Consider the following 72,089-nt stretch of genomic DNA (forward strand, 5'->3'; position numbering starts at 1 on the left):
ACTTAAGTAACTTATAAGTCACATATATGTCTAACCCTCACTTAGTGAAGGTTAGGTGCAAAGTTACTTAGTGTGAGGGCACCCTGGCACTAGCCAATGTGCCCCCACATTGTTCAGGGCAATTTCCCCGGACTTTGTGAGTGCGGGGACACCATTACATGCGTGCACCACATATAGATCAATTCCTATATGTAGCGTCACCATGGTAACTCCGAACATGGGGCCAGATGTAGGAAACTGTTTGCGACTCGCAAACGGCAAAATTTGCCGTTTGCGAGTCGCAAAACGCAGTTTCCTATGCAGAAATGCATTTTGCGAGTCGGAACCGACTCGCAAAATGCATTTCCAACTCGCAAATAGGAAGGGGTGTTCCCTTCCTATTTGCGAGTCGCAGTGGGATGCAATACCATTTGCGACCGCGTACGCGGTCGCAAATGGCATCGCAGTTACCATCCACTTCAAGTGGATGGTAACCCACTCGCAAATTGGAAGGGGTCCCCATGGGACCCCTTCCAGTTTGTGACTGGACCCAAAAATATTTTTTCAGGGCAGGGAGTGGTCCAAGGGACCACTCCCTGCCCTGAAAAAATACCGAAACAAAAGGTTTCGGTTTTTTTAAGTGCAGCTCGTTTTCCTGTAAGGAAAACGGGCTACAATTTAAAAAAAAAAAAACTGCTTTATTTAAAAGCAGGTCACGAACATGGAGGTCTGCTGACGTCAGCAGGCCTCCATGTTAGCGAGTGCCTATACTCGCTATGGGGCCGCAATTTGCGACCCACCTCATGAATATTCATGAGGTGGGTCATTGCGACCCCATAGCGAGTCGCAGTCGGTGTCTGAGACACCGTACTGCATAGCAATTTGCAACTTGCAAATTGCGAGTCGCAGGGACTCGCAATTTGCAAGTCGCAAATTGCCGATTTGCTACATCTGGCCCATGGCCATGTAACATGTCTAGGATCATGGAATTGTCACCCCAGTACCTTTCTTTTATTGGGGGGACAATTCCATGCAACCCCGGGTCTCCAGCATAGAGCCCGGGTACTGCCAAACTAACTTTCCGGGGTTTTCTCTGCAGCTACCACTGCTACCAACCCTCAGACAGGTTTCTGACGCCCTGGGGCCTGAGCAGCCCAGTCCCAGGAAGGCAGAACAAAGGATTTCCTCAGAGAGAGGGTGTTACACCCTCTCCCTTTGGAAATAAGTGTGAAGGGCCTGAGAGGAGTAGCCTCTCCTGGCCTCTGGAAATGCTTTGAAGTGCAGAGATGGTGCCCTCCTTGCATAAGCCAGTCTACACTGGTTCAGGGATCCCCCCAGCCCTGCTCTGGTGCGAAACTGGACAAAGGAAAGGGGAGTGACCACTCCCCTGACCAGCACCTCCCAGGGGAGGTGCCCAGAGCTCCTCCAGTGTGGCACAATGGACAGCTCCGAGTGGCCAATGCCAACAGGTGATGTCAGAGACCCCTCCTGATAGGTGCTTACCTTTCTCTGTAGCCAATCCTCCTCTGAGGGCTATTTAGGGTCTCTCCTGTGGGTATCTCACCAGATAACTAATGCAAGAGCTCACCAGAGTTCCTCTGCACTTCCCTCTTTGACTTCTGCCAAGGATTGACCGCTGTCTGCTCCAGGACGCCTCCAAAACCACAACAAAGTAGCAAGAAGACTACCAGCAACATTGTAGCACCTCATCCGGCCGGCTTTCTCAACTGTTTCCTGGTGGTGCATGCTCTGAGGGCTGTCTGCCTTCATCCTGCACTGGAAGCCAAGAAGAAATCTCCTGTGGGTCGACGGAATCTTCCCCCTGCCAACGCAGGCACCAAACTTCTGCATCACTGGTCCTCTGGGTCCCCTCTCATCTTGACAAGCGTGGTCCCTGGAACACATGAGCTGGATCCAAGTGTCTCCGACAGTCCAATGGCCCTTCTGTCCGAATTTGGTGGAGGTAAGTCCTTGCCTCCCCACGCCGGACAGTAATCCTGTGTACTGTGTGAACTGCAGCTGCTAGGGCTTCTGTGCACTTTTGCAAGACTTCCTTCATGGATAGCCTAGCCCAGGTCCCCAGAACTCCGTCCTGCATTGCCCAACTTGCTGAGTTGGACTCCGACTTCATGGGACTCCCTTTTGTTGTGCTGAGTCGACCATCGTGCTCAGATCTTCTGAACGCCTGTTCAGGTGCTTCTGCGGGTGCTGCCTTCTTCTGCATGGGCTCTCTGTGTTGCTGAGCGCCCCCCCTCTGTTTCCTCCTGCAAGGGGTGACCTCCTGGTCCTTCCTGGGCCTTGGCAGGACCCAAACCCTTCAACCACGACTCTTGCAGCTAGCAAGGCTTGATTGTGGTCTTTCTGCGTGAAAACAAATCTGCATCCTCCAGCACGCCATGGGACATCTTCTGACCAAAGGAGAAGTTCCTGGCACCTTCTGTTGTTGCAGAATCCTTGGCTTCTTCCACCCGGAGGCAGCCCTTTTGCACCTCCTTCTAGGGTTTAGTGGGCTCCTGCCCCCCCTGGACACTTGCGTGACTCTTGGACTTGGTCCCCTTCCTTTACAGGTCCTGAGGTCCAGGAATACGTCTTCAGTGCTTTGCAGTCAGTTGTTGTCCTTGCAGAATCCCCTATCTCGACTTTACTGTCTTTCTGGGGTAGTAGGGTAACTTTACTCCTACTTTTCAGGGTCTTGGGGTGGGGTATCTTGGACACCCTTAGTGTTTTCTTGCACTCCCAGCGACCCTCTACACACTACCCTAGGCCTGGGTGTTGTAGTTTAGCAGCGATTAGATTAAGCATTAGCAGAAGACCTCTTGTATTTGTAACTATTGTGAACATTTCGTGGAATCCATTTTGTATTCATGGCAGCCATTTTCTCTGCCACATGCTGCCATGTGCTCACCATGTGCTCTGTCCTACCTTTCTGTTAACTACTCTTGAAATCTGCCTAGTGACAAGTTATATTTAGCATCTCCCACTTTCGCACATGCTCAGTAAGGTCTGCAGCTGTTAGTCCTTGAAAACTGTTAGCTCCTCCTACCTGTCGACTGTGCATTTTCCACATGACCTTACATTTATACAAGTCTTGCTTCTATAATTGTACCACCTCCTTTTAGCCCCTGCGTGGGTATAAAAGGACCATTCTCTCTCAGTTCAGATTGCTACTTCAGACATTACCTAAGGGTGCTGTTTGAACTGTAGTACCACCTCATGAGGTTAATAAACTTTGTCTTTTATTTCAGTTCCTGTGCCAACTTCTTCCTACATGGTCTGAGGACTTTGTGCAGAGAAAGGTGAACCCCTTGCACTAGTAGGCCTTGCTGAGGCTTACTTCAACAAATTGGCGCCCGAACAGGGACTCATCGGTGACTCGGATGCCCAACGGATTGGTCGCGACGAAGGATTGGGATCTCGCTGCGGACGATCAATGCCTGAGGAGACCCGAGTCCTGGCAGCCACGGCGTTTTTCCCTTCTTTCTGATTTGACCATCCAGGTGGCGCCGGTCCTCAACTGAGACCCTTTTTGTTCATTCGTCATGCAGTGACCATTTGGTCGATTTTAGAACTTGGCAGTTGGAACCTGGACACCCTGTGATTGGTAAGAGCCATTTTATGGCACTTGCTGTGGGTTTTGATGCCTTTGTTTGGTAATGTAGTTTAGCACTACTTACTGTGGCTCTCGTGTTTTGGGTGACTAGTCAATTTGTGTCTTTTGAAATTGATATATAAATTGCAATTTATATAGGCAGGTAATGAGAAGAATTTTCTCCAATTTAATTTTGATTTGAACGGCACCTTAAGTGCTACTTTGAATATAATATTGAATATTTTGCACTATTTTTGGCATGCCTGTTTTTAGCGCACTTCGTAGGATGTGTTGCTTTTGTAATGGTACCAATTTGAGACTGGAAGAATCGCAACCGGCACCCCCAGAGGGGACGCCAAATAGAGATATGTATGTTAAACATGGTCTTTCTTCTATAATGTACAGCACATTATGGAATAAATACACTCGTGCGGATCCTGAGTTACGTTGGCCTATGCATGGGTCATATGATTTGCGAAAGATTGAGTATGTGGAACAATGTATGTGTAAGCGAAAGTCTAGGCAAGATATGTTTGACTGTGTACGAATGTGGGAGAAAGAAGTGCATGGGCGAGTGAAGCGTGAGCAAGCCTTGCTTGAGAAAGAGCAGCGGAAGAATGTATATGTGAAAGCATTGGAAATGAGAAAGAAAGAAATAAATGACTTAAAGGAGCTAGAAGAGAAAGAATGTAAATTACAGGTAACTGGCCAATACACCGTTAGGCAACCTCCCTATCCTATCCTTAATAAACCACATGATGATTTATTGTTATTAGATCGCCCTCCACCTCCGTATGTCGTCCCTTCTGTCCCTCATGAGTTAGCTAAGGTCTCCAGTGCGGAGCAACAGAAGATGCGAGACAGTCGCTCTATGTTGCCTGCTGACCGTGCGTCTAAGCTTAGATCTATTGCTCGTAAAACAATTCGTAGCGTTGTCTCTGCTTCTAAACTTTTAGACAACATGAAAGGGTGGACGGAAAAGGAGCAGCTATATTTTACTGAGGCATTTGGCTCAGAGGTTATTGAACTATATCGGAAATATTCTGATGAGTTAGAGCCCGATGATGTAGCAGCTGATCATAAGCAAATGCGTGATGGTCTTTTTGTTTTCTCCCAGGTGGCTGATGCAATCAGGCGTTTAATGAAATTATGTGTTACGGCAGTCTGTTTGCAAGAGGAGAAAAGGGCTGTGGACATAGTTGCACGGACATCTCAGACCGATGGGGTGCAAGCTTCCATCTTCGGAACAGATAAGACTATGATAGTTCACGCGAAACCAATGCGGAAGGCCGCGCCTTTGTATGTTCCTCCTAAAGGATTGGGTACAAGTGATGATAAAACTTCTGTTGATGCTAAGGGTTATTTTATTTATAATTGGGTGTATACTACTTGGAATAGGGCAGATGTAATGGCACTTAAAACAGCATTACCTGACCCGCGGAAAAATCTAGCCGCCTTTTATGAGGAAGTTGAGGGAGCAATTAGTTCTTGTACTATGACTTTGGCTGACATTGATTTATTTTTCAGATTGATGTTATCGCCAGATATGTGGAGAACTGTTCGTAAAATTGATGATCGTGCAGTTTTTGGGGCGTCATGGAAAGAATTAGAACAGATGGACGGGGATAGGGAACCTGCAAAAAAGCTATATCAGTTGATTCTAGATCTTCCTGCAGCCATATTAGTTAAGTTAAAAACGATTATTCCCCCTAAAACAATAGATTGGACTGTTTTAGCGTCTTGTAAGCAAAAGGCAGATGAATCGGTCTCTAATTTCTTTACACTCTTTTAAGAAGCATTTCATGATTTTAGCGGTCAGTTATTGTCAGATGATACGGGCAGACATTTGTTTGTCGATAAATATGTCGCAAACCTGTTACCAGGAATAGCTAGTCGTCTAAAAGCTAGTGAAAGTTCATGGACTACCTCTACTCCAGTTTCTCTTTTGACTATGGCTCAGTATTATGAACGTCAGGAATTAGAAGCAAAAGGTAGCGAGGACAAAAAGATTAAAGAATTAAAGACGAAGGTTATGTTGGCTCAAGCTTATGGTCCGCCTTTTAGAGGTAGTGATAGAGGTGGACGTGGATCTTATGGTTCTTCTTACACTCGTTCGAATTTGTCTGTTGATCAGTGTGCGTATTGTAAGAAATTTGGGCATTGGACTGCCGATTGTCTAGTACTACGTGTTCAGCAGTGTTCACGTGGTTGGGGACAAATGAGAAATCGCTCAGGATATTCAGGACCTAGAAGAAGCACGAATGATCATGCTAGGTTTGATGCTAATGTACGAGGGCAGGATGGGTTTAACACTTTTGATAGACGGAACCAATACCAGATGTCTGACTATGTGCAGCCTGATTTCCAAGACTCTGCTTATGCATAGGATTGCCTAGGATGGGGTAAGGAATCAGTTGAAGTTCCAGTATATCAGAGGGGTCCCTATGTTACAGCACATGTTTTGGGTCCTACTGATCAGTTTCTGGTTGATACAGGAGCTACTCGTAGCGCCTTGTCTAAACAATTGATTCCAAGGGCTCCCCTGTCTGGCTTAACCATTACATCGATAGGTTTCGATGGAACACCTTCCCCAAGCCCATTGTCACAACCACTTGCATTCCATGTTGATAAATTTACTGCTCCATGTCCATATTTGCTTTCTCCAAATACACCAGACAATATTGTGGGTCTTGATATGCTCAAGTATTTCAGGGCTACAATACGATGCTCTCCTGAAGGGGTGCGTGTTATTTTAAATGATAATCATCCTGTGATGGAAAGAGTTTGTCTTGTTAAAGAGGATATTGCATTAGCTTCACTCCCTAGTACTTTGTGGGCTACTTCAGATACTGATGTGGGACAAATGATTATTCCACCAGTACATATTAGTGTCAAGGAGGGAGCTGTATTGCCACGTTTGCCTCAATACAAAATTTCACAGGAGGGCGAAGAAGCACTCACGCGAATTGTGCATGATCTTATTGCAGTTGGAGTTGTTGAGGAAGTTCTGTATAATGTTTGTAACAGTCCGCTTCTTCCTATTCTGAAAAAGGATACTGATACTAGGATTTACCGATTCATTATTGATTTACGAGAAGTCAATAAGATTGTGATACCACAATATCCTGTGGTATCTGACATCACAACACTCCTCACTTTGGTTCCCCTGACAACAACTACGTTCTCTGTGATAGACTTGAAGAATGCTTTCTTTTCAATCCCTATTCATCCTGACAGCCGATATTTGTTTGGTTTTACTTTGAATAAATGATCATTTAGATTTTGCAGGGTTCCTCCAGGCTATACGGAAAGTCCAAGTATTTATAGTCAAGCGTTAAAACGACAACTTGATTCTTTTGTTTTGCCTGAAGGTGTGGCTCTCATACAATATGTCGATGATATTTTGTTGGCGGCTGATACCCCTGAGCAATGTGAAAAGTGCAGTTTGTCTTTACTTTCTTTTCTTGCTTTACACCATCATAAAGTGTCACGAAAGGAATTGCAATATTGTAGACCAAAGGTAACCTATTTAGGTCACCTTTTGTCTAAGGAGGGCCGTGCACTTACATCAGATCGTATTCAAGCAATTTTAGACACACCAGTACCCTCTACTCAGAAAGATGTTCAGGCATTCCTTGGTCTTACTTCTTTTTTTAGGCAATGGATATTAGGGTTTTCACACATTGTCAAACCTTTGCTAGCACTTTTGACTAAAGATACTCCAATGCCCCTCCCATGGACAGATGAATGTGAGACTGCTTTCAGGCAGCTGCGACAAGCCCTTTGTTCTGCACCAGTGTTAGGTACTCCAGATTACATGAAGCCTTTTGCACTTTACGTACATGAGAAAGATGGATGTGCATTGTCAGTTTTAGTGCAGACACATGGCGATAAGCAGCGTCCCTGTGCATATTTTTCAGCAGTTCTTGATCCTGACGCTCGAGCGTTGCCTGGGTGTTTTCGTTCAGTTGCCGCAACAGCTGTGTCAATAAGTCAGAGTGAAGGGATAGTTTTATCACATAAGCTTTTGGTGTTAGTACCCCATGCGGTTGATGCTCTTTTAAATCAAACAATGACACAACATTTAACTAGCGCCCGTATAACAGGATATGAGTTGACATTGTTGGCTCCTCACATTACACTGAAGAGATGTGCAACATTAAATCCAGCCACTTTGTTGCCATATCCGGTGACTCAGCCTCAGTCACAAGAAACACATGATTGTATATTCCTTACCGAAGAACAGACAAAGGTTCGTATTGATTTACAAGATACGCCCCTTTTAGATGTAGACGGGGAATTGTGCGTTGATGGGTCTTGCTTGAAGTTGCCAGATGGTACGACCTCAGCTGCATATGCAATCACCACAATACACACGGTAGTGGAGACAGCTAGTATACCACAGAAGTCAGCTCAAGCAGCTGAACTAATAGCTTTGACACAAGCATGTGAGCTTAGTACTGACTTAAGTGTGAACATTTATACAGACAGCCGCTATGCTTTTGGAGTGGCTCATGATTTTGGTTTGCTTTGGAAGGAGAGAGGCTTTCTCACATCCCACGGGATGCAGATAATGCACGGAGAATTAGTGCATAACCTCTTGACTGCATTGACATATCCAAAGAAACTAGCTATTGTGAAATGTAGTGCACATAAGAAAGTGACCGATAAGCTAGGTCAAGGTAATGCTCTTGCAGACCGCGTAGCACGTGAGACTGCGATGCAGCAAAGTACTACTTCTATGTATGTAGTGAAGTCACAAGCTGAACGTTGGCATAATGCTAGACAAGACGTATTAGATATACAGAAATCTGCTTCTGTGAAAGAACGTGAGCAATGGTCTGAAGATGGAGAATTGGATGATGAGGGCTGTTGGCGGAATAAGCAGATGGATAAATGGAAATTGCCTATAGCTTTTGTACAACCTATGGTTCAGATGGCACATGGGCTGGCACATGTTGGAGCTTCAACAATAACGAATCTGCTTTCGCAAGTTTGGGAGCATCCAGAAATTTCCAGTACAGCTAAGAGAGTAGTACAGTCTTGTTTGATCTGTTTACAATACAATCCTGGAAAAGGGACACGTACTCCTGTGGGAGGGTTTGCTACACCAACTGCACCTTTTGAAGTTCTACAAATGGATTACATTCAGCTTGAACGCTGCAACAATTTAAAGTATGTCTTGGTGGTGGTTTGTGCCTTCAGTAAATGGATAGAGGCGTACCCCACAAAGGATAATACTGCCATTACCACAGCAAAGGTGCTTTTGAAATAATTTTTCCCTAGGTTTAGTGTTTGCAGACTTTTATGGAGGGATAACGGACCTCATTTTGTTGGGGAAGTTAATAAGTATGTCCAGAAAGGATTAGGGATCAAACAGAAGTTCCAAGCGGTTTTCCACTCACAATCAGCAGGGTTGGTGGAAAGGTATAATGCTACTTTGAAGCTGAAGTTAGCGAAGATACAGGCTTCCACATCCTTAACTTGGCCGGATGCATTACCGTTGGCATTATTGTCTATTAGGTCAGTGCCACACTCTCGACTCGGCCTTAGCCCATACGAAGTTGTATTCGGGAGGCCAATGAATATTTGGGGAGTTCCTAAGCCAAAATCTGTATATGATGTACCTTGTGTCCTGATGAACGATTATTTGGCACAGTTAACTGACAATTTAGTTTCGATTCATCAACAGGTTCGAGAAGCACTTCCTGACAGATCTACAGGTGAAGGCCATGAACTCCGACCTGGTGACCAGGTGATGATTAAGTCTTTTGAAAGATCAAGCAGCTTGGAACCAAGGTGGCGAGGCCCAGAACAGGTGCTCCTTGCGACAAGGACAGCAGTTCGAGTGACGAACTGAAAGAATTGGGTCCATAGTACTCGCTGCAAGAGAGTGCTACCTACCTTGGTGGAACCTGCTGTGCTGACCGATCATCGAGAGATTTTGACTACGGAGAAAAGGCCGTGCTATATCACCTGACGAATCTGCAGAGGTCTTCCCAGACCATACGACTTCTGGAGTGTTGCGATATAATTTGAGACCGAGGAAAGAATCTGAAAATGTTTTGAAAAAACTGGTTGAGCTACCGCCCTGGGTTAGTGAAACGGAGAGCCAATGTGGCAAGGGGGGGGGGGATCAGCCATGCATTAGAGTAGTGACACCCGTTTTGGCTCGTGGTGAAGAAATCAGCGGCTGCCCAGGGATAAGAGCTCCAACGATTGTTTTTAATCCATTTCTGAAAGGGTCGATTATCACTGTTGCTAAAATGAATAACAAACTGATCATTAGTACTATGGGGTTTGTTGTTGTTTTGGTGGTTACAGCAACAATCACCTGGTTTGTTGAAAAGAAGGCTCCTGCTCATGAGTTTTTTGTTGCCACTACTCCAGTACCAGAGGATCACTATTACTTTACGCTTCCCTATCAGGAGCAGAAGCACCGTCAATCGTACTTCAATAATACTTTCATTCAGATGTTGCATCATACTCATAATGCTACAAATACTACTAACTGTTCGGTATGTGGAATGATTCCCTGCGCATCAAAAGAAAGGAGGAACACCTTTCATTCCTCTTCCTTTTTCACACAATGGTTCTTGTCAAGCTTGGTACACGCTTTTGTTTGCATCTGGAAAACGTACAGAGGGCGGACTTCTTTTTCGCCTTAATAAAGTATGCTACCAAGACAAAGATGGGTATCCCCAAGCCAAAGGAACTAAATGGGAATGGGAAGAGTATCAACCGGACAATGTTTCAGTACCATATGTCTTCACAAATATAAGAGACTCTGACAAGAAAGAACAATTTGTGATTTCTGTTACAAAAACTAAAGCAGATTTATGAATTCCAGTAGGGATAAGCGATTGTACCTTGATTTTAACTATTGAGGGTGTAAATAATAGTAGTTTTACAGCTTCACATAATACATATTTTGTTTGTGGTAACTATGGATATTACCAACTACCTGTTGGGTGGTCAGGTGTGTGTTATGTATCTTTTCTATTACCCCCTGTGTTTTTGGCCCCTGTATCATATCACTGAGATCATTAACAATAGATATCAAAGGGAAATAAGTACAAATGAGGTAGACCAAACGGATACTAGTCTGCAACAATATGTTGATTTTAATTTAGGATTGTTCCCCTTTGTGGGTGCTGCGTTATACAGTAGGAAAGTGAGACGATTGACTAGGGTTGTGGAAGCTGTTACCAATCAGGCAGCTCTGGCACTTGGGAATATTACTGAGGAGCTCCAAATTGCGAGGATTGTAGCGCTCCAAAATCGTATGGTACTAGATCTGATCACTCACCTTTAGTATATGATGCAATATCTAAATTGCATAAAATTGCTGCAGAAATCCACACAGAGACTAGTACTTGGACTTTTTCTGGATGGTTTTGGGCTCTTGTTTCCGCCTGGGGCTGGAAACTACTGACTATCCTGTGTGTAATGATTGCAATATTTTTCACATGCTGTATCTGTATTCAGTGTGGTCCAGTGTTCTGCTCCATGTGTATTACTGCTTGTATGCCTACCAAAAGAAATATTACAGAAATGAAAGCACAACATATGTTAAAGAAGGAAATAGCTGAAATGATGAGCATAAATATACAAGATGAATATTTAGATTATCCCAGAAAGACGAATGTCTTCAGCTAATGTTGAAAGGGTCATCTGTTGTAGTTTAGCAGCGATTAGATTAAGCATTAGCAGAAGACCTCTTGTATTTGTAACTATTGTGAACATTTCGCGGAATCCATTTTGTATTCATGGCAGCCATTTTCTCTGCCACATGCTGCCATGTGCTCACCATGTGCTCTGTCCTACCTTTCTGTTAACTACTCTTGAAATCTGCCTAGTGACAAGTTATATTTAGCATCTCCCACTTTCGCACATGCTCAGTAAGGTCTGCAGCTGTTAGTCCTTGAAAACTGTTAGCTCCTCCTACCTGTCGACTGTGCATTTTCCACATGACCTTACACGTATACAAGTCTTGCTTCTATAATTGTACCACCTCCTTTTAGCCCCTGCGTGGGTATAAAAGGACCATGCTCTCTCAGTTCAGTGTGCTACTTCAGACATTACCTAAGGGTGCTGTTTGAACTGTAGTACCACCTCATGAGGTTAATAAACTTTGTCTTTTATTTCAGTTCCTGTGCCAAATTCTTCCTACATGGTTTGAGGACTTTGTGCAGAGAAAGACGAACCCCTTGCACTAGTAGGCCTTGCTGAGGCTTACTTCAACATGGGGTCCATTTGTGGTTTGCATTCCACTTTTGGAGTATGTAGTTTGTGTTGCCCCTAGGCCTATTGTCTCCTATTGCATTCTGTTGTGTCCTACAGTGTTTGCACTATTTTTCCAACTGTTTACTTACCTGATTTTGGATGTGTGTGTATATTTTGTGTATATAACTTACCTCCTAGGGCCAAAATTTTGCGAGTCGTAAATGGCCCGATTCGCAATTTGGGATGCAAAAATCCCATTTCCGAAGTGCAAATGGCGATGCGAGCCATTACCAACTCGCAAAAATTGCGACCTGATTTAGCGACCCGCAAATAGGAAGTCACAATTCGCGAGTCAGAAATCATATGAAAAAGACAGTCGCAAATTGCGACTAGTCGCAAAAAGCCCATTTTGCACACCCAAATTACCACTAAGTCAGAGCAGGTGGTAACCAGAACCAAAGTATAAAAGGAGACCCAGAAGGCATTTTGGTTACTCAACATGGCTGAAATATATGTGATAGCAAGGAGGAGGAGAGTCCACGCCGCCCAGCAGAGGAGGAGGAGGAGCCAGAGACAGGAGAGGATATACAGAACCAGGCAGACACTTTTCCAACAAACTGAGGAGGAGGTTTATGACAAATACAGACTCAGCAGTGCAGCAATATTAGAATGAATTGAACTACTCAATCCGCAGTTTCAACGCTAGACTATGCTCGGCAGCGCCATCCCCACACATGTGCAAGTGCTATGCTCACTGCACCTCTTGGCCTCGGGTAGCTATCAGGGGGTGATTGCTGTGGCAGGTGGGGTATCCCAAAGTGCATTCTCACGATTCCTCAGATGTTTCCTAGATGCCGTACTCACATACATGTCCAGATACATATCCCTACCCAGGAATGAGGCAGAAATTAACAGCACCAAGTTGGACTTCTACAGAATTGCCAACTTCCCCCATGTTATAGGGTGTGTGGACGGGACACATATACAAATTTGCCCTCCTGCAAATCTGGAATATCTGTTCTGCAATAGGAAATGTACCCATCCAGGTGGTATGTGACGCCCATAATGTCATCACTGACATTGTAGGCAAATTTCCAGGGAGTACACATGACTCATACATATTCAGGTACAGTGGGATACACCAACGCCTAGAACGTGGGGAGTTTGGAGACGTATATCTATTAGGTATTGCTGACTACACCCTGAAGCCATACACACAGGTCACTGTAGAAACCATCCATGCCCTGCTAACTTTGCTTATTTTTGCCAAACAGGTGACAGTGCATATGCGCTAAGACCATGGATACTTACCCCGTACCTTACACCTGGCAATGAGAATGAGAGGCGATTTAACAGTGCACATCGGTGGACCAGAAAGGTCATTGAGAGGACCTTTGGACTGTTAAAGGCAAGATTCAGATGCCTCCACAGAAGTGGAGGTGCACTCCAGTATGCCCCAATAACAGCATTCAAGATAGTTGGCGCATGCGCAATACTACACAACAATGCCACCAGACGTGGGCTACATCTCACCCCTGAAGACCCAGATTCGGAGGATGAGGAGCAAGAGCTACCACATTGCCAGCCTGGAGATAGACGCATTGCAAATCAAGGCAGACAGAGACGGGACCACATTGCAACCCAATACTTTGGAAGGTACGTTGGAACTGTCACCACACTCACTAATGTCACACAAAAAGAGCCCAGTTGTGTAGTGAAACAAACAAAACTTTTTAATTTGTGAACCAAATGTCGAAAGAACATAACTGTCCGTAAGGGGCTGCATATGTCCACCCTTGATGAGGACACATTAACTGCATGTGCCTCATGAGTGCTGCTGTGTTCTGCCCTACACCCTCCTCCTGGTTCACCCATCATGGCTCGTCCCAGGTGGGTCTGCTGGCCCTTGCCGTGCACTTCAAATCCTTAGTACACGTGAGTCAGTGGCTGACACACTGCTAATAGTGGGCCCCTCCCCACTGTCCTGAGGGGTCTCACCTGTGCCCCTTGCCACCTGCCTGGCCTTCAGCATGTCCACTGCGTGGCTAATGCGGCCCAGTCCCCATGCCACATCCCCTGCAAAGTGGCCAAGTTCAACCTGCAGACTCACGGTCCGTCTTGACAGGCCTGTTGTATTCTTGGCAAGACGGCCAATGGATGCTGCCATGCAGTCAAATCTTGTAACTAGGTGGCACTCCCGGCGCCTTGCGCTGTGTCGATCAGCCACCAGTTCCGTCACTAGTTGGCGGATTGACTGGGTAGGTTCGCTCACATTGTCATTGAGTCTTGTGAACTGTGTGTTCACATCAGCCAGGCCATGTGTCATATTATTTTCCAGTCTGTGCAAAGCACCTGATATTATCCATATTTGCCTTGTTTGCAGGCGCTGACTGGTAAGGAGGGATGCCTCGACTGCAGACTTTGCTGCCTCCCCTATCTCCTCCTGGGGCACCGCCTGGACTTGGCATCTGTGCCTGCGACGTGGTTGTGCTGCTGGCTCTGGACATCTCACTGTGTGGCTGTGGCCAGGGGTCGTGTTTTCTTCCTCTATGTCCTGCACTTCTTCTGGAAGGGACTGTGGTCGTGCTGGGCCCTGGAATAGCTGCTGCAGCCTCCTGCACTGCCTGTGGCCTGGTGTCTTCGCCCTGGATGGTGTGGCTGGTGGGGGTGTTGTGTGGGAGTCCTGTGGGACATAGGGAACACACTGTCAGACTCTCACATCTGTTGTATGCCTCATAATAAACATTTGCCTATATGCTGACTACTTCACTACATTGCCCATAATGCACCATTCTGGTGGTTGCTAGTCTGGAATGGAGCTAGTCTGGTTGTGCCTGCTGCTGTGTACTGGGAGAGTGTGGATACTGCATTTGTAGGTGTACATGCATATTTCATGGTACTCACTTTTGGATGTCTCTTGCGTAGAAGTGTCCAATGCTCCCATTCCTGACACAGCCTCAGGCTCCAGTGTCTGCTCCACCAATTCCTCGATGGCTGTGGGTGGTGTGATGGTGGATGGGCCTCCTCCTGTGCCCCTCATTTCCCTGAGGTGCTTTGCCACCCTCTTCTTTGTTCTGGAGCGCAGGTCGTACCACCTTTTTTTGATTTCATCCAGGGATCGGTGGCTCACCCCAATGACATTGATCCTCTCCTGGATTTGCAGCCAGATCTTCCTCTTCTCAGTGTCTGGGACACTCAGGGCTGCCTTGCCAAAAAGTTGGTCATGGTGCTGGAAGCATTCTTCTATCAGCACGTCAAGTTCTTTTTCAGAAAACTTGAGTTTCCTTTTCCTTCCTGCACTGCCTGTGTCTTCCATGGTAGCAGCAGCTCCTCTCTCATGTTTGTTGCACAGCAGTTTGAAAAGGGTGTGGTCATCCCTCCTCCCAGGTGTATTTGATGACTTCCTGGTTCTGATGTCATCAGCAAGGGCCAGGAAGTGTTTTTCCAACTGTTATGCTGCACCTGCATGCAATTTGCGGGCCAGTCGCTAATTGCAACACACGACTCGCAAATTGCGAGTTCGCTTTTAGCGAGGTCGCAAAAAGCGACCTCGCTAAAAGCAGACTCGCAAACTGCGGTGCGACATCATTTGCGAGTCGCAATTTGTTGTCACTTTTTTTTCTTGGATCCCATTTTGCTAGTCGGAAATTGCGAGTCGCATTGACTTGCAATTTCCGACTCACAAGATTTTTCCTACCTACATCTGGCCCTATATCCTCTGAGATACTTTTGGCATATAGGCGGTCATTCTGACCGCGGCGGGCGGCGGTCGCCGCCCGCCATGCGGTTACCGCCGAATGACCGCACCGCGGTCAAAAGACCGCAGCGGTCATTCCAACTTTCCCGCTGGGTCGGCGGGCGACCGCCAAAAGGCCGTCCGCCGGCCCAGCGGGAAAGCCCCTGCAACGAGGAAGCCGGCTACGAATGGAGCCGGCGGAGTTGCAGGGGTGCGACGGGTGCAGTGGCACCCGTCGCGATTTTCACTGTCTGCAAAGCAGACAGTGAAAATCTTTGTGGGGCCCTGTTAGGGGGCCCCTGCACTGCCCATGCCATTGGCATGGGCTGTGCAGGGGCCCCCAGGGGCCCCACGGCACCCGTTCCCGCCATCCTGGTTCTGGCGGTGGACACCGCCAGAAACAGGCTGGCGGGAAGGGGGTCGGAATCCCCATGGTGGTGCTGCGAGCAGCGCCGCCATGGCGGATTCCCTGGGCCAGGGGAAAACCGGCGGGAAACCGCTGGTTCCCCTTTATAGCCCAGGAAGCACCGCCAGCCTGTTGGCGGTGCTTCCGCCGCCCTCCGCCATGGCGGTCATGGACCGCCAGGGTCGGAATGACCCCCATAGTCACTAAAATAAAGTACCTTTATTTTTAGTAACTCTGAGTATTGTTTTTTCTTATGATATAGTGCTAAGTGATATAAGTGGTATAGTATGAGCTTTGCATGTCTCCTAGTTCACCCTAAGCTGCTCTGCTATAGCTACCTCTATCAGCCTAAGCTGCTAGAACACTTCTAATCTACTAATAAAGGATAACTGGCACAAGGTGTACTTACCACAAGGTACCCACTAGAAGCCAGGCCAGCCTCCTGCATTGGTGGTGCAGTGGTGGTATAGGTACTTGTAACTGCTTTACCACTTTTGTCATTGGTGCTTTTCATAAGAAAAACATATACCAAATACTCCAGAATATACACATTGACCTAAACAGTTTAACTTTCCTTCTCTAAAACTTTCTAAAAAGTTTCTGAAAAGTTCTGAAAACTTCTAAAAGTTTTCAAAAAGATTAAAAAAGTTTTCTCTGTTCTTTCAAAAGTTCCCAAAACTTTTTTCTCTCTCTGTCCTAAACCTTTTCTGTCATGTCTGTAGTGGAACTTACTCCCATAGTTTTCCAGGCAACATATGGGAATCTAAACTTTAAAAGTTTGAGGGGTCTCTGCATTGAAAGAGGTTTAGCAATTGGAAAGAATCGTACAAAAGATCTTCTCCTCAGCCTTCTCCTAGAAAGTGACCAGAACCTGTCTGGCCCATCCCAGGATCAGGAGGTAGAGGAGGGGGGTACCCAGTCAGACTCAGAGGGGTCCCCTGCGGTTGCTGGGGAGGGTTCTTCCAAGGACCTGCCAGCTAACAGGCCACTTAGTGACACTGGTAGTGGGAGTGGGTCACACACTAGTAGGGCACCTTTCACTCCTAAAGGTCAGGTTACTAAATCAAATCATATCAAATCATTAACATTTATAAAGCGCGCTGCTCACCCGTGCGGGTCTCAAGGCGCTAAGAGGACTAGAGTCCAGCCAGTTAGGGACAGGTCTCTTTCTGCCAATTCCCACATTTCTTCTGTATCTCACAATTCCCAAGCCTCCCACCCTGAGGATAACTTAATGGAAAGGGAACTCAGAAAGCTGAGGTTGGAAGAGGCCAGGCTCAAGCTCAAACAGCAGCAGCTGGCCTTAGACAGGGAATCTCTAGATGTGGAAAGGGAAAGGCAGAGGATGGGGTCAGGTCCCCATGGTGGCAGCAGCAGTGTTTTTGATAATAATCCTGTTAGAGAGCAAGATTCCGGAATCCTGCATAAGATAGTCCCCCCTTTCCTACCACACCTCCGCCTGATCCCTCCGATCTGCCCAGATGGCCCTGGCCACCGTCCCTCGCATCCACTAAACCAGCGCCAGAGAACGATCTTTTACCGGCACTGCAGCAAAGAGCTGGAACAACCTCCCTCTGCCACTCAGACAAAGAAAACCTTTCCATGACACATGATACTGGGTCCCTATCCACAGCAACATAGTCAACCTACAACCAAGCTATGGGAAATAGATGTAACATAGATTTCCACATATCACATACACAAACTAAACACATACTAACTAATTGGCCTGATGTCATGTACCAGGCAAGGAAACACATTGTATAGTAAACACAAAACAGCATGTTGCACACAAGCCATAGCCACTTCATGTCACTGAGTTCACAACCTTCACAATGGAAATTTGCAAACATGCAACTACTCTAATTGGCGTAACCAAATGTTAGAAGATGAAAGAGTCAGAACATGTCACCTACACATGTACCAATAGTGATGAAGGAAAGAAATATACATACTTTGTGGACCAAGTCATCTAAGTCATTGCCCTCCTGAAAAAAAGGTTTAGCACTCATACAAAGGCCTAATAAGCTCAGAGCATTTACTCACACACAACCACAGGTAGTATATCTACTCTTTCAAGTCAATGGACACCTGTGCATGAAGATGACATATGGTTCAAAGTATCATGCAATTATTCCATCAATGGCCCAATGACTGAGTGGCAACATCGCTATCCACACATCAGACATGACTAGCTTTACATCTGTTTGGGAAAACATTCAGAGAGACAAACCAGATCTGAGGCTACCATGACAGGTACTCCCACCATGATGCAAGCCAAATGCCTGAATACACATACCATACCACTCACATGTGTATGTGAACTACCACACCTGCACCACATTGGTGTCAGTGCAAACAATATGTTTCAATACACCAAGACTCAAAACAGGTCCAAATTAGCAACAGAACATATGTTTATAACTCATTGCAATGTGGATTCATGACATAACCTTTCAATGTAAACATGATGTTGGTAAAAACAGTTGATATTGTAACTGTGAATAATATGTATTGGCCTATTTATCATGCCTACACCAGTATGGCTAAGGAAATAACTATGTAGCCACTTCACACCTACAGAACAAGGTACTAACATTCGTATTTGTGACACAAATGTATGTGATCCAAGAGGAGTCTAGCAATACCTCCATGGTTAACAACGTGTAGGATGTTCACTCAGGTGACACATTACAGAGGCCTATGTATATCCCTTACTTACCAAGAGGGTTCACCTTGTAAGAGGTCTGAATACGTTTTGCAAATGTGACAAGTGAAATGTCAACTGGACATCACAGCCTCACATGATGCTGTCGATCATAATACATCTTTTGAAAAGTAGGAATTGCTATACATTGTCAAACTCTATGTTGCACATAGACATGGATCAAGGGACATTGGAATGGACATAGGGCAAGGACCTGGACAACTTACCAACATGATATTGGGAGTATTGACCTGTAGGTGGGAAGGAACAACCTCCAGGGTATGAAAAGCTGTATAGTGGTACACATATGACACAGTCACATGTGCATCATCATATGCTTCTATACAGAGGGGACAACATAGGAGAGTAATATGTCCCTGTACAAATTGGAATGTGCACACCTGTGTACCAATGTTGGGACTGTACATCAATGTGTTCCTTGGACATCTTTGACCCTTTGCATTTTCCACATTGTCACAGCTTAGAAATTTTCACATAATACATTAACTTGGTAAAGGGATGGAAATATGTCAAGTCTCTACTTACCCTCTTGTAGCTGCTGTGCTGCCCTCAAACGCCCATCCAACTCCAGTATGTAGGCCATTAGGGGGGTCAAGGTCTGACGGGCACCCTGTCCTCCTTGGGAGGACATCCCCCACTGGGACTCTGTGGTCTTCGGGGCCCAGCGTCTCAGGTCCTCCCACCGCTTCCTACAGTGGGTCCTCCGCCGGCTGTGGGCCCCCAGGGTCTACACTTTCTTGGTGATGGCATGCCAAATCCCCTTTTGCTGATGGGTGTTGACCTGCATGGATGACACAGACAAGAAGAGAATGTCATGTCCACACACACATTATCAAAACAGGCAGGGTGAAAATACAAGTTTGTGCAACTAGCCGTACACAGACTGTCTTCAACATCCTCTTCAATGAGGGATGACCATCTGCAGTCACGCCATGTGTGATGTTGAGACAGGCATACAACATGCATATCCATCACCAGGTCTCAGCTTGAAACATGTGACCAGACCACAAGCATATCTCTAAACATGGTATATCTTTCCAAATATTTTTCACACCACCTTAAATGATCATTTATTACTGTCTGCAGTTGGGTCAGGGTACATATATCACACACTCTACTATGTTTCAGTACTCAAAATCTATCTGTGCACGCATGCACATGCTCATCTACCCACACATTTTACCACACTCCTTCATTCCACCACATTTCCTGGACATTATCATACACTTTACCTTAAAACATTGCAATTGCATTGCAATTACATGTTCCTCTGGTGCACCATAGAGCTCTTCATACAGGGGTAGGACCTCCTCCACAAGCTTATCGAGCTCCTCTGGGGAAATGGAAGGGGCCCTATCACCTGTAGGATGTGGCTTGATTGCTTCCAGAGGCAGTACACAGAAACTCAGGTCGCGGAGGTCTTGCTGGCAGCAGTCTCAGGAGTCAAGTGAGAAAAGAAGTATGAAATGGTGGTTACATCCGCAACGTAAAAGACCGTGAACGCTGGCAGACATCGCCATTGGCCCAAGACCGCCAAAGGCAGCAATGTGTTCCAATGGCAATGTATCCGCCTACCTCCATGACGACTTCCGCCAGCGGACTTAGGTCACTTCCTAATGTCCAGTACAGTAGGTCAGGCAACTGCCATTTTAAGACTCATATATGAACGAAAAATTCATTTAAAAGTTGTGTCACAAGCTGTGAAACATATCTACGACATTGTGCTCACTGCTGGCTTTGAGAAAACATGTAGCAATGTTCATGAATTATATACAGGATGTAAAATTGATGTGTTTTAAGTGATGTAAATCTAGTAGCATAGTCAGCAGAGCAATGACAATCTGACACATGGTATATGCGTCCCATATTTGTGCAACATGTTAAGAATGTTAATGTCACATAGACTGTCAGTGACATGTTTTTCCATTTCTAAAATATGATAGAGGAAAGGGGATGTGAATGCAGTAATAAGCCATTATTTGGCTAGGCATGTTCAGTGTACAACAGTTCAATAGTTTCATGTGGCATTTTAGAGCATTATTTGTGACATAGGTATGATCATATTTATGATGTACAGAAAGAGTGATACACATACATTCTGATTTCCCCCCACATAGTTACCCTGGCATGAGAAGAGTGAGAGAACCTCCAGTGTACCATCTACTAGCATACCATGGAGGAGCGACATGTGATTCAGATATACCGCCTGGATAGGCATACAATGATTGATCTCTGTCATCAGCTGGAGCCAGATCTGATGTCTGCCATTTGTAACCTCCGTAGCATACCACCCATTGTACAAGTTATGTCAGTGCTGCACTTCCTGACCACAGGCTCCTTTCAAAATACAGTGGCTCTAATTGCAGGGATGTCTCAGACTATGTTTAGTCTGGTCTTGAATGCTGTACTGTCAGCATTGTTGAAAAACCTGGACAGCTACATTAGATTTCCACAACATGAATATTTGGCCCATGTAAAGGCTGATTATTATGCTTTGGTACACATTTCACATGTGGTTGGAGCCATAGATGGCATCCATGTAGCCTTGGTTCTCCCAAATGCCAATGAACAGGTGTTTAGGAATAGGAAAAACTTCCACTCCATAAATGTCCAAGTGGTCTGTTTGGCGGACCTCTACAATTCACAAGTTTGTGCAAGGTACCCGGGGTCAGTCCATGATTCCTTCATCATGCGGAACAGCAATATCCCACTGCTGATGACATGACAATACACAGAGGGGGCCTGGCTGATTTGTAAGTCACATATGCCATGTGTCTCTGTCACTTTTATCTGCTAACAAATGTGTGGATGTCTGTTACTTATGTTTGCCTTTCTAAACTCTTCTTTCCAGGGGGCTCAGGTTACTCAAACCATCCCTGGTTGTTGACACCAGTGAGGTACTCAATCACACCTGGTGAAGTCCGCTTCAATGAGGACCACGGAAGGACAAGGCATGTCGTGGAGCACGCTTTTGAGCTCCTAGAGGTAGGATTTCATAGCATCGATAAGTGTGGTGGAGCCCCCCTCAACTCACCCACCAAAGTATGTAGAATTATTGTTGCCTGCTGCATGCTCCACAGCCATGCCATGAGAAGTCAAATCCCATTTATACCAGATGAGGGGGAGCCAGCAGTTCCAGCAGGTAAGAATGCAGATTTGCCAAGTGAGGATGAGTATCATGTGGATGAAGCTGGAGACCTCAGGGCAGATCTCATCAATCAATACGTAACCTGACTTTAGGTATGTGATATTATGTAATTTAAGTAACTCAGTGGGGTACTGGTGGGGCTAGGGATGCTTGATAAGGGTCTTACTATGACCATTAGACAGGTCAAAAGTAGTTTCAAAGCCCATAACTCAGATGTGCATGCAGAATATTACACAGAGTAGTATGCAGCTTTTTGGTCACCATAGTCTAATTTTATCAAAACGCACAGTCTGATTCACCATTTTATATAGAAATTGGCTGTATACTGTTTTTCTTTCAATAAGGCCTTTATCTTATGTTTGATATTTATGATTTGCAGATTACTTCACAAGATCATCCTCATTTGGCAATATCAGATAGTGTCACAGGCAGGTGGGATTTGCAGACTGACAAGTGAAGTGAACATGGATTGAACCAGGAACTGTCAGGCATGAGATTTTTGGTGTGTGAGGTCTATGCCCAGACTGTCAGGATAGTGAGATGGTAGTTTCCTATTCCACTCAATAGACCTGTTTGTCATTGGAGGTTTGCTCAATGGGGCCATGTGTGTGTTTATTTGTCTCTCACACAGGTCTTCCTGTGCTATCCACACCCTCAACCATCAGAATGGTTTGTATTGGTAATAACTAACTTGAATGTCGCTATCACTGTGTTTCCTCACTGCAGGCCACTGTGCATGTGTTTCAGGACTGACATAGGTGAATGGCATGCCTACTGATACCTGACCATGGTAAGTGGAAGGTTCCATGACTGGGAGCATTTGTAGTGATCTCTGTCTGTATCATGGGGTATGGTCATTTGGGAGCTATGGTATGGGTATGTGATATAGCTTTAGCTGATGATACATTGAAACAATAGGTTTGCCTATTTGGATAGTGAAAAACCCACGTATCTTTGTCAGTTCATACTTTATTGCATAATTAATAAAAATCATTGAAATCATCACATAAATAACCGTGAAGATGCCATGAGATGTTCAGTACATTCATATTCTCTCTTACTATTATTAGACCAAAAAACCCTACTCACGTGTTGAACACCTAGTGGCATACAGTCATACATTCTGGAACAAATCAGAGAGGTACCCTTTCCAACACCAAAGGGACATGGTTAAAAGCCCATACACATACACAAATTCCCTTTGGATGTGAATTTGAATCCTAAGACACATACAATTTTCTACATATATGGGATTAAAAGTTATATATATATATATATATATATATATATATATATATTAAATAATGAGCTATTGACCATTTTCCAATGTCACTATACTCCAAACATTACCATTTGAAGGCCATACTCAACACATTGTTTTGTTTTTCTTGGTATGTCTTATCTTTTTGTTTTTATATTATTCAAAATATTTAAATTAATACGCCAAATGTATCTTCAATGTATGATACTTCGCCATATTACAAACATGTTTTCTCTTATCCTTTATAATAAAATATAATCACAATAAAAATATATTTCTCATATAACTATAAAAACTGTTGACGCAGCGTTTTGGTGGCCTTTCAGTTGGTTCACACCACCTTCTTCAGGACAAGTTCATCAATTTATACATACATTTTCCATCATCGCTTCGCATCTCACCTCTATGCTAAAGTCTTGGAAGTACTTGAAGATGTCCATTGTAGTAAAAGTGTAGTCTAGGGTAGAAGCAAATTTCTTAGAATGTGACTCAGGTTCATTGGGGTGTCCTTGGGGAATCTGCCATTTAGGGCCCTCAGCCCTAGTGCCTCAAGGAGTCTTACAAGAGGGTGGTCACATTTATCCAGGTCCCTAAAAAGCGATTCTTGTGTTGGAATACCCAGACACTGATCTAGGGTGCCTTCTCTGGAGCTTCTTTTACCATGGTTGGCCATGTTTAGGTTAAAGTCACCTGGAAAGATCCAGGAGGCATTCAAATATAAAGCTCTTAAGGATTACAATTATTTTTCCGTTGTGTCTAGCAGATGCTGTTTATGCATCATGTTAGGGTTGATGTAAATATTTATTATTATGATGGGCATGGATATTTGTTCCAGCAACCAGTTTTCAATAATGACAGCTAATATGTAAGCTGATTGCAGGTCAATGATCTTAGCACTGAAGGATTTCAGTTTGGTTATGTAGATTGAAAGGCCTTCTTTTGGGTACCCTTTTGGCTTTGCTTTTACAGCCGCGCTTAAGAATTCTTGAAACCCAGCTAATGGATTTTTGCCTACTTTCCAGGTTTCCTGCCTATGCAGATTATGTCAAAGTCGCTCAAAAAGAATTCCAAATTGGGATCTTGAGTGATTTTACTAGCCCCCACAATATTCCAGGATATTATGTTTGTGTTCCCCAACTTGCTTTTCAACAGAATTTGACCGGGTATGATTATTTGAGCAGAGCAGATTCCAGATCTATCCTTGTACTGTGAGATTTTGTCAGGATCGAAAAGTGGATGTATTCCTGCCGACTTCCTCGTCTTGCAGTCTCCCTTCTTGGCAATACCTTATTCGTGGGATACTCTGGACGCCAGATATTGTGAGCTCTCTAGGCCTCATAGTGAAGGTGGGGATGCCCCCTTAACGTGTTGCAGAAAAGATCTCTGGTTGCCTGCCTGGGAGTTTGTTGTCAAGATGTCGTCACTTTTATTAGAGGGATTAGAAAGGTGGAATATTTTACTCTATTGGCTTCCTTTAGCTCTATACCCCAGTCTTCAAGTAACTCCGTTTTGGACAGTACTGACTAGACTATCTCTGTGCTGCTGAAGCAAACTTCGGTACACTCGCTTATGTCGCCCTTTCTTGGTGCTAAGAAGGCTACATATTCTAGGTCTTTACTAATTATGTTCCAAACCTTGGATAGCGCTGCAGATTCTCATAAGGTTGCCTCGGTTAAGGATGCCCCAAGGGCCCTGAGATTTGTAGGCCAGGTGAAAAATAAGGGTGTGGGCACCCCCAAATTTTGGGGGCAGTGAATGCTTAAATGCTGATTCTTCACCTTTAGCGGTGTGAAGGGCTGACGTAATTGCGGCATCCGTGGTTGCCTTTTGTTCAGCCACAATGGGCACTTGATTCATTCATATGTTCAACGTTGACGAGCTGAAAGGTCTGCGTAGGGCTGCATTGGCACAAGATGTACACCCCCTATAGGTTGGGTAACCAGTCTGCTCGCTTGTGCCCTCGGGGGCACTTCTGGGAAAGGTTACCTAGGTGAGAGTCTCATATTGATCCAGTTCGAGCTGGGGCTTACAGGGCCCCCATTCACATGTACTTTTGGTTGTGCCTTTGTAATGAGGACGTTCTGTGATCTAATCCTGTTCCATCCTGCGTCCCCGCAGTTGATATCTGAGTGGCTACTTCAGGGGGTACACATTGTAGCTGGGCTTCAGGCCCTAAGAAAGTTGGTTGTAATCCATTGAGCCCACCTATTGTGATTTCCGAACCAAAGGCCCCCTGGTTCCTACATCCAGTTAGTCCTGTTCCTCCCTCTTGTTTCTGCACTTGAAGATTGTTCCCAATCGGTGAGGACGGCAGCTGATCTATTATAGACTGAGACTTTGAGTCTCCCAGCTGAGCAGGAGCTGTGCACCCTTTCTTGTCTGTGATTTGCTTGTGTTTTACCCTGGGGCTTCGTCTTGGTGAGCTATGATTGCCGTGACTGGAAGAGTGTAGGTTTTTCCTTTCCGGACCCATAGCTGTTTTATTATGCATTTTCCTTAAGTGTTTTATGGTTTTCCTTGAGAGGGCGGGAATGAAGGGACCTTCCACTATTTTGCTCTCCTGGATTGAGCCTTCCACTGAATCTCCTAAAGCCTGTGCTGGGCTTGTTTAATCCCGTGCGGTACAGATGGATGTTCTTTTTTGCAGGCTATTTGTGCCTTGTGGGCGCTGTAGGTGCTGCTTGATGTCTCTCCACTGGACCAACTCCTGTTTTAGATCTGTCACTATCATGGACATAACTGACGACAGTGCTTGAAGTTTGTCCAAAATTGGGCTGCAGTGACACTAGTATGTCTGGTTTACAGGGCCCTTATCGTCCTCCAGGTGGGCTTGTGCTCTTCGAATGAGTGCGTTTAACCTGTCCAACTTGTTAACTATTGCCATAGTGGTGGTTGCCAAACTTTGCAGGATTTGAATTTGGATGTCTAATTTGCCTGTGTTGAATATCATTGCATTTGTTACGGCCATTAGTGTGCTGTTTAAGGCATCCCATACTGTGAGCAAGGTGTCCTTTGTGTCAGTGAGTCTGTGGTTTTGTGCTGTTTCGAGTGCCTGTGCCCCATTGGTAAGGGACTGATTTACATTCTTTTCTGCAGGCGTTAGGTGGGTGCCCTCTCCCTTTGCGTGCTGCTCCTCTTCTTTGTTGAAGACTTCCTCTAATTCTTCCTGTGTAAGAGAGGCCTCCCAGCAGGGACAGGTTGAGTTCTTTGCTGAGGTTGGTGATACTAGGGCCCACCTGTCCAGGCTTCCTTTGGGGCTTCCTTCTATGCCATTGACCTTAGAAGTGAGGTCTTCGGGTGTCCTGCTCCTACCTTTTATCACTATGATTGGAGATAAGGGGGGGGTTCCCACTTCGGAGGTTGGATAGCGTGCTCAATTGGATTGTAATGGGCTTTTTGAACAGAAGGGGCACTTGGTGCTTTTGGCACGTCCTCCCAGGAGGTGCCAAGTGTAATTGCAAAGTCACTGTAAGATCTCCAGTTGGGCTGTGGTCTTGAAACTGGCCCTCCAAGGGGAGTTTTATGGCTGACATTTTTCCCCAGTGATGTGAAGTACTTGTTGATGCCTTTACATTCTGCACTTGCGTTTCAGCCTCCCCCTTGTGCCTGTTTTTGTTCTCTAGGGCTGCACTCCTTTAACTCCCTGGGCTAATTTGCCTCCTGGGGCACTGCTTCTGTCGTGGTTTGATGCTCCGGGACGTGCCTAACCTTCCCCCCATTTGTGCGCCCCCTCCCTGTTTGTTTGGGGCTTCCTTCTCTTTTCTCATTAGGTTCTGCACCCTGTCATGGGCCATCAGGAAGAGGGACCTGCGGGTTCTCATAGTCACTTGCTCTTCCCACACACTACTATGCGTTCTGCGTCGTGCAATTACACTCACCCCGGAAAGTGTCTGTAGCTAAGTCCTTGCGCTGTACCCGCTGGGGAGAACGATTGATGGCTGCTGACGGTGGCTTCTATCATGCTATACTTTTGTTGCACCTTGTTGCTTTGTTGTTGCACCTTGCCATAGTGTTTATCCGCTCTGGCACCTTATTCCAGTGGCTGCTTTTTCCTAATGACCACTAATGGCCATTCAGTATGCCCACTGGACGGGTGGGAGTCTTGTCACAGCAGATGTTTTCCTGGTGTTTTGCAATGAGTAAGCAGATTACCCAGATGGGGAGGGCAAATGTGGCTCTTCACTTGAGCCTCCCCTTATGGTTACAGGATTGTGCTGTTGTCTGCCCCCCTGCCTATGCTTGTTGGTGCTGCTGTTTGGGACGTGCGGCTACTACTGTTTTAGAAGAGCAAGAAAGACCAGCCGGTGAGCGGGTCTCACCGGGAAACCCGCAAGCCAGGCTGAGCTGCTTCTGTGGGGACCAGTGTGCACTCTTGGTGGCAGCTGACTATGGCTGCCATGCTAGCTTTGTCGTTGCTGCTTGCTGATTAAGCGGTGTAGTGGTGTGCTGCGCTGATGTACATGATTCCTGGAGGTGGACTACCTGTTGGCGCACCCCCTCAGGTCTTGCCGATTGGCCTGCTGGGGCCTTCTGGGGCCCTGCTGGGGGACTGCTGGAGCTGATAGGGCCTTGCCACCCTGTATGAGGTGAGGTGAGGGGGCGCTTTGGCCCTGTTGCATGAATAGCCCCAAGAATGTTTCTGATTGTGGGCAGGGCGGCGAGTAGGTCTTACCAGTTCCCCCACAAGCCACACACAGACCCAGCTGGGCTCACGCTGTCCTACCGCTGTCTTGGCTATTCGGCTTAGCTTCCGGTGTGCTCCCTCAGGCCTCTTGGGCCTCTCAGGCCTCTTGGGCCTGCAGTCTGCTGCCGCCTGCTTCGACTCCTTCTGCACCCACTTCCTCACAGCCTCGCTGCCCTCGCTGCCCTGTGCGAGGTACAGAGGTCAGACAGCGGGGGCGATTGGACTGCGATGGAGCGGCAAGAGCAGAGGATAATGTCCGCTCCGCACGCTTTGCTCGTCAGCGTGCTGCTGAGAGCACATATCTGACATATCTGTAACTTCAGTAGTCTGTGTGGTAGTAGTGATTGCCACCTATGCTGAAACAATGAAGTGAGCAGCAGTACTTCACTGTGTGTTCATTGGCATTCTCCCAACCTATCTGTGGGAAAGTTCAATGAAAGTGATTTGAGTGATATCAATCATTATTATTCAATGCAAAATCTACCCTGATTAAACAGTACATGGGAGATGGACCATTACAAATGTCTTAAATTTGAGAGAAACCTTTTTGTGTAAGAGGTGTTATAGATGACAGTTAAATATGATTGAAAAATGACTTTCACACATGATCTGTGGTTAAGTAGTATTTATTGAGCGGTGCACAGGAACATTAGTCATTTGGATCAAATATAGCACAAAGGAAATAGTGAAGGGTTCTGTCATGGTGGATGAAATCATCAGGGTAGCTGCTACAACATTTGGAGATACAAGTCCAGTGTCCTTGTACCATAGGAAAATGGAGATAGGTTTAAGAAAAATCAACAGGGTGTATCTGTGCCACACACGGGTAACCAATCAGTAGAGGTTCACTTCCTGGCAGTGTTTTGGTCTTGGCCTCTTCTCATCCTGGATGTTTTGGGGGAGTTTCAGCTACAGAGGCAGGGGCTTCTAAGGCATGTCCTTCCCCTGGTAGGGTCTCCATTCCACTAGCCGCCACAGATGTAGAAGGGGATGATGTCTCATTGCTAGTGGAAGGGGCTTGCTGGTGTGTACAAAACCTACTGAGAGTGGTATTCATGTCTTTCAGCACTCCTGCAATGGAAGCCAAGTGGACATTTTCGGCCTGCCACTGCTGCATGACCTCCTGTTGGTTGTCCCTCTGTAGCTGCTTTATCTTCCCCATCATTATAAGTACCTGGCCTTTCACGCCTTGGGATTTTTGGTAAGCTCCCAAGACTTGGGAGATGGTTTCCTGGCCAGTTGTATCCCTATGAGCCTCCATCCTCTGGTCTACGTCATCCCTCCCATGCACCCTACCCCCACATGCCTGTGCTCCTGGCACAGTTTGCCCACTCCCAGTGGTGCCAGGTCCATCATTGTCTGGGTTTACGACTGGAGACTCAGGTACCTGTACTGGGGGGCACAAGATAGTAAACACTGTCCTTGGAACACAGGCTGGGGGGCGAATGGTTGCCTGTGATGTTGAAGCAACAGGGCTGGGAGGAGTTTATGTGGGCAGGGTGAGGCTCACAGGTGTTGACTGACCAGGTGTCCCAGATGGGCCAGCTTCGTCCTCAATGTCCAAACATTCAGGGGTATATTGCTCACTGAGGACGTCATCGAGAGGTGTAGTGGCAGTCTCTGGTGTCCTTTCCATGGTGACATTGGCTAGGTTACCTGTAGGAAAAGTGGAACACACAGTTGCTGAAAGTAATGTAACAAGTGATATCAAGGTTTGACCACAAGACATGCTATGTGACATGCACACAAAGCCTTTACTTGATCCCCTGATATGACAATGACACCTGCTTACAAATCTGGGTTAGGGCCATTTGGGACACAGAGATTTCCAATTGCATACACCTTGCTACAAGATGTTGGAGTATATTGGTGGTTAGATGACTGTTCATTGACTCATATCTTGTCCGATTGATGACTTGACATTTTAAAGCGATCTCCAAGTTAGGTTTATAGCATCATTGCGTCAACTAACAGCTGCACAATGTGCTATGGTAACAGAGCTGGCCAAAAGTATAGGTGTAACCATAAAATATGGCCTGCTGTATGAATGTACTCCAAGCACATCCAGCTTCCTATATTGGTGTTCCCCCAAGTGAGCACATGACATTGTTTGGATGGTTATTTCAAGGCTAGTTTAGTAGGGAACACAGCTGTAGCTGTGTGTTGCTTGTATTAGTACTGGCAGATGTCCATAGCATTGATATCATTGCCATGGACTGTACAATAGTCGAGAAGTCAGGTAGGTTGAATTGATTGTTACTTTCACACGGAAGGCTATTTAACTTGTAGTACAATGTTCTGGTTTCCTTAATGGTAGAACAATGCATGCTGAGAGTTGTAGTGCTGTCAGTCTCTGTACTACCCATGCCATACACAGACAGTGTTCCCCCAGGTGAGTTTAGTTGACATGTTGTATGCCAGAGAGGGGTATTTGGACATTTGGACACAGGGTTGGTGAGTAGGTTGGCTGTTAAGGTGGCAAAAGGTGATCAGTGAGCCTGCAGGACATTGCAGTTTGATGACAGTTGTTGTATTGTGACTTACCTGACTCCAATTTCCCAAGTATTCCTATCAAGCCTTCAGGATGCAGTATGTCCAAGACCTTCTCCTCCCATGATATGAAAGTTGGGGGAGGAGGTAGGGACCCACCGCGAGTCTTGAGGATGGCCAGCTGGTGCCTGGCGTCTATGGAAAGTACCTTCCCCCTGAGGTCATTTCACCTCTTCCTGCTGTCCACCCTTGTGTGTGGGTAGCTGCCTACAGAATTCACCCTGCCAACTATTCTTTGTCACAGCTCCATTTTCCTGGCTATAGATGTTTTCTGGACTTGTGTAGGAGGCTGGACTGGCTTGTAGTGAGTACCAAGGGGTACTTACACCTTGCACCAGGCCCAGGTATCCCTTATTAGTGTATAGGGTGTCTAGCAGCTTAGGCTGATAGATAATGGTAGCTTAGCAGAGCAGCTTAGGCTGAACTAGGAGACGAGTTAAGCTCCTACAGTACCACTAGTGTCATATGCACAATATCATAAGAAAACACAATACACAGATATACTAAAAATAAAGGTACTTTATTTTTATGACAATATGCCAAAAGTATCTCAGTGAGTACCCTCAGTATGAGGATAGCAAATATACACAAGATATATGTACACAATACCAAAAATATGCAGTATAGTATTAGAAAACAGTGCAAACAATGTATAGTTACAATAGGATGCAATGGAGACACATAGGGATAGGGGCAACACAAACCATATACTCCAAAAGTGGAATGCGAACCACGAATGGACCCCAAACCTATGTAACCTTGTAGAGGGTCACTGGGACTGTAAGAAAACAGTGAGGGTTAGAAAAATAGCCCACCCCAAGACCCTGAAAAGTGAGTGCAAAGTGAACTAAAGTTCCCCAAAGAGCACAGAAGTCGTGATAGGGGAATTCTGCAGGAAAGACCAAAACCAGCAATGCAACAACGATGGATTTCCAGATGAGGGTACCTGTGGAACAAGGGGACCAAGTCGAGAGTGGGCAGATGCCCAGGAAATGCCAGCTGTGGGTGCAAAGAAGCTGCTACTAGTAAGTAGAAGCTGAGGATTCTGCAGGAACTTCAAGGGCTAGAAACTTCCCCTTTGGAGGATGGATGTCCCACGCCGTGGAAAGTCGTGCAGAAGTGTTTTCCTGAAGAAAGACTGCAAACAAGCCTTGCTAGCTGCAAGTTGTGTGGTTAAGGTTTTTGGATGCTGCTGTGGCTCAGGAGGGACCAGGATGTCGCCAATTGCGTCAGGGGACAGAGGGGGTGCCCAGCAAGACAAGGAGCCCTCTCAGAAGCAGGCAGCACCCACAGAAGTGCCGGAACAGGCACTATGAAGAGGAGTGAAATGGTGCTCACCCGAAGTTGCACAAAGGAGTCCCACGCTGCCGGAGGACAACTCAGGAGGTCGTGCAATGCAGGTTACAGTGCCGTGGACCCAGGCTTGGCTGTGCACAAAGGATTTCCGCCGGAAGTGCACAGAGGCCGGAGTAGCTGCAAAAGTCGTGGTTCCCAGCAATGCACTCTGGGGTGGGGAGGCAAGGACTTACCTCCACCAAATTTGGACTGAAGAGTCACTGGACTGTGGGAGTCACTTGGACAGAGTTGCTGGATTCAATGGACCTCGCTCGTCGTGCTGAGAGGAGACCCAGGGGACCGGTGATGCAGTTCTTTGGTGCCTGCGGTTGCAGGGGGACGATTCCGTCGACCCACAGGAGATTTCTTCGGAGCTTCTAGTGCAGAGAGGAGGCAGACTACCCCCACAGCATGCACCACCAGGAAAGCTGTCGAGAAGGCGGCAGGATCAGCGTTACAGAGTTGCAGTAGTTGTCTTCGCTACTTTGTTGCAGTTTTTTCAGGCTTCCAGCGCGGTCAGCAGTCGATTCCTTGGCAGAAGGTGAAGAGAGAGATGCAGAGGAACTCTGATGAGCTCTTGCATTCGTTATCTAAGAAAATCCCCAAAGCAGAGACCCTAAATAGCCAGAAAAGAGGGTTTGGCTACTTAGGAGAGAAGATAGGCTAGCAACACCTGAAGGAGCCTATCAGAAGGAGTCTCTGACGTCACCTGCTGGCCCTGGCCACTCAGAGCAGTCCAGTGTGCCAGCAGCACCTCTGTTTCCAAGATGGCAGAGGTCTGGAGCACACTGGAGGAGCTCTGGGCACCTCCCAGGGGAGGTGCAGGTCAGGGGAGTGGTCACTCCCCTTTCCTTTGTCCAGTTTCACGCCAGAGCAGGGCTGAGGGGTCCCTGAACCGGTGTAGACTGGCTTATGCAGAAATGGGCACCACGTGTGCCCATGAAAGCATTTCCAGAGGCTGGGGGAGGCTACTCCTCCCCTGCCTTAACACCATTTTCCAAAGGGAGAGGGTTTAACACCCTCTCTCTGAGGAAGTCCTTTGTTCTGCCTTCCTGGGCCAAGCCTGGCTGGACCCCAGGAGGGCAGAAACCTGTCTGAGGGGTTGGCAGCAGCTGCAGTGAAACCCCGGGAAAGGCAGTTTGGCAGTACCCGGGTCTGTGCTAGAGACCCGTGGGATCATGGGATTGTGCCAACAATGCCAGGATGGCATAGAGGGGGCAATTCCATGATCATAGACATGTTACATGGCCATATTCGGAGTTACCATTGTGAAGCTACACATAGGTAGTGACCTATATGTAGTGCACGCGTGTAATGGTGTCCCCGCATTCACAAAGTCTGGGGAATTGGCCCTGAACAATGTGGGGGCACCTTGGCTAGTGCCAGGGTGCCCACACACTAAGTAACTTAGCACCCAACCTTTACCAGGTAAAGGTTAGACATATAGGTGACTTATAAGTTACTTAAGTGCAGTGTAAAATGGCTGTGAAATAACGTGGACGTTATTTCACTCAGGCTGCAGTGGCAGGCCTGTGTAAGAATTGTCAGAGCTCCCTATGGGTGGCAAAAGAAATGCTGCAGCCCATAGGGATCTCCTGGAACCCCAATACCCTGGGTACCTCAGTACCATATACTAGGGAATTATAAGGGTGTTCCAGTATGCCAATGTAAATTGGTAAAATTGGCCACTAGCCTGTTAGTGACAATTTGAAAGAAATGAGAGAGCATAACCACTGAGGTTCTGATTAGCAGAGCCTCAGTGAGACAGTTAGTCATAACACAGGTAACACATACAGGGCACACTTATGAGCACTGGGGCCCTGGCTGGCAGGGTCCCAGTGACACATACAACTAAAACAACATATATACAGTGAAATATGGGGGCAACAGGCCAGGCAAGATGGTACTTCCCTACAACTTGTGCTCCAAAGAGGTGTGGCTCTACTCTGATGATTTCATCCACCCATGAGCCTCAATTCATCATCTATGAAACAAGGATTTTTTTTGTGGGCACATGGTTGTGGTGGACGAGATGGTGATGAAGAATAAAATAATAAGATGAATCAATTGGTGATGAGGTGTGTGTGCTGTGATTTGAATTGCTGACCAGTGATGTCGAATGTGTGGGATACCAATGTATGTGATGGGTGTGTTGTGTAGGTGTGAAATAAGTGCTATGTGAAGTGTATGCGTTTGCCTATTCTATGGTTGGTAAAAATAAATAGGTTGCCTCTGTCTAGCAGTGTCTGGTGTTCTGGTTGCAAAGGATTGTAGGGTGTGAAGGGGTATGTTTTATAGTGCAGTGTGTAGGTGTGTCAGGTGTTTGGATGTGTGTCAGGTGTGGGGTTTTCAAACTATCCAATGGGGTGTGGTGTATTACTGATGTGACTGCCAACCGACACGGTTCGCACTACCATTGGTCTTTGGAATTTTGGCTGCATTTTGGCAGACTTTGCTGTGTGAATCGCAATGAGATGAAACTGCTGCCCTCATCCTCTTGGACCTCTCAGCCACCTTCAACACCATCTCCCACCACACCCTCTGAGCAAGACTCCACAACGCCGGCATTCATGACAAAGCCTAGAATGGATACTCTCCTTCCTCACCGGCCGAACACAGAGAGTCAGACTTCCACCGTTCAACTCAGAACCCACACAGATCAGCTGCGGAGTGCCTCAGGGATCCTCCCTGAGCCCCACCCTCTTCAACATCTACATGGACCCGTTTGCAGCCATCATCAAAAGCCACGGACTGAACATTGTTTTTTACACCGATGACACCCAGCTGATTCTCTTCCTCACAGATGAACCGAACAGCCACCAAGAGCAACTTCCACAAGGGGATGAAGGCAGTCGCCACCTGGATGAAGGTCAGCTGCCTCAAGCTTAAATCATACAAGACCAAAGTTCTCATCCCGGGCTCCACCGCCTCCATCTAGGGCAACTCCTGGTTGCCCACAGTGCTCGTAACCCCCCACACACATGGAACATGCACGAAACCTCAGAATCATCCTGGACTCCTTTCCCTCGATGAACCGCCAAATCAATGCTGTTTCGTCCTCCTGCTTCCACACGCTCTGCCTGCTTTGTAGGATCTTCAAGTGGATCCCCCTGAGTCCAGGAAAACAGTCACCCATGCGCTCATCAGCAGCAGACTAGCCTACAGCAACACACTTTACACTGGCATCACCCACAAACTCCTAAAGAAACTGCAGAACATCCAGAACGCCTCTGCCAGATTCATCCTGAACATCCCACACAACCGCCGCATCACAGGCTACCTGAGAGACCTTCACTGGCTACCTATCAACAAAAGAATTACCTTCAAGCTCCACATGCATGCCTACAAAGCCCTCCACAATGCCGAACCTACAAGCCTCAGCCACTTCCTCTTCTTCTACACTCCCACCAGACATCTCCGCCCAACTGGCCCTGGCCACCATCCCACAGATCCGCAAGACCACGGATAGAGGAAGATCCTTCTTCTACCTCGCTGCAAAGATCTGGAGCTACCTGCCTCTGTACCTCAGGCAATCACCATCACTGCCGCAATTCAGGAAGGACCTCAAGAACTGGCTCTTCAGCTAAACCACAGATCCACACCCCTCCCCTCAGTGCCTTGAGACCCTTACGGGTGACTAGTCATGCTTTATAAGTATCCTGATCGATTGGCTACCTGATCATTTTCTACCACTACCAGGTCATTTTGACCTAAATGCATGAGTACAATGTCAGGACACTTTCCCTGATCATTAGCCTATTCAGACACGGTAATAGTTCTGCCCATCTCATACCCCTTACCATGCCAGCAAACTTACAGCTTTGAGGAGTCAAAGCCTAAGTTGGAGCTATAAAATTCAGACCACGCCTGACTCTCTGCCCACTTTATAAACGACTGTCCTACGATCAATAGCGATAAACCAGATGCTTCTGGGCCTGGAACTGAAACTAAAATACATAATAACAAAATTAAGGCTATGCAATGAACTAATTACCAACACCTCCTTGCACGTAACACTGAAAGTGATCTGAGGCCCACCTACTCAAGCCCATGATGCATTCCCTACTCCATCCCCTCCTCCCTGCTTCTGTTGCCATTCGTATGCTGAATGAACAAGTGCCAAATCCCTTTGCTTCATCCCCTAAATGGGTAAGTCCTTTAAAGAGTACCGCCAGAAGTTGAAAAGCTGTTTTTGTCTGTCCAATTCCTGAAAATCCTATTACCATAATTCTTGTGGCACCCTGGTGTTGATAGAGATAAAAATGATGTCAATCTTAACCATGATATGTGTGCACATAACAGCAAACTCGCATTACTATTGTTGATTCTACCTGATGTGAACTCCTCATCAACCCCAAGTCAGAAGTAAATGGCCAGGCAAGCCCTGTGACCTAGGCCTGAAGCTACTGATTGACAGATCACAGGTGGGATGACATGTAGCCTGTAGACAAACACTCAAACAATAAAACCCAGTTCAGTCCCTGAGATAGGCAAGAACCCACAATAGTCAAAGGAGATTGGCCCCCTATTAAACACATTTGCCTGGAGGTGCGTGCATTCCCAAAAATCCAAAAAAAGTTAGATGCCACATGAAGTTAGGAACACACAACACACATCATGCACTGATCACATCCTCCTCATGCCGTACATCTGGACATGTTACCTACTGACCCACATTTTGTCCATGCAAGGTCAAGACCCACCTAATCACTTTATCAGAAGGTCAGATTGACAACTCCATGACTAGGTCCGGACTCCTTTCTCCAAAGAATGTATAGAATTATTCTATAACCCTTTAAGAATTGCATATCAGGGTGCTCAAAACTCTGTAACTTTGAGAGACAATCATCAGGCCCGACTCTGTACTACACTATCCAGGCCACTGCATTTAATTTAGCCAGCTGTTCCTGTTTTGCCAAATGCCTCTTGTCTTTAATTTCTTTAAGACAAATCAATATTCTAGCAACACTAGTCCGGACTGTGTCCACTTCCGTGACCAGCCCATAGACTCTTTTCCACTGTGAATGAGACAAAGCATCCGAATGTAAAGTATCAGACTTCAATACTTGAGTGTATCTTGCAGACTGCCTATTTACCACCTGAACTACAGACAGGTTATTTATGCGAAATAGCACTTTCCTGTGTGCCAGTTGTTACCACAGCGAAACCACTACCACTAAAGGGAAGAATTCCAAAAAGGTTATTCTCCATCCCTGCACTTCCCTGCAGCTGGCCATTGTTCCGCACACCACTGTCCTTGCAAGTACAGTCCAAAATCAATGCCACCTGCGGCATCAGAATATGCTAGTGCATCCCACTGAGTCAGACATCACCAGCAATAGCACTCCACTGAAAAAATTCTAAAAAGAATCTTCACAAGTACAAATCCTCTTTTGTCCCTTCCGAAAACCTGATTTGGTGACAAGGCAGTGTCAAACTCGACAATGCAAAATTGAGGTGTCCTAGCAACACTTGCACCTCCTTGACTGTAACCTTTACCTTTGCCAGCATCATGTGTAACAGTGCCCGCATTGTCTGTTTTTTATCCACCAGAAGGCGGGCTTCCATTGCCCCATAGTCAATTCCAATGCCTAAAAAGACTGCACTGAGTGTCTTCTCTGGTGCTTGCGGGATCCCCAAGCCCTCCATAAGCACTTGGAAACTGTGGGGCATCCACTGACATCTTCTTTCTGGGGTCATCCAACAAAAAAGAAGTCATTCAAGTAATAGGCCACCTCTGTGTGTCACCTGTGCATCACGAAAAAAGTCATTGGAGGAATGTACTGAAACTTTCAAACAATGCACATGAAAAAGATCACCCCATCAGAAGTGCTCTATCTATGTACCACTTACCCTCAAATTGAATGCCTAATAACTAAGAGTCATCTGGATGAACAGGGACCAAACGGAAGGCTGACTTTATGTCACTCTTTGCTATTAACACGCCTCTACCTACATCCTCCAGAACAGTCAGAGCCACATCGACTGAGTATTTCACCAAAGACTGGTCCTCAGGAATAAAATCATTAACAGAGGTACCCTCAGGCCACAAGAGGTGCTGAATGAATCTGAACTGCTCCTTCTTCTTTTTTGGCACCACCCTAATGGGTGAGATAATCAAATCCGCCCTGGGCAAGTCATCAAATGGTCCCTCCATCCTCTCCTCTCCCGAATTTCCTTATTTTTTTTTCCCTGACCACATGTTGTAGATGGCCTACTGATTTGCGATTTTTAGCCCACCTGCACATTTGTGACCCCTGGTATCCCAAACGGAACCCCCAGCCAGGCGAATCCCTCCTCGAATAGTTTAGCATCAACTGTCTGATCATATTGTTCCAACCAAACTTTTTGCTGAATGATAGTATGAGCTCCTCCCTGCTGCTCCTTGTGCTCCACGTCCTTCCTGAAAACTTGAAGATAGTCCCTGTTGTTGATTACCCAGCTGCCCTTGAGTCTGTGTCCACTGTCCCCCCTCAGGTACCTAGTTCTACTCCCGTCCCATAGCAGTTAACAAGGACATGTCTGCCAGCACATTTGAAGCATTCATGTTGAAAAAACAATACTCCCTGGTGCACAATCCCTTTTTAAAATCCCAGCACACCCTGTCTGTCCACCTTGCCCCTTACAAGCTGCCCCCAACCCTACCCGCGCAGGGCACCCCTGAAAGGGCCAAATTTGGAAGGGCCCATAGTATGGTGCCAGAGATCTGCGTCCACATCCCCCCATTGCACTTCGGGATCAGCCACCATGTGTGCTAGAAACTCGTCATTATACTGGGCCCAGGCATAGCCTCCATAATTGATCTGTGCCTTCTGTACCATGTCCATATACTTAAAAAGCACCACACACCTCTCAGGGTGTTTCTCACAATACACGCTAGCCTACATCAGGAAGGCCACCATCCAATTCTCAATGGTCAAGGGGACCTTAGGACGCTTGACCAACTCATATTCCTTCTCACCCTCTTTCACCCTCAATTGCCTATGTAATAGTTTCAACATTTCCACATATTCCCTATTCTGAATTCTTTCTTTAGTTGCCTGAATAAGGTGTGCCCTTCACAGCTTTGAAACTCCCACATATGGCATCTTCTTAATTTCTAATCCTTTGCTCTCAATGGATTCCTTTTTGTCCTGCACCTTATCGTTTTCTGTAACCACTTCTCCACTCTTCTCCTTTACCTTGTCCTATGCTAGAGCTGTCCCCCCTTCTAGACCCTTATCCCCTCCAGAGGTGTGCCAACTCCTGGTTTCTTGTCCCTCTGCCCTCACAACCAAGAATCCTTCTCCTTCAGAATAGCCTCATCTGTGCCTACCTGCTGATCAGTCATATAAAACCCTTTTTTTAGCTGTATATTGCTTCCCTGTGAATCCATTGCATGCACACCAATTGACACCAGTGCAGCAGCCTTGCCCCCTGCTGCACAATCCTTGACTGGTGCCAGGGTCGGTGCCTGTGCTGGAGCCTGCTACCTTGAAAACCATTCCCTCATGTCATGTCAGACTGTGTATCCTGCTGCTGCCTTCCCATTCTTGACTTCTGCAAAATACTAGCTACAGGTTGGTGAGTGCACCTTCCCTACCCCACCTGCCACTCCCTGGTGCCAATAACTCTTTTCCGCCACACATGGAACTTCATCCTCCATGAATTCCCCTTCTTCCAGGCTCTCATCCCCATAATGCAATTGCGTATCCTCACTCGCATAAGCATATGCAACCTCCATGGCAGCATTTGCTGCCTGGCCAAGCCTTCTCTTCGTCCCGGGGCTGTGGAGCTGTTTTGGACTCCTCAGAGTGTTCATTGCACCCTGTGAAAGAAAAGAAATATCTAGAGTGCTGCCCACTAACTCACATTGTGCTAGGTGTACCTCTACCTCCATCAATTCCCCCCCCACCAACTGTCTCCCTTTATGCGCTTGCCGGTGTCTTAGCACTGTATGCTGCCACTGGGCCAAATCCCTGTTCCGTATGATATGTGCCCATTTCACTACTGATTACCCTGGCATACACCTTCTTAGGGGCTCTCGTATTATCTCTGTTCAAGCATCCTGTGTGTCCCCAAGCCTGCAGCCCTGCTTCAGTATCCTCTCTCTCCCTGTCTTAATCCCCATCGCTCCATTCCAACCCTACCGCCATAAAGGGTGCCTTGGCACTTATCGCCACCTGCTGTCCCAACAACCCTGAAGGTAACTGGTCTCTCACCCCCACTAGAACGTGATCCAGCAAACACCCCCCGCTAGAAATACCGAAGCCTGAGTGGTCCCATCCCCCCAAGATTACTACTATCAGCCCCTGCCCAATCCCATGGCCCCACTGCAGTTTCTGGTGCAAGCCCAGCCATTCCTCAATAGCTGCCGTGAATTGGGCCCTCTCTGCCATGTTCTCTTCCTCTCAACTGCCACCTGCCTCAACATGTACCTCCTTCCCCTCTCCTCCCCAGCTCGCTGCCCTTCTCCTACCTTCAGGGTCCCTACTGCTTCTAAGGGCCCCCATCCCCTACCCTTTCACTGAAGCTGCTCTCACATTATACTGGGCCCTTACCCCTACCTGTCATATCCTGTATGCCGGGCCTCAAATGTAAGACTTAAAGGAGATTCTTCTGCTCCTTTCATTATGCCCACCTTCTCTCCCTGCCCACTCACAAACTGCTTTTTCCTGGGATCATGTGGCTCAACCAATAATTTTCAGGGCCAGGGAACCACCTCAGACTCCACGACATCCCACTGGGCCTCCTCCCTCCTCTGTGTATGCTGTAAAGCATGCACAGCCGGGCACACGAGCGAAGGCTCCACCCCCTGGCATGCTACACATGATCTTGGGGCCGCTTTCCTCACTCTGGAGCGGCTGAGGGTCTGGTGCAGCCTGCTTTAATATTTAAAGTCTGTAGCCCAACATAACCCAAAGGTCCACATTAAACAATAGAGCAGTCACTGGACTGCTCCATTCCCCAAACTATCCAGGGGGGGAGACCTCCCTTTGGTCGGCTGCTCCCCAAGACCCCACTGAGGGCATTGTTTTTTTGGTCAATTTCTGCTGGGAATTTGATGCGTCTTACTGGATTAATTTTGTGGTATATTATCTGTCGCATTACTTTAATTATATGCACATCTTAGAAATAAAGTGTGGTTTATTTGGTCTCTGGCTGATCTTAGGGGCATATTATTATTTTAACATATTTTTAACAATGGCCACATTTATCTTAAGCTGCTTCCATTCACCTCTCTTGCGTCTGTAGGGATGAAATAATCACCAATTCTGTCCACCATTTTTACTTTGCCCTTCCTGCACACTAGTATCAGCCATTTTGCCTTTGCCTTAACCAGACACCTATTACAATGCACAGACTTTTACAACACATTGTATTACCTTGTCATTCTTTAACACAATTTTGTTTGTGTTATTTATTTACTACAGGATACATAGCAATATAAATATAGCTAAATATATATATTTGTGTGTATATATATATATATATATATATATATATATATATATATATATATATATATATATTTGCTTTTGGCAAGGGTGGGAGTTATAGTTACCTTACAGCACGAGTTATAGTTACTTGAGGTAAGCCTAACTATAACTGGTGAATTTCTATGTTTTTGTATGAGTAAATTCAGAACCTAACTGTAACCTGCCTGTGACCTTTGGTTTTTTAAGTGAATTCCCATGTTTTTTTTAATTCTCTTTATTAACTATAACATCCCTGTAACCTTTGTTTTGTTAGTGAATTTCTATGTTTTTTTTTAACGTAAAGTAATTTTCATTGCTATACGTTAACACAACCACTGCTGCGCTTGGCCGAAGGCAGTGCATGCCGGTGGTTGGCCGCAGGCCAGGCCCTTTAGCCAACTGCCTATAACCACCTAACTTTGCGCCACGCAAAGTCTTCGGCCATGCACAGTGGGGTTGGTTGCATGGCCTTGCAGCCAACCCTCCTAACCACCCAACCCTGAGAGAGAGAGTAATTGAGAGATTCAGAGATTCAGAGAGCGAGATCGATTTAGGCTTTGATGAATGATAATCATAGAATGAGATATTTTAGGACAAATTAAAAAGAAAACTGTATTTTCTCAATTAAAATGAGTCACATCACCTTTCAGAATGAACCTTTAATTTCTGAAGTTTAAATTAAATTTTAAAAAAGGACAAGACCAGAGACACACCTGAATAGAACCCTCCAAATTCAGAGTGAGGGTCTATGACCTTACAAATACCATATGTGCGGCAGGATGCACACCTCTCTTTACTCAAACACACAAAGGCACAGTATAAACGATTAAACAAAACTCTCCAAGGCTCACATTTTGGCATGTAACCCTGGTACGTTTTCCTTCTAGACACGCATTAAATTGCACTGCCATGTCGCCATCACTCAATCATTTTTACCATTCTTTAACCATTTTTAACCAGTTTTAAGAATTTTGTCATAGAAATGAGGATTTCCAGTTCGTCATTGTTTTATTCGCAAATGATGGGGATAGCACTATGTATACAATGTATACAAAGTCGCCGCAGGCATAACAGCATATCTCGGCATTATATTTCTCCGTTTTAACGTGTACCGAATGCGTTTCGGGAAATCTCCCTTCCTCAGGGGTAACTAAACTTTGGAAAATTAAAACATTCTTTTAGCACAAAGGGACCACAGTGTTTACCGAACAAACAATGAAACATTTCGGGAAATACACAGACAACCGACTTTTAATCCATCTCTAACTCTTCCCAACACCCACTAAATTAATTTATAACATAAAAAAGAAAAGAAAAACAAATATTCTTGAACATATAAAATCCCCTAAATTGTTAAAAACTCGTGCACATGCTGTGGTTACCCACAAGTCAACTATATTACATTTATTTACTAAATACTAGTGATGTGTTACAAAAAATAAAAAATACAAAAGTGAACATGTGAAACCCACTTAATATAATGCCATCCACTTACAATGTATATTACTTTGCGACAACCAGATCGCTATCACCGGGAAATTCAAATTCTGGCAGCTCGTGCGTGGCCCCTCAAATGCCTTCTCCAAAAGGAGAATCAGGTGCAATTTATCTCTTTCAATAATCCCATTCTAAGCCCTTGTGAACATTTTTAATAATTTGTTCATATATTTTTTTTATAATAACGATTAGCATGAGTCGGGCATTTATTGAGTTATTTTCATGGTAGTGCAGTCATAAGTATTGCCCATGAGGATGTTTGGATCGTTTTATTTTGTTTCAGGGATAATGAGCACACAGGGGTTTTAGAGTTTGCTTGTGTTTTTGACTCACATGGTGTTTTTCACTCTAATGGTGAAAGATATGGTTGTTGCAAAGTAATATACATTGTAAGTGGATGGCATTATATTTAGTGAGTTACACTCACTTGGGTATTTACACCATATCACAAAAAGCACTCTTTGTGGACCGAGATTTAGCTTTCTGCCAAATTTGGTGTAAATCCATTTAGGTGCTCCGGCTGTCTCTGTGCATTAAGTTCCAATGAAAAAATGAATGGGAAAATGTGTTTTTGGGCTCCCATTTCTCTCAGCCCCCGCTTGACTTAACACCCTGAAAATTTCCAGGCTGGAACTGAGGTGGAAAAACATATCTTTTGGGAAGTTTTGTGGCGATTCATTAAAGTGTGCCAAAGTTATAAGCAAACCAAATAACACTTTTCTAACGAAACACAATCCTAACTGTAACTACCCAGTGACAACCGCCACTGAGTTATAAAATGTGTAGATATTGTTTCCCCCAAGTCCCTTTTTAATTCCATCACTACCTTCACTTCCACCCTCCCCTGAACTTCAAAAACTTCCTAGTTCCCTTTACCACTACCCTTTCCTTACCTTAATCTCCCATTGCCTCTAACTACCCCTTAATCACAAAATCACTCTTATCTCTCTTTAACTCTACCTACCCCTTAATCCTGCCATCACCCTTACCTTCCTTTAACAGTCCCATGCCTTTAGCCCTATATTCACCCTTACCTCCCTTTCTACATGCACCTAAACCTTTTGTTTTTTTTACCTAAACATTTGGTTATTTAAAGAAATATATACTTACCCTCACAATAAAATACAGTGTGGTAATGCATGCGTGGTAAATTTATAAACCTATTATACATATTCAACTGCATGGTAAGGCCTGTGTGGTAAAGGTCATCTATGGTAAAGACTGAATGGTAAACACTGTTTCGCCTGTTAGGGTGACTGAATAAAGCAGCTTGTCCAAGATTAGGAAATGGTGGATTGATTATGCCTAAGCTAATATGGTCATGTTAAAGACTGCCCTCAAGTATTACAATGACTGGTTCAATCCACTAAGGCAAAATATTATGCTCCCAAGGAAGTTTTTTGCAGCCTCTACTGACTTTATGCAACATATCTGTCACAATGGGTATGTTGGCTCTGACATCTTGAAGGAGTCATTGGTAATACCGCTTTTAAAAAAATACAACAGAAGACCTACCTATCTTTAAAAAGTATTGGCATAGATCCCTGTTTCCTTTTCCAGTCAAACTTGGGGAGTAGGCCATCAATAATCAGCTATCCTCATTTCTTGAGGTAATATTATTCTGGATGCTGCTCAGCCTGGGTTTTGACCTCGCCACATTTACTGGCAGACCAGGGCAGTTCTTTACCCATGCTCCTGTTAGATTTGTCAAACCCTTATGATATAGTCTAAAAGATAATTTGCTACTTTGACTGGAAGAATCAGGGATCCAACATTCAACTTGCTTTGGATTCACTTTCTGTTCTGAGTTTAAATCTCTGTTTTATGGCATTCCCCGGTACTCCTTGTTGAGTTTCATTCTTTTTCATCTTAATGTTCATCCACTGGCTCGGGTCATCCACTCCTTTGCTCTCAGGTCAATCTCAGAAGAGCTAAGCAGGGTCGGGCTTAGCTTGTGAAATGAAGTTTCAAGAGAATAAGAAAACATTAAGAGGTCAGGAGGCATGAAGGAAACACCACCTGGTGGCAGGAAATACCACTTGGCGTAAATCTACACCAGGATCATCAAAAACAGCAGACTGAGAGGGTCATTCTGACCCTGGCGGCCGGTGGCCGCCAGGGCCACCGACCACGGGAGCACCGCCAACAGGCTGGCGGTGCTCCAATGAGCATTCTGACTGCGGCGGTTCAGCCGCGGTCAGAAGCGGAAAGTCAGCGGTCTCCCGCTGACTTTCCGCTGCTCTTTAGAATCCTCCATGGCTGCGGAGCGCGCTCCGCAGCCATGAGGATTCTGACCCCCCCTACCGCCATCCAGTTCATGGCGGGAAAGCCGCCATGAACAGGATGGCGGTAGGGGGGGTCGCGGGGCCCCTGGGGGCCCCTGCCGTGCCCATGCCAATGGCATGGGCGCGGCAGGGGCCCCCGTAAGAGGGCCCCGAAAAGTATTTCAGTGTCTGCCTTGCAGACACTGAAATACGCGACGGGTGCCACTGCACCCGTCGCACCTTCCCACTCCACCGGCTCGATTACGAGCCGGCATCCTCGTGGGAAGGTCGTTTTCCCCTGGGCTGGCGGGCGGTTTTACTGGAACCGCCCGCCAGCCCAGGGGAAAACTCGTAATACCCGCCGCGGTCTTTTGACCGCGGCGCGGTAATTTGGAGGGCGGGATCCTGGCGGGCGGCCTCCGCCGCCCGCCAGGGTCATAATGAGGCCCTGAGTGTGTTCTCCCCAGAGTTTCCAGAAGAGCTGTGATGTGGGTACCATCCCCTCCTGAAATCTCCAAAATTCCGCAGGGAAAGCCAAGACCCCAGAAAGAAGATTACTATAGAGGAGGGCATGTGTGTGTTAACATGTAGGCACACTAAAAAACATTGCCAACTCTATCTTGTTTAAATCACGTGGCAGCACCACTACAGTAGACAAGCATATGGTAGTATTATCATTATAAATCATAAAATAGTACTTTGCAGAGCTCGGCTTTCCTGTGCTATGAGAATTATTAGGAAGGATGCCTATGGTGTTCCAATCTCAGACCTATTGCATCATTTCAGCATTGAATCCATGCTGGGAAGTATGTTTCTTTTTTGTTAGTCTTATCAACTGTGCCAGGATGAACTATCACATATTACTAATGAATGCTTACTGTTTCCCTGTATGTGTTTTCTGGAACTTTCCATTGCTTGAGGAGAGTATATTTGCCCATTCTTCATGAACTGTTAGACATGCAGTAGACAAGGCTGGTTTATGATGTGCATTCATCTTAAATATATGCTTTGCTATCAAAGTATCTCCCACTTAAGAGTACTTATTGAATTGGCTATTCACATGGGCCCCTGTACTTATTATGTAGGTCCCTGCAGACCCCCATCCCCTAATGGACAAAGTTGAATACGACTGGTGCCAACTACAACATGAAAAACAAGGAGCACTACCATTCTTTTTGTTTGAAGTCTCCACAGGAGCCCCTATCCCCTCAAGGACAGAAGAAGAAGGCCTTGAGGCTTGTGGGGCAAGCTTGAGCCCGGGGAGCAGAGATGAGTGTTTCACTGCCCCTCTGGGGTTGTGTCTGTGGTGGGGAAAGGTGAGAGGACTTGATCAGTTGTTTCTGCCACTCTTGACGTGGGCGGGAGAAGAGAGATGTGCTGTCTCTTGTGCTCGCCCAGTGGACTGGGCACGCGGGAGCCAGCAGGGGCCGCTAGGCCTTTGGGGCTCTCTTTATGGCCAAAAACAAACAAAAAAGGATGTGTGTGCCCTGACTGGTACTGGCAACCTTCAGAAACAAACAAGAGGAGGAAAAAGGCAGGTTTCCCTGAGGCAGCCACCTGCCTTTTGGTAACTACACCCCATTGTATTCTGTCTAGTATATACGTGGGGGGTCTGTGGTATGTGTGCTGGTATAGTGCTTGCAGGGATCAGGGCTCACTAGGGTATGAACTGTTAGGAGGGTGTCACCATAAGTATTTCCACCTCCCATCATGTAGATATTTGTAATCTAATATGTAGTATTGAGTAATGTGTGTGTAAAAGGTATGCTTCCTTTTGATAGTTAAAATCAGTGACTAGACAATGGTTTCTTGGGTTATGTGAGTAGGTCTTTGATTGCTCTGTCTCAATACCCTGAGACAGTCAAGTGCTACCACCGTGGTATTTGGTTCTCAGCAGACAGAAGTTTGTAGACATTACCTGAGAAGGACTCATATGCACAGTAGCTAATACCCCTCTTTCTTACACCAGCATTTTGCCCTAAGTTTCTTCCCAAATTTTCCAAATGCATTGCACCCCGTTTATCACATGCGAGCACCCTGAAATCTTAGAATGACCCTTAAATGTCTGTGACTTCTTTACTCTGGAGACCCTTAAGAATGTAGCTGGCAGTCATATGTTCCTGCACGAAAGAAACAAGAGACATTACATTGTTTTCGAAAAAACTCCTACAAATCTGACAAATGTCATGCTTAGATTAATGTCCTGGCCTGCCATTCAGGGCAACGGCAGCCTGCCTCCCACCAATAGAAACCTTAGGATGATTAGATATGTAAACTACTTGGTTATGGTATGGTTTGTAGATCATACCTACAAACAAAATAAAGCTATCCCCAACCAGAGTTTCTCTTGCAGTGGCTGTGAAAGTTTCTCAAATGCACTGCATCTAATCTCTACCACTCATGAGACACAGAGGACATGGACACATGGATGGGGGCGGGGGGGGGGGGGGTCACGGCAGAGATACGTTCCTGCACAAGTGATAATGGATCGAATTTCTATGTTTTGGAAAATAAATTGCCAAAAATGTGAAAAACATCATGTCCAGTTTGATCCCCCCTAAGGAAGGACGAGGGGGGCTGGCTTGCATCAATAGATTCTCTAGGTTAAACAGAATTAGAAACTATAGAATTTTGAGTTTAAAATGTCATCAAGCAGTGCACTGTAAACGGTGATTCGGCCACAGTGATCTGAGCTAATAATAAATAAAAGATTGTGCAGACTACTTTTACTAGGAATGTCCAAATATATTTGATAATTCAGGACTCTAGACATTCAGGGCAACATTTCCTCGGTTAGCATTTTGGGGTTTATGTTTGTCCGTTTGAAGAATTCAACAAAATATTACGCAGATACGTTGGAAGATTGAAAATATCTGTGATTAAAAAACAAATAGCTTTGTATAGGTGCACACAGAGATCAACGAAGTACATATGCTTACCTACTCCGCAACAGCAGAATTCCAGCACCTCCACCTCATGCTGCAGAGAGATCCCACCATGCCCAAGGACCGGAAACCAGAGGCACGCCCCACATCTGCCCACCACCCTACAATCCTCACACTCACAATAAGTGCACGCCGAGGATTATCCACTCCGGGCCCAGTCACTCACAGTCCCATTTCATGGAACCTGTTTCCCACTATCTCCTCTGCATCCTTTTTTATCGCCCCTTCCATTTCAATTGGTAGAGAGTCTTTGGAACATGTTGTTTCTCTTTTGGAGAGTGGTAATACTCAATCAGCGGTGTAAAAATATTGCCAATACACCTAATGTCTACTTAACTGTATTTGCTGTAGTCTTATTTTAAAAAACCAAATAAATAAATGTTTTTAAAAAACATAATTTTTCAAGCTCTGGCACAGAGGTGTCCAAACACCCTTGCAGTGCAGTGGGTAAACCTTATCAGGTTCTAGCAAGGCCATTTGCTAAACAGGTTTAAAAATACTTTCTTGTTGTGTTGAATCATCCAACCAATCTGCAAACTTCAAAAGTTGTCTTCGCTTCAAAACCCATCAAAGTTGTAGCTCCAGTTCCATGGGTAAGCGTACTATTCTTTTGTGAAACGTCAATGGCCTTCTGGACCTACTTAAAAGGGGGGGCAAACCTGAGGGTAGCGCATATGACCAACCCTGACATACTTGTGTTGCAAGAGACACATCTGATGGGTAACCACTGTCCTTTTTTGGCGCGATGAGGCACAATGAGGATTCATGAAGGGATACCATTCTGGCTTTCATGGGGGATCGAGAAGCATAGCCATTTTAATTCGAAAGCATGTCCCGCTGGTGGTAACCTGGAGATGGCATGATCAATTAAGGATAATCATGGCATGACTGGGAACTTGCAGGGCACTCTGATATCCCTGGTTTTTGTGCATGTGCCCTCTCCCTTGACAGCGGAGTTTGTAGGCACGCTGACTCATAACCTCCTAGAGCTGCCAGTGGCTCTGTGAATTATACGTAGAGACCTCAATGGGGTCAATAACAATGAGATGGATCGCTCCTCAGAAAGACTGATGGCCAGACCACACCCGATAAGCCTGGCTTCCTGAAAAATATGTCTTTAATAGATGTATGGCAGGCACATCACTTGGCAGAACAGTGTTATACCTTTTTCTCAAATGCTCAAAGATCATTCTCTTGCCTCAATTACTTTCTCATACCGACAGAAGAAGGGCATAGAGGACTCAAGTCCAAATTCTGGAGAGGGGATTGTCCAATCACTCGCCTGTGTTGATCAGTATGACCTGGGGTCCCACTAACCAAATGGCGGGGTGGCGCCTGCACCAGTAGTTGTTACGGGATTTTAGGAGTCATGCCTGTGGATAATGGAGAGGTATTTACAAGAAAATGACGGATTGGTCAAATCACCCTGTGTCCTCGTGGAAGCTCTAAAGGTTAGCTTGAGGGGTAAGATCATCAATTACAGTAAAGGGAAGAACAGACGTACTCAGGAGGTGGAATCCTACCTGGAGTCCCACATAGTTGAGCTAGAGCAGCAATATTTAGACACTGCAGAGGGCTTGATCTTTCAGGACTCCATGCAAACCTAGACACTCCTGAGACCGGAAGACACAAAAGTGGCCCAGGAGGTGTGGCTGTCTACACGTAGCTGGATCTATCAATAGGGGGAAAAGGCCAGTAAATCCCTGCATTGGCTTTTGTCACCCCAATGTGTGAGAGATCCCATACCCCATATTGATAATGCAGTGGCTCACCTATTACAGCCAGCATGGCTATTGCACATGCCTTTGCTGAATATTATCAGAAACTGTATAGTCCCGATTGTGATGTGAGGTGACCAGAGCTAGGACGATTTGTTGATGACCTTCTGGTGACCTGTTTTAACTCAACAGATAGAACATTCTCGGATGTTGATGTAACTTTCGAGAAATTTGGCAGAAGTCTGGAAAGGCATGTTGCCACAATCTGGCCCTTACCCACTAAGGATGGATCTTGAGGCCCAAAGTAGGGAAGGCTGCTCAGGGATCTTACAGCGGCCATAGTAGTGTTCCCCAAGCCTGGTCTTAAAGGAGTCAAATGTGATTAATATAGACCAATATAGTTGCAGAATGTGGAGTTAAAGGTGTGGGCTAAAATATTATCCAATAGACTGACGTAGGTGATAGAGAAACTGGTTCAACCAGATCAATTTGGGTTCATGCCTCATCAAGCTACCGGGAATAAATTTAGAAGGGTCAACAATGCCATGGAGCTTAATGCCAAATTACTGGGCCTTCAAGCTTAACTGACAGTAGATTTCCAGAAGGCATTTAATTCTGTTGACTGGGTCTATCTATTTACATTACTTACACATTTAAATTTTGGGCCCAAATTTATCAGATACGTTCAAATACTATAGGAACAGCTTGAGACGAGAGTAAGGATTGGAGGCACAGTGTCTTAGTGGTTTGGAATAAGGTGAGGAGTGAGGCAGGGATACCTGCTCTCACCCATGCTCCTTGCGTTGGTGATAGTGTTCTTAGCTGCGTGGTAAGGGGGGATGCTTTGGTCCGTGGATTTGAGTGGTTCTCAAACACTGAGGACAGAATCTCCCCATCCACGAATGTCGTATTGCTGTTCTTGGTAATCCCTCCAAATAAGTACCCGAGCTCTGCAGATATTAGAGATTTTTGGGAAGTACTCAAGCCTTCACATCAACAAGGCCAAGCACTCTGTTTACCCTATAACTCAATGTCCCACAACCCTGGCCTGGGCCCTGAACTATGGGTTCTTGAGGCTGGTTTTAAATATCTTGTAAGGTATGTGACCAAAAGTAGGACCTTGGCGTTCAAGGTCAACCCATAAGTCTTATTGATAATCTTCAAAAAATGTTCGCAAGACAAATATTGGACAAACTATTAGCATGGATAGAGGATGAGAAAATGTTGTCCTCCCTACAGGCTGCATTCTGACCAAAAACGAGTACCTGCGATCAGGTTTTCAGACTGGCTGGTCTTTTCTGGAAATAAGTCCTATTATTAAAACAAAGACTCTATGAAGCTTTTGTGAATCTTAACGCAGCATTTGATCTTATAACTCGCAACTCTCTATGCAGAGCATTAGCGGATATGGGTGTTCCTATGAATTTGCTCAGTTTGATTGCTAAGCTTTATTCTAAGAACTACGCCCATGTGCTTTGGGGAGGTTAAGGTGAGCTTACGGATAGGATTCCTATTAGATGAGGTGTGCAACAGGGATGTGTGCTGGCAACAACATTATTCACTCTTTATATGAATGATGTGGTGGCAGCACTCCTCAATTTCATGAATGAGTCTCCTACCGTGAACGGTGAAAAAAATCGGATTTTACTTTTTGCAGACAATTCACTGTTTATTTCAAAGACTCTGATGGGGTTGCAGGTCCTTATTGACAGATTTGTCAATATTTGTTTGTCTAGGGGTTTGGAACTGAATGCTGCAAAGCCCAAGTATATGGTCTTAAGCCAGGGAGCAGTTAAAAATAATGCATTCCGAGTTGGAGGTGAAACCTTGGAAAGAGTGAACAGCTTTGATTATTTAGGAGTCAAACTGACTAATGACCTTAAATGGTCGCCCCTGCTCACCAAGTCCTCCTTAATTGTTGAGCATAGTTTTAACGGAATTGTTAGGTTGCAAATAAATACTGTCTGTCACTCTCTTTCACCTGCTTTAGCTGTCTATGGTGCCAATACTCAAAGTGCTACACTATTTGGTGCAGAGATCTGGGGTTATTGCAATGCAGACTGTCTAGCTATTGTTGAAAATAAATGTGTTAGGAAGCTGCTTTCTGTGCCACTGAGTACTCCGTTAGTCCCTCTCTTCTTGGATCTCGATCTAAGAAGAACCACTGATTTTGCAGCTTTAAAGCCTCTAATGTCTTGGGTTCGTCTTTGGACTACTGATGAATTGAGTCATTATAGGGATTCTCTTGGTTGATAATGCCAGATTTATCCCACCAGTGAAGTTTCTATCTGATTGGCTGCACAGGTTGGATTTAGGAAGGTTGTGGTATGTGCCCGACATACTCCGCAAAACCGATCTTGATGTATTAAAGACCCGGTACTGGGAATATATTCATGAACATCGTGTCTTTAATGGGGCCAATGGGCAGTTAACGCGTACATTTTTGGAGTTCAAAATATACCCATGTCTTGAACCACTTCTTGACATGATCACTACTTCTCTTGCCAAAAGCCTGTATATTCGTTTTAGGCTTGGCTCACTACCGCTGAGATGTCTGACCAGCAAATGGGCTGAAGATGAGGACTCAGACTCAAATGCATGCCCTGCATATCGATCAGAGATCGAGAACGAAGCACACGTCCTGTTTTTTTGCCCCGAGTACCGGGAGCTTCGAAGAAAATGAATTTGTACAATCTGCTTGTATTTTGGGGTATCTAGATATTTACTAGCTTTAAGAGTTTTGAATAGCAATACGGCAGAACCAATTGTTTTTTCCTGTGAGTAGGCTTTTATTGAATGTCTGGCATAAACGACAACAATTTTTCTTACCGACAGATTTTTCACGCATGTATATGTTGTTTTACTGAAGTATTTGTTTATATTTAGTTTTTACGTATGATTTTAAACGAATTTATTTATCCTGGAATTTGTACAATCTTTATTCATTTTGTTTTTTATAATTGTTTGTGACACTTGCTTTGATGGCTATGCAAAACCGAACAAAGTATTTATACTACTGCTAGTACCCATTTTTTTCTGTACCTGCAGCTACTACATCTGATTACTCCATACACATCAGTCTAGGCCGAAATACCAGAATACCCCCGCTAGAGGCGCAACTCTTGCTTACTCAAATTAAGGCCCCCAAAATAGCTGTTATATATCAGGCGCTTCTCCTAAACTTACTGGATCCTCTGGTGAGACTGGGGGAGGCATGGTCCAGGAACTTGGGGCTGCTTGAAGATGAAGACTGAAGGGAAGCCATGGCTGCTCCTAGAGTGGGCGTGGTGGTATAGTAGTTTTGCCTCATCCAGATCAAAATTTTGCACCGCACAAGAGCACAATTGTTTCGAATGTGTCTGGTTGGCTCTGAGAGCGATGCAACACTGCAGCAGGGGTTTTATTGTATATCATTTGAACCGGTCAAGCTGTGACTCACTTCTGGGAGGGGATATTGAGGACCTTGAGGCGATATCTGGTTGGAGGATTCCCAGAGAGCCAACACTGATTTTGTTACACATAGCAGATGATGTGGGAGGAAACAGATATAATAGGTCACTGTGGTGACTGGGCTTACTGATTGCAGAACGGGACATTGCAAGGGCCTGGAAGCAATCAGCGGCCCCATCATTTGAGACCTGGCCAACAGGAATGGACTATTCTATGGGCCTGGAAAGCCCTGGATACTTTGCCCAAGGATGCCCACAAAAGTATAACAAAAGATTGGAAAGGCTGAGCTGGATATTGTGGGATACATTTCGAACCATGCCCAACAGGTTTGGTCCCTGGACACAGAAGTTCGTACTTTTGAGGCACAATAATGTTGGGGGTTGGCGGGAGGGATTCATGTCTGTATTAAAGTGTTCCTGTGTGACATATTGGTGGAAACAAAACTGTGAAACGTTGAGGATCAATTGTGCAGTGACCCGTATTTTCTGTGCTAAGTTTGGTTTGAACTTTTATCAAAATCTTATACTAAAAAGTTTCATTAAAAAAAGTTGTGGCCTCTAGTATTGAATGAATTCTGCAAAAATCCCCTAAATCCCACTTTTGACATCCTAGATTGCAGGTAGTGTGACATTTTTGTACGCCTCTCAAACCAGTATTACATGTGTTTTCTCATCTATTAAATCTTGACGTGATTCATGATAAATATTTTGACATTTCCGGGAAAGGTAGGGCCATGAGCAAACACCCTGTGTATCACTTGCACCAGTACTGTGGTCAAAATGTGCACTTTTCAAAAGTTGTTAAAGGTAATGTGTGTGCAGTAGTGTAAACCTGCAAATGCACAAATCAGCAGGAATGTACCAAGACATGGCACATCTTGGGCATCTTTCCTAGAGGTTCCTGAATCAACCTTTGAATCCAAAGATCAAAGAATTTTGTGTGACCAACTCAATATACCTTTGCAGCAGAACAAATGGAGAAAACAGTACAATACAAATTGTTCCTCTGAGTGGCATCCAAAAAAGGTAGACTGACAGCTTAGCTGGATGTAGCTTTCTCTCCAAAAACAAAAGATTAATGTTAGAAATGGGGTCTCTGATTGGCAGTCAGTATGCACTCTGTCCAAGCAGGGACCCTCACTCTAGTCAGGGTAAGGGAGATACACACCTAGGATAACCCCTGCTCACCCCCTTGTTAGCGAGGCACAAGCACTCAGGCTTATCTCAGGGGCAATGTGTAAAGTATTTGTACCAAAACACACAGTAATACAGTGAAAACACTACAAAATGGGCACCACATAGAAAAATAGTCAATATATGCCTAAATCAAACAAGACCTAAATGACAAAAATCCAACATACACAGGTCAAGCAATGAATTTTCAAAGTAAAAAGAGTCTTACTCCATAAAAAACAATGGAAAGGTACCTGGTTTGCGAAAAAAATAAAGCTGCACAAGCAAGCGTGCGTCAGAAAAGTCAGCGATGCATTGATTCCATAGTCGCGAGTGAGGCCGTGCGTCGTTTCTTCTCTGGTCGGGTAGGCAATGCATCATTTTTCTCTCCTGCAAGAGACCAATGCGTTGATTTCCAGACAGGGCTCCTCGGATTCGTGCTTGGTTCACAATGATTTTGATGCCCAGTGGCGATGCGTGAGAAATCACGGTGTTGGAAAACTGCGCTGCGAGGGATTTGCGTTGTTATCAGCAGCCACAAGCGGTTGCTTACGTCATTTCTCCAGCCGCGATGCAGGTGATGCATCGATTTTCCAGCCGCAATACAGGTGGTGTGTCAATTTCAGCCACGAAATGGGTGACGCGTCGTTTTTACATCCACGTTGCAGGTGGTGCATCTAAATTTTCCCCGCACAGCGTCCTGTGTGTGGATTTCAGTTCTTGTTCTACCAACTTCACCTCTCAAGGGCCCAGGGACTGGATAGGGCACCACTTGGCAGGGCAGGAGTCTCAGCAGAGAGTCCAGGTGTTGGCAGAGGAAGTCTTTGATGGCCCTGAGACTTCAAAACAGGAGGCAAGCTCAGTCCAAGCCTTTGGAGATTCCTCACAAGCAGGAATATACCACAAAGTCCAGTCTTTGTCCTCTCTCAGGCAGAAACAGCAACTGCAGGCTAACCCAGCAAAGCACAGTCACAGGCAAAGGGGCAGTACTTCTCCTCCAGCTCTTCAGCTCTTCTCCTTGGCAGAGGTTCCTTTTGAATCCAGAAGTAACCTAAAAATCTGGTGTTTTGGGTCCACTACATATACCCCTTTCTGCCTTTGAAGTAGGCAAACTTCAAAGGAAAGTCTCTGTTGTTCACAACATCCTGCCTTTTCCAGGCCTGTCCCCAGACACACACCAGGGGGCTGGAGACTGCATTGTGAGTGGGCAGGCACATTCCATTCAGGGGTAAGTGACCACTCCTCCCTCCACTCCAGCCCAGATGGCCCATCAGGATATGCAGGCTGCACCCCAGCTCCCTTTGTGTCACTGTCTAGAGGGGATTTACAAACAGCCCAACTGTCAGTCTGACCCAGACAAGGAATACACAAGCAGGCAGAGTCACAGAATGGTTTAAGCAAGAAAATGCCCACTTTCTGAAAAGGAGCATTTTCAAACTGAGAGAATGTTTATTTTGTTAGTTAATTAAAACCATAAAAAATATTCCTTCAACATAAATTTTAACAGAACAATATTGGTGCAATAAGACATTTATGCTACAATTAAAGATTATGAGACAAAAATTGTATAATACGTTCTACATATTTGGTTTGTCCCTACTTAATTCCGATTGTTGGTATAAGACTTTGTTTCCATGCTGGCTATATACCCTGTGATTGTCACTGGGTCCTTTCCTCTGGATCTGCACGTTGCTGAACAAAATGTCCACCTCCCGGCATCACCAACTCAGAAAGCTATTATAGCACAGAGTTATCGTGAAGCCAGTAGAGGGAATGGAATTTAGGGAAGGGAACAGCAGGGAGAGAGATCTGAAAAGGAAAAGGTTAGAACAATATGCATTTACTCATTCATAGAAAACGTAAATCGTTTATAGACTCTTGACTAAATGTGTCTCTAAGATATCAGGTGGAGACCTCTTCTAAAATGTGGGCGAAGCCCCTTGTGAAAACACGACCTCAGATTCAAGAGATGGTAAGAACGTTGAACTATGATTTTACACAGAATATAAATCCTGTAACATTTATGTATTCACATCATAAACCTTTGATCATGACTTAAAAAGTCCCAAAGACTTAAATGTTTTTTCATATCTTGTTATTCAAAGAACAATGAAAACTTTGATTAGTTTTTTCTCCAAAATACTTTCACATTCATAATAATAAATGTCAAAAAGGTTTTTACCTAAAGGGGCTTACTTAATAACACCAGGAAGCGCTTTTACTTAAGTAATCTAAATCACTTAGAACATTGTGTCAAGAACCTTTTCCTTCTGTGAATTGAAGCGCTTTATATCTGGGAACTGAAACACCTTGAATTACTTGTGCACATAACGAGTTTTCTCTGTGAACTGAAACGCTTTGAATTACTAAGCCAAAAGAGCGTTTTACATCTGTGAATGGAAAACACCATTAATTACATGTGCACAAAGCGCGTTATCTCTGTGAACTGAAACACTTTGAATCACTGAGCCAAAAGAGTGCTTTACATCTGTGAACGGAAAACACCATGAATTACATGTGCACTAAGCGCATTATCTCTGGGAACTGAAACGCTTTGAATCACTTGAGCAAAAAGAGCGCTTTACATCTGTGAACGGAAACACCATGAATTACATGTGCACTAAGCGCGTTATCTCTGTGAACTGAAACTTTTTGAATCACTGAGCCAAAAGAGCGCTTCACATCTGTGAACGAAAACACCATGAATTACATGTGCACTAAGCGCGTTATCTCTGTGAACTGAAACGCTTTGAACCACTGAGCCAAAAGAGCGCTTTACATCTGTGATTAGTTTTATCTCCAAAATACTTTCACATTCATAAAAATAAATGTCAAAAAGGTTTTTACCTAAAGTGCCTTACTTAATAACACCAGGAAGCGCTTTTACTTAAATAATCTAAATCACTTAGGGCCAGATGTAGCAAACGATTGCGACTCGCAAACGGGGCGAATCGCAATTTACGACAGTGCAAAATCGGAAATGGGATGCAAAAAGCCCATTTCCGACTCGCAAAAAGCGATGGGACCCGTTTGCGAGTCGCATCCGGTGCGACCCCATTTTGCGACCCGCAAATTGCAAGTCGCAATTTGCGAGTCGCAACCCATATGCAATTGCAACTCGCAAATTGCGACTAGTCGCAAAAAGCCCAGTTTGCATGTCCCATTTACCACTAACTCAGAGCAGGTGGTAACCATTACCAAAGTATAAAAGGGGACCCAGAAGGCATCTGGCTTACTCAAGATGGCGGAGATATACCTGATAGCAGTGAGGAGGAGAGTCTACGCAGCCCAGCAGAGGAGGAGGAGGGGCCACAGACAGGAGAAGATATATAGAACCAGGCAGACTCTTTTTCAGCAAACGGAAGAGATCTATGACAAATACCGCCTTAGCAGCGCAGCCATTCTAGAATTAATAGATTTACTGAAACCACAGCTAGAACACAAGACTCTGCGTGGCTGCGCCATCCCTACGCATCTGCAAGTACTATGCGCACTGCACCTCTTGGCCTCAGGGAGCTATCAGGGGGTCATTGCCGTGGCAGGTGGGGTATCCCAAAGTGCAGTGTCAAGGTTCCTCAGGGCATTCCTAGATGCCTTAGTCACGCACATGTCTCACTTCATATACTTACCAAGGAATGAGGCAGAAATTAACAGCACCAAGCTGGACTTTTACCGCTTTTCCCACTTTCCTCATGTCATAGGGTGTGTAGATGGGACACACATTCAAATATGCCCCCCTGCTAATCTGGAACACATTTTCCGCAACAGGAAGTGTACCCACTCACTCAACATACAGGTTGTTTGTGATGCCCATTATGTCATCACGGACATCGTAGCTAAGTTTCCTGGCAGTACCCATGACTCATACATTTTTAGGCATAGTGGGATACATCAACGCCTGGAACGTGGGGAATTTGGAGACGGTTACCTCCTAGGTAGAGCCACAGACACTTGCAGACATACACACAGGTCACTGTGCACGACTATCTGGACTTCCCAACAGTGTACTTTTGTGCCCAACAGGTGACAGTGCATATGCTCTCAGGCCTTGGATCATGACTCCGTTTTTAACACCCAGAACTGAATCAGAGAGGCAATAAAACAGTGCGCATAAGAGGACCAGGAACCTGATCGAGCGCACCTTCGGACTGCTGAAGGCAAGATTCAGATGCCTCCACCGCAGTGGAGGTGCCCTCCAATACACCCCCATTACCGCTTTCAAAATTGTGGTCGCATGCGCCATCCTCCACAACATAGCCACCCGACGTGGGCTACCTCTCACCCCTGCAGACCCAGATCCTGATGATGAAGAGCAAGAACAACCACATCGCCATCATGGGGATAGGAGTCTAGCTAATCAAGGCAGACTGAGACGGGACCACATTGCAACGCAATATTTTGAACGGTAAGTGTCAACTCCCACCATACTCACCTATTAACCAAAAACTCAATTTGTTAAGTGGAACAAAAATAACTGTTTTATTAATGTCATGAAGAAACTATATACAAGTTGAAATTGTCCATGGGCAGGAAAATGCCAACCAGTCATGTGGCACATTAACGCCATGTGCCACATTAATCTGTCCTGGCTGTTGTCTATGATCTCCTGCCCCTCCTGCCAGCCTGGCTGGTCCCTGCTGCGTCCATGGTGCTGTGCCTACCACTCCTCAGCACCCTACTGTCAGTGGCAGAGACACTGCTCACTGTTGAGCCCTCCTCACTGTCTTGGGGTGTTTCCCCGGTGGCCCTTGACATCTCCCGTGTCTCCATAAGTTCAACTATGTGGGTGAGACGTCCCAGGCCCCTGGCAACATCCCCAGCAAAATGGCCCATCTCTATTTGCAGGCCAACTGTCCTCCTCGACTGGCCTGTTGTATTGATGGCTAGCCTGCCGATCGATGTGGCCATCCTGTCCAGTCTTAGCATTATCTGGCGATCTCTGCGCCGCCCAGCCTCTGCCTGGCCCAGCAGTCCGGCCGCCAGTTCTCTGATGGCAAGGGCAATGTCCCCAGTGTTCTGGAACATCTGGTCCATGCGTCTGGTGAGGTGCTGCATGCTTGCATGGTTGTGTCTAATAAAGCGGTGCAGCACACCACTTATCCTGCCCAATGTTCTGTTCTGCAGGCGCTGACCCCGCAGCAGATGTGCCTCACTGCTGGTTGGAGGAAGTATCCCGGATCCAGATGGTCTTGCCCTGCGCCGCCTGCGCAGCGGTGGCTGCCCTGTGCTCACACCTGTATCCTCCCTGCCTGTTGCTGGGGCAGCTCCTGGCGTGATTGTTGCAGCAGGCGTTACCACTGCAGGAATGCTGCTGACTGTGCAGGTGGGGGTGCTGGCGGGTCCTGGGGTGTCCTCCTGGGCCTGGGTGGTTGGGGTGTTGGGGGTGTCTTGCTGGAGACCTGTGGGACATGGGGAACACACTGTCAGTGTCTAGTATCTATTGCACAATTCCTAATAAACATTTGCCTTTGAACTGCCTCTTTGACTACATTTCCCATAATGCATCATTCTGGCTTTTTCTACCCTGAAATGGAGCTAATTTGGTTGTGCATGCACCTGTGTACATGGTGGGTGGGGTATGACATTGATAGGGGTACAGGCTTATCACATGGTACTCACCGGTTGATGTGCTGGGCTCTGAGGTGTCCAGGTCCCCAAATCCACACACTGCCTCCTGCTCAAATGTTTCCTCAACCCTTTCTTCCAGGGGTGTGGGTGGTGGCACAGATGATGGTCCCCCTCCAGTGCCTCTCATCTCCCGGAGCCTTTCTGCCACCCTCTCCTTGGTCCGGGAGCGGAGGTCATACCACCTCTTCTTTATGTCCTCAATTGTCCTGTGGCTCACACCCAGGGAATTCATTTTTTCTTGCATGTCCTGCCAGAGTTTCTTTTTGGTTGCCTCAGGAACAGTGAGGGCTGCTCTCCCAGAGAGCTCATCATGGTGCTGACAGCATTCCTCAGTCAGCACCTCCAACTCCCTCTCAGAAAATTTGATTTTTCTTTTTTGTGGGGTTCCCTCCATGGCTGCTGCTGCTTGTTCAGTGTGAAGACTGGCAGTTATAAAAGGGTGTGGTCCTGCCTCCTCCCAGGTGTATTTGTTAACTTCCTGGCTGTGATGTCATCATCATGTGCCAGGAAGTGTTTCCAGAGTGTTCTGGTATGCTTTCTGGAGTGTTCTGCTGCACCTGCAAGCAATTTTGAAGGTAATCGCAATTTGCGACACCCACTCGCTAATTGCGAGTTCGTTTTTTGCACACTCGCAAACAGCGACCTCGCAAACTGCGGACTCGCACACAGCGTTGCGAGTCCGGCTGCGAGTCGCAAAATCGGATCGCTTTTTTTTCTGACATTCCAATTTGCGACTCGCATTTTGCGAGTCGCATCAACTCGCAAAATGCGAGTCGCAATTTTTATTTTTGCTACATCTGGCCCTAAGATCCATGTGCCATGAACCTTTTCCTTCTGTGAATTGAAGCGCTTTATATCTGGGAACTGAAACACCTTGAATTACTTGTGCACATAACGAGTTTTCTCTGTGAACTGAAACGCTTTGAATTACTAAGCCAAAAGAGCGCTTTACATCTGTGAACAGAAAACACCATGAATTACATGTGCACAAAGCACGTTATCTCTGTGAACTGAAACGCTTTGAATCACTGAGCCAAAAGAGTGCTTTACACCTTTGAATGGAAACACCATGAATTACATGTGCACAAAGCGCGTTATCTCTGTGAACTGAAACACTTTGAATCACTGAGCCAAAAGAGCACTTTACATCTGTGAACGGAAAACACCATGAATTACATGTGCACAAAGCGCGTTATCTCTGTGAACTGAAACGTTTTGAATCACTGAGCCAAAAGAGCGCTTCACATCTGTGAACGGAAACACCATGAATTACATGTGCACTAAGCGCGTTATCTCTGTGAACGGAAACGCTTTGAAACACTGAGCCAAAAGAGCGCTTTACATCTGTGATTAGTTTTATCTCCAAAATACTTTCACATTCATAAAAATAAATGTCAAAAAGGTTTTTACCTAAAGTGCCTTACTTAATAACACCAGGAAGCGCTTTTACTTAAATAATCTAAATCACTTAGATCCATGTGCCAAGAACCTTTTCCTTCTGTGAATTGAAGCGCTTTATATCTGGGAACTGAAACACCTTGAATTACTTGTGCACATAACAAGTTTTCTCTGTGAACTGAAACGCTTTGAATTACTAAGCCAAAAGAGCCCTTTACATCTGTGAACAGAAAACACCATGAATTACATGTGCACAAAGCACGTTATCTCTGTGAACTGAAACACTTTGAATCACTGAGCCAAAAGAGTGCTTTACACCTTTGAATGGAAACACCATGAATTACATGTGCACTAAGTGCGTTATCTCTGGGAACTGAAACGCTTTGAATCACTTGAGCCAAAAGAGCGCTTTACACCTTTACGCCCATGATCATCGACGTACCCCGCCGATGCCACATCTCCCACCACCTGAAGGACCTCCACTGGCTCCCCGTGGACAAGAGGATCACCTTTAAACTCCTCACCCACGCGCACAAAGCTCTCCACAACGCCGGACCCGCCTACCTGAACAACAGACTCAACTTCTACGTCCCCTCCTGCCAACTCCACTCTGCCAACCTCTCCCTCGCCATCGTTCCCCGATTCCAACGCAAGACCTCCGGCGGCAGATCCTTCTCCTACCTCGCCGCCAAGACCTGGAACTCCCTCCCGACCCCCCTGCGCCAGACCCCGGACCTCCTCACCTTCAGGAGACTCCTCAAGACCTGGCTCTTCGACCAATAGCAGCTTCCCCCCCCCCCCCAGCGCCTTGAAACCCTAACCGGTAGGTAGCGCACTTTAGAAATTTCCTGATTGATTGATTGATTGACTAGTTGAAAAGGTAGATCTTTCTCCTTGTGCTCTGAGATCTTTACTGAGGTGCCCGTGCTAACACAGATTGCTAGGCCTCCCTTCGACCTGCCAAACCTGTTGTTTTTTGTGGCTGGACTGAGATATTCTGTGAATCCTATTAACGGTATTGATTCCATTGCCCCAGATTCCTGTAGGAGTAGAATATCAAAAGAACTAAAACAATTTGTTACTACAGGATCCTCCTTCTTTGCCCGCAGGCCGCCTATGTTCCTCGAGCAGATGTTTAATAAGCCTTGTGAGGGTTGTTCTTTAATTATTCATCAGTCCTGGGGGTGATGCCGTTGCTGCCCATTCCCTTTCAGGATGCAGTCGCTGACCTAAAACCACTCTTTTCCTCCCTTCTTCTTTCCATATTTGAACTCTCAACATTTTCAAACAACAATTTAAAAAACAACTTTACCAAAAGATGTATTTTTAAATTGTGAGTTGAGAGACACCAAACTCCACATTTATTATCTTCTCCCAAAGGGAAGCTGCACTTAAAAGATATTTAAAGGGAGCCCCCATGTTAACCTATGAGAGAGATAGGCCTTGCAACAGTGAAAAACGAATTTGGTAGGATTTCACTGTTAGGAGATGTAAAACACATCAGTACATGTCCCACCATTAACATACACTGCACCCTGCCAATGGGCTACTTAGGCCCTACCTTAGTGGTGCCTTACATGTACAAAAAGGGAAGACTTGGGCCTAGCAAGTGGGTTTACTTGCCAGGTCGAATTGGCAGTTGAAACCTCCACACACACACACTGCAGTGGCAGGTCTGAGCCATGTTTACACAGCTACTCATGTGGGTGGCACAATCAGTGCTGCAGGCCCACTAGTAGCATTTGATTTACAGGCCCTGGACACCTTTAGTGAACTGTACTAAGGACTTATTAAGTAAATAAATTATGCTGATCAGGGATAAACCAATCATCAATACAATTTACACAGAGAGCATATGCACTTCAGCACTGGTTAGCAGTGGTAAAGAGTCCTAAAGCCAAGAACAACTGGTAAGAAAAAATAGTAGGAAGGAGGCAAAAAGTTTGGGGATGATCCTGCAAAAAGGGCCAGGCCCAACAATTAAAAGTCCATGACTTTGTTTTTGACCCTACCACCATCTTTGAACCACAAGTGAATTCAGTAGTCACTTCTAGTCACATCTATTTAAATAAATTGGAGACGTTTCCCCCACTGTCTGTCCCTGAAAAAAGAAGCCACATAAGTCAGGGTTTCTATTAACTCCTGATCTGGCAGTAGAATGCACAATTTTAGGTCACTCTCGGTCCCGTCTATGGTCAATCTAAAGAGTATTACATTTACCTATTAAAGCCTTTGAAAGAACTATGAAAAGACACCTTAGGGGCAGTGCTTATTTTGAGTCAGTGTTTGCCACTGCTCAGAACCGGCACTTAATTCCCAACACCAGTACTTTAGATGGTCCACCACATGGGGTGCTGTTTGTCTAATTTTGAGGTGAGCACAGCTGCAAATATACATTTTGAAATAATTGAAAATACCTCCCGCCCAGGCCATTTTTAAAGCTTGGATGGCCTGAAATTGTCCGAATTTTAACACTTGTTGAAGTACCATTGTCAGTAGTTGTGTTGGCACTGACATTGGCAGGCTTTTAAGGGGCTACAGATGGAGAAAACTGCAGTTGCTTCTTGAGAAGCTCACCAGCATTATTTTATTTTCAAATTAAGCACACCATGTGGTATCACTGAGGTTAATTTTTGGAGTAAAGATTGGGCACGATTAGCAATCTCAAAGTTTTGTATTGTTTCGAGGTTCCTAAGTATATTCAGTGTAAAAATCATTCTTGGTGCCCAAAGCACTGCTCTGATCCTCGGTCGGCGCTATTAAATGTCACCCAATACCAAGGCTTGAACATTCTGAACCCTTCTCAGGCTTCTTTAAATCACTTCCAAACACTGCCTGCCCTTAATTTGACTCTTGCAGGATCTTTCTTTCTCCCTTGGTGATCTATTTACTATATCTCTCTTCCTCTTTCTTTCACGTTTGTGAGTTTTCTCATTCTTGCTCTCGGAAAATGTTGGGTGAGTTAAATTAAGTGCTGGTTCCCAAAAATGAGTGCCAGAGGCTCCCACCGAAACCTCCGGCTCAAATTAAGCACCAGCAGATCCTGAGCGCTCGTCCATGAAGATAAGCCTATTTTCATAAGATGGACCTATATATAAGCTTAGTTAGAACGTGCCATTACTTTTTTGTCTTTTGTTATTTATGTTGCAATACTAGTTATTAGTATTTTTCTCCCGAATTACCATCACACAACTGGTGCAACTAATTAACCTAATTTAATTATCTGAACTGTGCCAACCATAAATGTATGTACCTCGGTCTTCCCAACGTCAAAGGTTTCTGGTCAAAATATTACTGCTGCAAAGTATATGAAAAAAATAAGTAAAACAGTCATGTCCCCGCTGAGTTACACTTGGATACAAGCCAGCCAGAAAGGGAATTCCCAACTACGGAGGGGAATTAGTCGGTGACGGCGCAAGCCAGTGTTCTAGGGCAGCAGTCTGTGTCACAAGGCTAAAGGCACAGCGAGCTTTGGTACTCAAGGTTATCGTCTTAAACATTATCCACAGATTATCAGCGAGCTAATGTAATGACGTGTGGCGAGTAGGTGTTCTGTGCTCTCCCTACATGTTATCGGCTCATCAGTTTATACCTAGTATTTCAAGCACTCTGTCTGCAGAAAGGCTTAGGGCCAGATGTACCAAACAGTTTTGCCCGTTCTGTGTCTATGGGAAAATGTGTTCGTACATATGGCCCTTAATTGTTTATCGTGTCTCTCCCGCGCAAGTGCAGGGCTTTTGAGAGTTTTGATGGAGGACAGTATATTTGTCTCATCGGACACAGCTATCAGATCTGTCCGGCTCTTCATTTATTAAACAAAACGGCAGCAGAAACTCATGCCATATGGTTATGGTAGAAATTAAGGCATTGTTCACCAAAGCTTCCAAAACAGGGAATTTAAGGTCCTATTATAAAATATAGTAATGATTACTTCATGAAGAATTAGCAACTCATTTAGATAAATGTGTAAATTGTGACGTATGCTTTTTAAGAAGCAATTGCCATGGAAAAAGTGAGTGAAGTTGATTGAGGAGGGTGAAACCCTACTCACAACAGCCACAATCTGTGTCAGGGTGAACCCTAAAAATATCACTATATTAACCTTTGCTTCACCCCCTGCTAGCTTGACACAAAAAGCAGTCAAGCTTAACTTAGAGGCAGTGTGCAAGTGTTTATGCAGCACTTAAACAGTAAGAAAGTGAAAACACAACACAAGAAACATCCTTCAACAATTTAGAAAAATCAAGTGAGTTTTCATAAATTATTTGACAACAAAAAGACAAAAATCCAACCAGTGAACACAGAGCTATGTATTTTTGAACTTTAAAGTGTAAAATAGCACCTAGAAGATCAAAGCAATAACCATGGACATCCAGTCTCTGAGACCAGAGCTGAGATCAGTGCAAAATTGAAAGATATGGTGACCGACATGGAGAGCAGTTCAGATACAGGAATTGAATTGGGCCCGGTTTCTGCTTACTTTCACACTTAGAATTTTTTTTCAAGAAAAATGTCTCAGACGGTAAAGTTCAGTGGTGCAAGTTAGTCAGCAGGGTCCGAGGAGGAGGTGTCATCATCAAAGCACTGCTGGACGAAGTCATGGTCAAGATTTCTACGTTCGACATAGTCTCTTTTTTGGAAACTAAAAATCTCTAGCGGTATGAAGCTGCAGGCTCTAGCTGACGAGGGCTCATGAGTCTGGATACCCCTTCTGTGAGGAGTTGCTGAACGGGATTTGCTGCTGTGTAAAAAAACATAGAGGGAGCTGCTGTGAATTCAGGCCAATCGGCAATGTATCTTCATGCGCCAGTAGGTCCCTGTTTCCTCTTTGTTCACAGCGCACTTTTTGCCAGGAACGTTTTTAAGTCTGTCCCACGTTTTGGACTTATCTGGGCACCTTTAGCACCACTTCCAAAGGTCTAAGACAGGGGGGTCACCATTTGGAGGATCAGGACTTAATCAGTCTGGGTTGACATGCAGGTGCAAGATGGTCGGAGCATTTTCTGTCCCTGAGGCTCTGATCAGGAAGTCAGACAACTAGCCTTGGAGACCTAGAAGTCCTGGAACTTAGGACAAGAAAATGTCAACCTTTTAAAAGTGGCATTTAACAATTGTGACTCAAAATCTAACTTTACCATTAAAAAGGATTTCAAATGACAACTGCCTAGACACCAAATATATTGGCGGTCATTCTGACTTTGGCGGGCGGCTGAGGCCGCCCGCCAAAGTCTCGCCATCAGAATACCGCTGCGCGGTCAAAAGACCGCCGCGGTAATTCTGAGTTTCCCGCTGGGCTGACGGGCGACCGCCAGAAGGCCGCCGCCCAGCCCAGTGGGAAACCCCCTTCCATGAGGATGCCGGCTCCGAATGGAGCCGGCGGAGTGGAAGGGGTGCGACGGGTGCAGTTGCGATTTTCAGTGTCTGCTTGGTAGACACTGAAAATCTTGGTGGGGCCCTGTTAGGGGGCCCCTGCAGTGCCCATGCCATTGGCACTGCAGGGGCCTCCAGGGGCCCCACGACACCCGTTACCGCCAGCCAGGTTCTGGCGGTCAAAACCGCCAGAACCAGGCCGGCGGTAAGGGGGTCGGAATCCCATGGCGGCGCTGCCTGCAGCGCCGCCATGGAGGATTCCCCAGGGCAGCGGGAAACCGGCGGGCCTGTACCGCCGCGGTCAGAATGCCCATGGGAGCACCGCCAGCCTGTTGGCGGTGCTCCCGCGGTCGTTGGCCCTAGCGGTCCATGACCGCCAGGGTCAGAATGACCCCCATTATTTCCACCTTCTCCCAAACAAAAGTTATCACATAATAAATGTAGTAGGTAACCCATGTTATCATATGTGAGAAGTAGGCCTCAGAGTAGTAAAAAACAAATTTGAGAGTTTTTGCCTATCAGAAAATGTTAAACTTAAAAGTACATGTACAACTGTTTAGTTATAATGCACCTTGTCCAATGGGCTGTTCAGGGTCTACTTTAAGGATTACATATGTAATAAAAAGGGAATTTTAGGGCTGGCAGGGGATTTATTTTGCTAAGTTGAACTGGCTGTTTAAACTACATACAGACTCCAATGGCAGGCCAAGGACATGTTTTAAGCAGCTATTTAAGTGGGTGGCACAATGGGAGGCGTGGCCAACATGGTGACCGGAGCGGCAGCATAAACTGCAGCTCTGATCCCTGGCCCGGGTAAATATCCTGCAGCGGCGCCTACACCTCCTCTCTAAGGTGTAGAGATGCCTATCCAACCGCCCAGGACCGGCGCGGACCAGACCGCGTGCTGAAACTTGTGCCTGCTTCGTAGGAGCCGATCGCCCCGTCGGGCATTCGGCTCCGTGTCTGTGGCGGCGCCCCACACGCTTGCCGCACGGGGCTGCCGGCCACCATCGCAGACGTGCGCTGGGATCGTGATCTGCGGCCGCCTCAATCCATACCCTGGAGCGGCGTCGCCGGGTGGGGCCTACCTGCCGCAGCGCCGGCAGAGTTGGGCCCTCGCCTCCATCGCAAGCCGATCGAGGCTCTAAATGCTGGAAACCGCGTCCGAATCCTTTGTTCTTCAAGTGAGGGACGCGCCCATCGTTTCTCCTGTGCCCCGTAGATAGGGGCTACCGCGGCCTGCTGGGATGTGTTCTTTCAACATGGCGCCTATAATTATTCAATCAACAACAACAACATGGCCATGCACCTGGACCCCAACAACCACCTAGGACCCAACAGACCTGCACTTTTGCCCAGTCATTGCCTGAAGCCACGCCACAGAAGCTGCGCAGCAGTAGACCGGAACCTGATAGCCTAGCGCTGGAGGTAAGAGCTACAAAGGGAAGGGAGAGGTGAGTCTTTCGGCGACATTCATCGGGTCGCAGTGCAAAAATGTTGTTAACCACCTCCTCCTGGTCCATCCCACTTTGAGTAGCAGCTGGCCCATCTGGGCACACGCTATACGGCTCCCACCCCTCAGGGACCTACACATATATTTTCCCATTAACTTCAGCTATCCTAAGCCGCGCAGACGACTGCCAACGCACTAATCCAACATCCAACATCCTGTACCGACCCTCCTTCGCTCTGTTTAAACCTGGAGCCCACGCTAGGCTGAGCCGTGATGCGTCTCCTGCCGTGACTTGTTCAGTTGCTCTCCCCGTCACCCTTGTAGGGTTATTAGACTTTGCCGCCTCATGCACTGGTAGCGGTGCAACACGCTTGCTTCTTCTGCTTCTGTGAACCGTACATCGTGGCAGTTACCCGCCCGAGCGCTGCAGTACTCTCTTAAATCACCAGGATCTAAGCCGTCCACCTCTTCATCACACGCCTGCACTCTCGCTCCGGAGACAGTGGTATGATCTTCCAAATCTTGCGCACTACACTTCTGACATTAGCATAGCGCTCTCGACTTCAGTAGCTGCTCACAGCTCTGCGGGACTGAGACTTCACCACGCCTCATCCGGTCCCTTTGCTTACTCACCTCGCACTGCCCGATTTCACCCCGCTGATGCTCACTGAGAATTGCTCTGAACAAATGGTCAAACCAAAAACCCCACATGCACCTTCGGGTAGAATGGAACCCGACACGCCTCCCTCATCAGAAGCCCACGCCACCACGCAACTGGCCCTGCAGAAGCTGGAACTTACCTTACAATCTCATACGTCACAATTTGAAAAGATATTGCAGGCCATCCTAGACACCAAATCTACCCTAGAAGCCAAAATTGGCTCGGTGACAGAAGACCTTAACATACTCCGTACGGACCAACACGCACTGGCTGATAGAGTGGTCGAATTAGAAAAAGATGCTGCTACTCTGCCTCGGACCGTGGATGACCTCAAAACACACTTGTCCCAATTAACGTCAGAGGTGAACTTCTTAAAACGCAGAGCTGAAGACGCAGAAGGCAGGTCCTGTCGCAATAACATTCGCTTGGTGGGTTTTCCTGAACGTGCCGAAGGGCCCAGCGCAGAAATATTCATAGAACAATGGCTCACAGAAACAATTCTTAAAGGCAATATTCCAAAGTTCTTCTCTGTCGAACGCGCCCATTGGGTCCCGGGCAGACCCCCTCCACCTGGAGCACTACCTCGTCCGTTGATAGCAAGACTCTTCAACTACCGTGATAGAGACCTCATCCTGCAATTATTCCGCAGGTCTGGACCGGTACACTTCGAAAACGCTGCGATTACAGCTTACCCAGACTTCACGGCGGAGGTTCAAAAGAAGCGCAGCTCCTTCTACCGTGTCAAAGAATGCCTTCGTAAACATAATATCAAATATGCGCTGATGTTCCCAGCCAGGCTTCGGGTACAAGACGACACTCGTGTACTCTTCATTACTACTCCGGAAGATACCTGGACCTGGCTGCATGCCAAGGGTCTGGCGGACCCGGTTGATATGGACACTTCCGTTGAAAATTGATGTTCCCCTAAGTCAAGGCGTAGGCAACGCAAAAAATAAGGCGGTAGACCCTCACCTGAGCAGTCACGCACTGAGCGCTCACTTCATCTGCAGGCCACGTCCAGGTTTGTCAACACGCCACCGACGGCTTTGTCCACTCAAACTGACGCGGAACCAGATCACAATGTAAACTCCGACTCAGCAGAATCTACAAGAGGTCCAACCGTCACCCCGTGCACAGCAGACGATATTTGCTAAACTAATTATATACTACTCACTTCCGCTCTCTACATTCAATAAATATGACTCCCCCTCCTTCGGCAGCCCGGAAATGGCTAGACAACTCTGTGATCCCTTGACGAGACGCTTCGCCCGCCGACGGTCTTGGGCGGTGTCCCCTGTACCTTTGACAACCCGGGCAGGGTATCCCCATAACTTTGACGCAATGGGTTCCGCCACTCCCCTGTTCCATATGGACCGTCCTCTCAACCCGGCGAATGCTGGAACTTTTTTTGCTGTTTTATTACTTTTCTTACTGTTATATATTGTTTTTGAGTGTTTTTTAGTTGGTAGTAGGTTTTGTCACACGCTAATTAATGGCATACATGGCAACAGTGGCATATGTCATGACTACCTTACTAGTTGCTTCACATTTCACACCACTAAAGGTATTAACTGGCTACCCCCGGAGGGTAACAGACATAACAGTTTTACAATGGGGATGAAGGTCATAAACTTACCTGGATTTATCAAGCCTAAAATTGTCGAATGGCCCCCCTATCTCAACAAGGTACCTTGAAATACAAGATACTCACATGGAATATTAAAGGTATGGCAACACTGAATAAGCGGCAGCGGATTCACACATTTCTTAAAAGACATCAAGTACACATAGCCTTACTACAAGAGACACACCTCTCTAAATCCTCTCTGGAAAGCACACACACAAAATGGAAAGGCCAACTGCATGGCATCACTTCCTCGTCTTTTGCTCGGGGTGGCGATCTGGATTGCTCCCGGGCTTCCGTTTACTGTATCGCGCACACAATGCGACCCAAACGGTAGACATGAGATTCTAGAAGGTGTCCTTGACGGGTTTCCATTAGCGCTCGTAGGGTTGTACTCCCCAAATTTAAATCAACGCGATTTCCTAGGTACGCTCTCCACTGGCAGTCTTAGTGATCCTTCGCTTGACTGTATATGGGGGGGCGACTTCAACACCGTCCTAGATACCCAAATTTACCGCTCATTCCCTCCACTCGTCTCTACTCTATCCCACCGTGCCTCGTGTGCACTGGCAAGTTGGGCCTCCAATAATGGCTTGAGTGACATCTGGAGACTGGGTCATCCCACCCACCGTGAATACTCCTACTACTCCCCCGTACATAAACTTCACACCAGAATAGGCATGGTTTTCGTATCAGCGGCCGTAATTCACAAAGTGTGTGCAACCGAATGCCTGGCACGTACCATATCAGATCATAATCCGCTCAGTGTAATAATGACTTGGGGACATACGCATACTCGCATACCAACATGGCGCCTGCAGTCAGAAGCTCTCTCAGACCCCCCCCTTCCACGCAGAAATGTCTAAGCATCTAGCTGAATATTTCTCACTGAATAAAAATACAACTACATCTCGTGCTACAGAATGGGATGCCCATAAGGTGGTGATGCGCGGGCACTGTCTCGCGGCCACAGTGGGGGTTAGAAGGACTCTTATCAAAGAACTACAACAGCTTGAGGTTAAACTCCACAAAGCGGAGGTTGCGGTCTCTACCAACGAGTCCACACTGGCTGTCCTGCATTCGCTGAGAGCTGCCCATAAAGAAGCGGACACAAGGCTAGGCAGGCACGACTATAGACACTACATGACGACACAACACGCCGAGGGGGACAGATCAGGCAAGCTGTTGGCATGGTTGACCCGTCAACCCTCACAATCATCTCCTATAGGTGCGATACGCTTGAACCCCAACATCATCATTAATACCCAAGCAGGAATTAACGAAGCCCTCTCCACATATTACCGTACCTTATATACGCCCTCTTCCCCCCCATCGGAGCAGCAACTAGTTGACATGCTCTCTCTTGTCTCCCAAAATACACATATCACTGACAATGCCCTCACCCTAGACGGTCCTATTACTATAGAGGAACTGCGCTCAGCTCTGGCACAAATGGCACACAACAAAACGCCTGGCTCAGATGGCTTACCAGTAGAGTATTATAATTCCCAAGCCACCCACCTCCTACAACCACTCATAGAGGTATTTAATGAAGTGCGCAGTGTTCTACGACTACCAAACACCATGCGCGAAGCGCTAATAGTCGTCCTCCCGAAGGCAGGCCGCGATCCCCTCGACGTGAAATCATATAGACCGCTCTCCCTTCTTAACACAGACTGCAAATTATTAGGGAAAATACTGGCAAACAGACTACTCCCTTACTTGTCAAGCCTAATACACCCGGATCAGTCGGGTTTTATCCCAGGGAGAAGCACCTTTTTAAATATTAGAAGACTACTTCATATAATG

The sequence above is a fragment of the Pleurodeles waltl genome, chromosome 3_1, assembly GCF_031143425.1.
Source record: "Pleurodeles waltl isolate 20211129_DDA chromosome 3_1, aPleWal1.hap1.20221129, whole genome shotgun sequence".
NCBI lineage: Eukaryota > Metazoa > Chordata > Amphibia > Caudata > Salamandridae > Pleurodeles > Pleurodeles waltl.